Raw genomic sequence first — 72,089 nt, forward strand, 5'->3', positions numbered from 1 at the left:
CGGTCCGTTTCCCGAACGGCGGCAGCACTAGTACGCACCCCTCTCCGTCCGCATTGCCAATAGAATAAGACCCTGGGCTTTGTGCATTCTCATGCCAAATGACCAGCTTCCGCAGATTTGCGGCAGGCAGTGCCGGTAACCACGGGTGCTTCGGAGGAATGGCAAATAGTAGCCCCGTTCAGGTTGGCTCTTGTATGATCAAAAGACTTATTTTGTACGACGTTGTTCTTTTCCCAGCAGTGCACAGGGTCTTCGCTACCCTGCTCTGATCGCTTAGTCTCGAAATTTACCACCAATTTGGTTAAGTCGGGTAGCGTTTGGAAATAATTTCGTCGGGTATAAAGCTTGTACTCTGGTAGAAGATTTTCGTAGATCCTGTCGAGTTCCTGTGATATTGAGTAATGAACCCTCTTCATCATTAATCGGAGATCCACTAGATACTCTTTTTAGGGTTCCTTATGGCATTGCTTTCGAGCACGTATGCTATCCTCTAGTTTCTCAAAATAACGTGGGGGAGGAAGAACTCTAAGAAATCGCTCCATGTCATCTCAGGGTGCCTGTTGGCTTGCCACCAACTATCAGCCCGTCCGGTCAATAAGATGGCTATCATCGGGGGCAAGGACTCTAGACTCAAACGGTACGTGGCGGCTCGAGTGTCTATCTGCTCTATAAAATAGATAGGATCGGTAGATCCGCTAAAGGCAATGCCCCGTTTGGTTATACGTTCAGAAATTGATTCGTAGCTCCCGGTGGCAAGGCCTAACAGAGATTCATGGATTCGATACCGCTCACTAGTGTAGTATATTCATACAAATAATCATTCAATACAATGAGCTCAACTTGTAACACTTTGTTGCAAGTATAAACAATTAACACATACGCATTAAAATATAATTGTGCACTTGAATATGTTTATATATATACATTGATGTATGCACATAAACATATTCACATAAATGTACAGCTAAGCATGATCATATATGTAAAAAAAAAAAAAATGTATGTACGTACATTTGTATATGCATTTCACATAAGCAATGTATGCACAAGCGTTACATGAGCTAGAGCCAGGACAGCGTGTAAACGGACACCAAGCACTTCGAGGCAAGCGCTCCAACAGTATGTATGTATGTACTGACACTCTCCCTCTCTTTTGTAGCTGTCGCATAAGTCGCAGCATAAGAATATAAATGTAAACTTAGCTTAAGCAAACGAATAATTTGGAATAAAGAATCAATCTTAAAACTACAATCAACTGACACTGACGTGTCCACCTTTATTATTTCAAATCTAATGGAACCCGGTCCCTGCTACCTTTTACACAGTAACCTTTTAGAATTTACCTTTTTAATTATCAAACGGTTCAAAAATGCTTAACAAACTGATGTCATATACACAGACTTCAGTAAAGCCTTTGATTCTGTTAATCATACCCTATCACTTTCTAAACTGATCGACATTGGGTTTCCACCCCTGTTTCTTTCATAGGAGAATATTTCACAAATAGAAAACAGGAGGTTCTATTTCCAATTCCATTCCTGTGATATCATCTTGGCCCTCTGCTTTTCACATTATTCATTAACGATCTTCCATCAGTCATTGTTCATTCGCGTGTGGTTATGTATTGTGACGATGTCAAGCTTTGTCTTACTTATAAAGAAAAAGATTCATTTTTTTGGCTACAAGTTGATCTTAAAAACTTTCAATCCTGGTGCCAGTTTAATTTTTAAAATCTTAACACGACCAAATACAAGCAATCACTTTTCATCGTAACTCTCCTCAACTGGTTACTTATTTTCTAACCAATAGTCCTTTGGAACGTCTAAATAAAATAAATGGTTTGGGCGTACTTATGGACCATTAGTTAAATGTTAACACCCATATTTTTACCACGGTCGCAAAGGCCATAAGTGTTCTTGTTTTCATTACAAGATGGTCAAAAGAATTTGATGACCCCTATACAACCTAAGTTCTTTTTACTTCGGTCGTCCGTCCTTAAATCCGTTCAAAAGCAGTTCTTGTTATTTGCTCTTCGTGGCTTAAGTTCGGATCGAAATGTCAATTTGGCTTTGTACTCTAGTAGACTACTTTTGATTAACATCCCTCCCCTAATTATTCGTAGAATTATGATTGGTGTTATTATTATGCACAAGCTCCTAATTGGTGATATTGACTCGCCTGAGTTATTGGCTTAGGTTAATCTGTCGGTACCATGTAGACGGAGTAGACATCCTTTCATACCTTCATCCCTTAGTCGTTGTTCTTCTAACTATGCCATGCATGAACCTTTTAGGGTCCTCTGCTGTTATTACAACCTTTTATTCCCTGTAAAATGCTCAGAAGCTACTTGAAACATCTATACTTTCCTATTTAGTTCATAGATAGCTATAGTATCTATGTCCTGCGCATATTATCGTCAACGCTCGCTAATTAATGAGTAGCGAAGCACACTGGGCAGCTAGTTCCTTTAGATATTTATTATTTTATTGGATTTGTTATTTATTAGAATTTCATTTTGCCAAAAATTTATAATCAATATGATTTTTTTGCTTCTAGTACTGTTTATACTGTCAGGTATTACATCATCTTTGATTTACTACAAACCAGAGAACGGCTTGGCGTGATTGCAAAAAAAAAATTTTACACAAAAATAACCAAAAATTCGTGTCATTCGGCTCAACCGATCAAACATTGCCAACCCTTTTTAGCAATCAAAATTTTAAAGAAGCTAACTTCGCCTGAGCCGAAGTTTTTATACCCTTGCAGTCCGTGGCCATAATAATTTTACATGTTCCAAACTCTTTTTCTGTAACTCAATTCATCAATGCACAGGCAAAACATTCTAAATATCATTTACATGCTTGCAGCGATTGGCATGCATACTCATACAGCAGCGTTGCGCCTGTGTGTGTATGCGTGTGCTCAGCTGCTATGTGGATTTCAAGCAATGACGTAGTAGGTTGGCTGCAGTGCTGTCGATTTATATTGGCTGTAACTTGGGTTCTGTCTATCCGATCTGATTAAAATTTGGGATCTGATGTTTTATATGTATATAAAACTATGATATTACATAAAATGATCCGAACCTGACAATTTTCATACTTTCATACTTTTGACAACTGTACATCATTCGTTCATTTGCTTTTGACTTGCTCTACATACCGTTATTTTTTCATTTTTCTTTTTCTTTGTATTCTTGAATAATCATGCTTTAAAGCTTAGAATGTTTTCTTGTTGTGATTTACCTACAACAACAACAAAATAACTTAGAAAATAAAAGTTGCAAAAAAAAAAAATTCATTCATTCATTCATAAATACTTTTGACCACCCCTGTATGTAGGAGCAAATGGAGAAGATGTGGAGATTGACGTTCTTCCTGATGCAACAGCATTGTCGCAAACAACACACAAGACGCGGACGACAAAAAACATAAAAAAAAAAGATGAATATGCAGAATGCTAGAGCAACTGCTACTATTGAATTGTGGTCTGAAAACTACGTCCATAGAAACTTTGTAGGAGTGACTTTACATTTCTAAAAAGAACAACAACTTCATGATTTAATTTTGGGCTTCAAATCTATGGATTTCCAACGCTTAACGTCTGCAAACATTTTGAGGAAGTTACACACATTGATTGGTGAGTTCAACATTAATACTCTCGAAAAGTACATACATATATTCTTGAAAGGAAACGTTCGATTAAACGATTAGAACGTGCTTTTAATGATTCGTTGAACAAAATTTTTTCGCTATTTTAAAATTTGTCAACGTTTCAACAGTGATTTTGAAGTTATATTTAAAAATTACATACATCAATTGAGAAAATTCAGCTTCTATGTGAGCCACAAGATAGACAAGATGTATTCCTATATTGGCCTTAAAAAAAAAATAATTAATTATGTTAAGGAAATATAAATTCAAATGATAGCTGTGGTTCAGCTGACCCGCCTAATTCCTCACACAAAAAAATTAAGAGCATGAGGGTGGATTTAGTTTCCCTCAGCATTTCGACACAAGCAGATCGACATATGTATGTACATACATGTATGTATGTATGTCGCTTTGTTGAGAGAACCCACATGAAAAAATTGATCGATGCTTTGTTTTTTCTATCTTTCTCTTGCATCAGTTTATCTTCTGTACTCGTTTTTTGATTTGAGGCAAAATTTTGTCAATTTTCATTTTGCGCAGTGTAAAGCAAAATAAGCACACAAGCAAGTGCACACATACAACCCATTTTTTTAGTGCTCTCTTTGTACCGGGCCCTGATTTAACTCAATGTTGAGCCATGTGAGCAATGTTGTTATGTTTTACATGTATGTATGTACTTACATACATATGTTTATACATGCATACGTTTTAATATGTGTGTAGATGTTTGTCATATATATGTATGTATGTACATACATACATATATATATTCATCCATACACATTTATTTTTCTACCTTATTGTTGCGTTGGTAACGCTTTTAGTTGATTTTGAAACTCTAACAGCAAACCATTTAAAACTAGACCTAAAAAGTTAAATTAATAAAGTGATAATTATTTTATATTCGACGACTTTTAAAAAAGACTAAAAAAAGAACTACACTAAGAAAACAAATTGAAAGTTTATTTTAAAAAATTTGTTTACTCCTAAAATTGCCAATTCTATCTTTGCATTTGTACTCGACAACGTACATATGTATGTATTAACAAAAAAACCTATGTATTTTAACGTTTGCTTGAAATGAGACATGAAAATGTACACATTCTTCTAAATATGTACATATGTATGTGTGTATGTATGTACATACATGTATGTTCATACATACATATATACATATAGAAGAACAGAAGCGGCTCTAGAGTTCTGTAAATGCATATGTACATAAATACATGTACATACATACATATGTACATAAATATGTATGTACCTATGTACATATGTACAATACATTCATACATATGTATAAAAACCGCCGATTTTAGAAGTTGTATTGTATGATGTTAAACGTTAGATTTCTATCTTTTTAGATGGTAGATTTCCTTCTGCGACTTTTTATGGTACTCATTAAAAATATCTTGTTAAAATAAAAAACAGAATAGTTACAAAAACAGTGTCAGTGAAATGTAGTGCCACGAGTCTTTTTTTTATTCTTATTATTATTTAAGAAAAAAAAAATTTAACAATGTTAAAAAAAAAAGAATTGGAAGAGTATAGTGTGGAAAAGGTAGAAGTGCGAAGGACTGTAAAAAGATAGAAGTTGTGGGTGCCAATTTAACATGCGGGACTGCCGGGGGATATTGCTTCGCAGTGCCACGAGTGTATGTACACACATATGAATGTACAGTCAGCCACAAAAGAATTCATCTCCATTTTCTTCACAGCAAAAAAAAAATTTACAAAATGTAATCCCTCAAAAGTATTTGTCTCTTTAGTAAAATACTCTTATTTGTTGGAACTTTTATTGGCAAACGATTTTTTTTTCGTGTTTGGGATTATTTAGGGCATTTTGAATCAATTTCGGGGAAAAGTCCGTTTACTTTCTAGAACAAAACTTAAAATACATACATACATACATACATATGTCATTCAAAATACCAAACAGTTCGAAATAAAAATTTTTACCAAAAAATCAAAATTATCATACTACACCTACACAATGAGAGCAAATCGAAGAAATATGTACATATGTATGTAACTATATTAGTGAGCTGTTTGTAAGAAGTGTCTTGACAATTAAAAGATTTATAGAATGAAAGCTTCATTCTTTCTCTGAAATTATTTATTATGAAAAAAATCTGAAGCTTTAATAATTTTTTAATAAAATAAACTTAAATTTAGTTATTTAAATATTTTATTTACCCCATTTATTATTGAGTAGCAAGCAAAAACGAGTATAAATGTATGGGACCCCTAGAAACAATACTTCTGTGACTGTACGTGCATCGAAAGGTAACAAAAAAAAAACCTTTTGCTATGGCCAACTAAACTGGTTTTAGTTGCTTCAATATGCTGGGTTTGATGCACTTACTTACGTTCATATTTATCTACATATGCATAAATATGTATATGTATGCATGTATGCACATCAGCGGTCTGCACCAATACAGTCACAAATGGGGCTCTTGCGTCTGTGTATGTAGCAATACAAAAGAAGTGCGAAACTTTTTTCTTGCTTTACACTGAAAATTACACAGTTAAAAAAATTAGTCTTAAATATTTTAACAAATTATGAAATGCATTATAATTATGTAATAAAGATAATGTAAATATTATAACTTGAAGATATATAACTTGCTTTGAAAGAACTTGATAGTGAATAACGCACTGCACATTGCATTCGAATTTTAAAAAAAAAAAAAAGAAATTAATTTGTAATAAAACATTTTTATACCCTTGCAAAAAGGGAATATTAATTTTGGTGCAACGCATAGAAATAAGCATCTCCGACCATATAAAGCATACACATTTTTGATCAGCACGACGAGACGAGTTGAAATAGCTATGTCCGTCTGTCTGGATCAGCGCGAACTCTTCCGAGACCGTAAGAGCTACAGAGCTGAAATTTTGCATGTAGGCTTGTATATACTATACAGGTTGTATATCAGCCTAATCGGACCACTATATCATTTAGCTCCCATACAAACGTCAAAGTCACGAACAGTAACTTTTTTCAATAACTTCGTTATTTTCTGAGCTGTTGTCGTGAAATACAGTTTTAAACGATTTTGCCAAATTTGATCAAGATCGGGTGACTATTTCATATATGAACGTTCGGGCGAAAACAGTGACTTTTGTCAATGACTTCGTTACTTTCGACGCGATTGCTTTTAAATGAAACTTTCATCAGCTTTATATATCTGTTAATGACTGTACCATATTTCATCAGGATGGGGTGACTATATCATATAGCTCCCATAAGAACGATCGGTCGAAAACAGTGACTTTTGTAAATAACTTCGTTACTTTTAACGCGATTGCTTTCAAATTGCTTTCAATCTGTTAATGACTGTGCCAAATTTGATCAAGATCGGGTGACTATATCATATAGCTCCCATAGGAACGATCGGGCGAAAACAGTGACTTTGATCAATATCTTCGTTATTTCCTATGATTGTAGGCCATTCTTTCGCAAACATTAGCCATTGATAGCTAAGAGGTAAGGAAAGAGTTACCAAAAAAGTTGCAAGGGTATACAAACTTTGACGCGGTCGAAGTTAGCCCCGGCCCTCTGGTTTAGATTTATTTTTATTATCCCCCATTGAATAGGGATTCCGGAGGAGAAGAATAACCCAATCTTCATTCGTTGAATTCAAAATATGAACTGATTTTATTAACAAAAGTATGGAGTTTATATAGGGAATCTTAGGCTCTAGAAGGTAACAATTGTTCTTAAAATATCTTATTCTAATGAGACTCAAACCCAAGATATCAGGGGTTGAAAATTATTATTGTTTTGGCCACGGCGTCGGCCACTTGACATCCTGCCGTTGTGATCTCTTGGGTTAGTTTAGAATTACAAGTGTTTTTCTACAACGTGTGTGGCTGATTGTAATTTTAGTCATATGCTAGATTAGTTGTTTGTGACAAATATACAGTTGTATTATAATTTCTTTAGTGCATCTGATTTGGTGAAGCCGCTTCAGATGAACACGATGTTTATTCTTAAACATTCTGCAAAGGGCCGCCAAATGTGACGTTTTGGACTTTATTTTTATTAAGTTGTCTTAACCAAATTATTATTATTAATATTATTTTTAGTAAGATAACTGTTGTTAAAGAAGTACGACGAGCTACATGAGAGAAGTTAACCCTAGCAAATCAATGTTATCCTTCTTATAGCTGACTTCCTATTATTTTGTATTATTTACCAAATTGGTTTACTAATATCGCCCAATGCCTAACAATTTTTGTTTCGGGATATCTACCCACTCCTGATATGTATTACTGTGCTGACTTCTAGCCTTTTTATATGGTGGAGACTTTAAAGACCAACTACTTTTACCTCTCGGCTTAAATTAATGTGGCTTTTGCTGGTATTTGAATTTTGAATTTGAGTTTGTTACCTGAATTTATTTTGACACTATTTCTTAGATAATCATTATTTAATTTAACCATTGCCATCTGAGTATTCTCATTTTGTACTGGCTCTGGGATATATCCTTTTTCTTCCCCAGATTTTACTTTACCTCCGAACTGAGGTCCTGCCGGGGGCCATAAACTTATTTATTTTACCTCAGCTTTTATCTTACTTCTAAGGTGAGGTCCTGCCGGGGCCCGAAAGGTTATTTCTTGTTTTGTTTCGTTGTTGAGTTTGTTTGGACTTGTGTTGTATTTATTTTCACATTTACCTTTTTTCTTCTCCCAACGCTTTTTAAAACCTGTAACATCTATTGTTGGTGCCACTACAGATTTATTCATTTTTGATTCGGTGCATCCCGAGACGATCCAACCAAATTTAGTATTTTGACCTAGTAGGCCATTTATCTTTCTAACTCCCCCTTTTAAGATTTGTGTATATACGTCTACCCCTATTATCATGTCAACTCTACCAGGTTTATTAAAGGTAGGATCAGCAAGTACGTAGGATTGCCATTTTGACATATCCACATTTGCTATTTTTAACGGAAGAGCTTTCATTAACTTTGGCAAAACAATTGCCTCAACCTTAAGAAGTTTATCCCGTGGATTTGGAGTCTTCACATCTATTTTTACTTTATATTTTGATTTTTTGGCTTTTACTAAGGACACGCCACTTATTTTTGTATATTGTTTAATTTTACGTAACTTTAATATTTGAGCGGCTTCTTCAGATAATATAGTACTCTGACAACCACTATCAACCAAAGCTGTTAATATTTCAAACCCTCCATTTATTTTTTTAACTTGTATTAGGGCTGTGGCCAACAATTTTTGTTGTGCCGTTACACAGGTATTAACGCTCTCCTGATTTTCTTCCAGCCTTTCTATAGGTGTTAGCGCTTTAAAATTATAGCACAGAAGTGCGTTATGCCAGGGGCCTTTGCAGATCGGACAAGTATCATTGAAACCTGCAACCGAAGTTTTTTGTAAAGGTTTTTTCTCTTCCTTTCTCACGGCACTTAGCGAGCAATATCTTTGCTCCAAGAATTCCATGACATCCGATAGCAATTGTATTTGCCTTGTTTTTCTAATCTGACTCTCATACAACTGTAGAGTCTCTCTGTCAAATTTCCGAAGTATGTGTTGAGCGAGTATTACGTCAACTTCATCGGACAAATTTGCTTTGATTTTAATTAAGTGTATTGATTCATTTATTATGTCAATCACTCCGATTATTTTCATACCGCTTGGTTAACAGTTCCCAAGCGGCACTATAATTGTCAGCTGAACCTGACAATAGATGAGCTACCATGCTCCTTGCTTCGCCCTTTAACGCGGATTTTAAATAATTAAACTTAAGAGCAAGACTTAAATCTTCTCTTTTTGCAATTAATTCCGTAAACAATTCTACAAACAGGTCCCATTCTCTAGCCTCTCCAGAAAATGTGGGTACCTGAATTTTTGGCAACACCGGTAATTCGCCTCTCACGGTAACATTCTCACTCTTACAATTTTCTTTATTGTTCAATTTCATTTCTAACACTGATAGCGAATTCCGAACATCGAATTCTAAATCATCCATAATATTCTTAAATCTCGCATTACTTGTCAGTACCTGGCACGCCTGAACTTTCTCCCATAAATAATTGATCTTATTAACATACACTATGCATGTCTCATTGCCTGTTGAATTGTCTAAAGTGTGTAAATCTTTGACTACTCTATCCAAATATTCCTGGAGCTGTTGGACTCTATCCATAAATATCTCCTGGTTAACCGTAGGGTTTTCATTACTGGAGGTCGCATTCCCGCGCGACTCTCCTATGCTATCATCAACTATCTCTGACATGTTTGCCTCCGCTTCAACGCACACCGACTTACTAGTGCCTGGTTTTTCTGACTCCCCTGTGGCTATAATTTTGGCAACTATCGTTAACTCTTCTTCATGTATTTTATTTCTGAAATAATCATGATCTAAATTTGGAGCAGTCTCAACCATTTTTTTGTTATTAGGTATCCATTGATTCCTTATCTCTTTTACTTCCTCTACAACTTTGCTAGTTATGCTTCTAGGATCTAGTGCTTCCAACTGCCTTAACCTGGTATGTAACCCTGCCTGCTTCTCTAACACTTTTGCAGCTTTATTAGTGAACATTTTTGTCTTATAGGATATCGATATAATTTATAATGATAATAATAAAATATGTAAGTTGACGTAAGTACTTATGACTATTTTAATTTATATCTTATCTGATGATCCTGTTCGCTGTTGTCCAGGGCCTATGGGCTCAGGCGGTACCGGTGCCGGATATCGCATCAGATTTCCTTATAATGGCACTGCACGTTCTTCAGTTTCTTCTTTGCAACTATGTATCTTGTTGCTCTGCTGCTGTTGGTAGTTGCCGACTTGCAACTACATACATTGCCAGCCACTTTTTTTTTTCGATATTACCGCACCCGAAATTATTGCAGTTGCTTGACTAGCCAAACTGCCTTTATACACTCGGTCGCACGCACTTTATATTTATTAGGCAATATTTTGCTTTAATTTTATACTCTGTCTCTTACCACTGGTGGGGAAAAACAAGAGTTTTTTATTTTGCTACCTTTAGCTGGTCTAAGCATTTACACTTGCATTAGATCTCAAACTCTTAAGGAGCTGGTTGAACCTCTGAGTCTCTTACCACTGGTGGGGGAAAACTACAGAGTTCTTTCTTATTTTGCTACCTTTAGCTGGTCTTAGCATTTACACTTGCATAAGATCTCAAACTCTTAAGGAGCTGATTCACTCTCTGAGTCTCTTACCACTGGTGGGGGAAAACTACAGAGTTCCTTTTTTCTCGAAGGACCAAAATGAATAGGGATTCCGGAGGAGAAGAATAACCCAATCTTCATTCGTTGAATTCAAAATATGAACTGATTTTATTAACAAAAGTATGGAGTTTATATAGGGAATCTTATTCTCTAGGAGGTAACAATTGTTCTTAAAATATCTTATTCTAATGAGACTCAAACCCAAGATTTCAGGGGTTGAAAATTATTATTGTTTTGGGCACGGCGTCGGCCACTTGACATCCTGCCGTTGTGATCTTTTGGGTTAGTTTAGAATTACAAGTGTTTTTCCACAACGTGTGTGGCTGATTGTAATTTTAGTCATATGCTAGATTAGTTGTTTGTGACAAATATACAGTTGTATTATAATTTCTTTAGTGCATCTGATTTGGTGAAGCCGGTTCAGATGAACACGATGTTTATTCTTAAACACCCATATATTTTCGATTGGGCTTAGGTCCGCACTATTTGATGGCCAATCAAAAACTCCAATTTCCTTATTCTGCAACCATGCTTTAGGTTTTTTGGCAGTATGAGATGATGCTCCATCTTATTGAAAGGGATATTCACCACAGTCACCCAGTTTTGGTATTGATGGCAGCAGACTTTCTTCTAATATGGTGATGTATTTTTCTGAGTTGACCATCCCATCAATAAAAAGCCTACGCCTTTGGCAGACATACAACCCCAGACCATTACGCTCGCTGGGAACTTTAAAGGTAGTCTTTATGGTATGCTTCACTTTTGTTGCGAATGACTCTCCTTCGCGCATCACCGACACTCACATCAAATTTAGCTTCATCGCTAAATATGATGGAATTCCATCGCCTTTGAGTCCAACTCATCCGTTCCCGACACCATTGTAAACGCTTCTTCTTTTGGCGAAGCGTAAGCAATGGTTTTTCCTTGGCATAAGAGTAATTTAAGATATTAGGTTTGTAGCATAGATAATCCCTATACATACTTTATAGAACTTGTATCCAATATTACGCAACTGCAGGCGAGTATAAATAGGTGGATTGAAGATTTGAACAATGTTTAATCTTTTAAATATAGGTATTAACAATAATAATTAGTTATTTTTAAATACTTTTTTGTTCTTATTTTTACTAATAAATATAATGTTTGTTCAATTTTAATAACAATTTATATGAAAACATAAATTTTACTTTCAATTATGAAGTTACACTTTCACTCGTTACAAAGAACGGACGTGTTTTTTTGCGCTTATCAAATTATATTTTTTCTCGCGGTTAAAAGCTTTTCAATAACTAATAAACTCATTACTGGTTGAATTAAATATTTTTTTTCATTCGATTTTTATTTTCATGTCGAGATTGCTTACATTCGTTTTTGTGATTTGGAAAATAAAATCTTGTACAATTTTAACATAAATTAAAACGTACAACAAAACTTGCATTAGCGGTGTTGTTGTTTTGCATATCTCTTTTGCTTTTGTGTCTTTACTGTTGTAACCAACTCTCGCGGTCTTGTGCACAAATTGTTGTTGCTTGTGTTCAATTTGACGCGTTCTCCCGCTCTTTCCTATCCTATTCCGCGACTCTGTAATACGTGTTTTTGTGTATTCTTGCTCTTTTAATTCTTTAGTTGTAAAGGCTTACTCAACACATTAACCCTTGTGTCAGAACTGGTCACTATATTCTTATACACAGATTTTGTTACCTTTACAATTTGTATTTTTTTTGTATTATTCCTTTTTTATACACTTGCAAAAAGGGTATATTAATTTTGGTCAGAAGTGTGCAACGCATAGAATGTTTGTTTTCATGTTTTCGAAAACATAAGCCTTTCTAGATAAAACGTTCTTCCACATTGATGACTAATAAGTAAGGAAAGAGTTACCAAAAAAGTTGCAAGGGTATCCAAACTCTGACGCGGTCGAAGTTAGCCCCGGCCCTCTGGTTTTTAATAAATTTAAACTTTTTAATAATGCGGTTGACTTTCATGATTATTTTAGTTGTTGGTTGTGTGACAATGCATTTCACGTTAAGTGTGCAGGTTACACAGGCAGAATCAAGGAGTCTATTGCTGAAGGTGGTGGCTTAAAACATGGATGTAATGCTTGCCGGGACTAGAGATAGTTTTGACACTTCAAGGGCAGGTTTTAACAAACTCCAAGCGGAGTTTACTGCGGTCGAGACTCAGTTTAGAAGCTTTTCGCTTATTAATGAGTTTCTTTATCTGTTGATCCGCCAGCGTCTCTTATCGTTCCCGAACAGAGAGCTTAAGAGCCCGGTTGTGAATGCAATTAGTAAGAAATTACCGGTATCACCTGGGAATGATCTCTTAAAAATGATGCCAGTTGTAGTGTCCGATGTTCCGGGCAATTGCCCATTCCAATGGAAATTGCCGATAGCTCTAAAATTACCGAGGGCCCTGTGAACAAGTTGACTGCTTCTGTGCTGTGGTTAATGCTTCGGGACCGCGGCCTCTCGTTGGCACACCACCAAAGAAACATATTTTTGTTTCTAGGTTAGACCCTGTTGTCTTATCTGAGGATGTAATAGCCTATATTCGGAAGAAAGTTAACGTCTCGAATATTGCAGTGGAAAAGTTTAAACTTTCTTATTCTTGGGCCATTTCGGAATTTAAAATTCGCGTTTCTGCCAATATCTTCCACATTATATGTCGGGAAGATTTTTGGCCGAAACATATAATACTTAAGAAACATACTGTTAAAAACGAAAAATCTGCAACCGATTCGCCTGCCAAAAACAACAACTAACACTATTCCTGCCACATCAGCATCTACTGGTGTGTCAAAAAACTAGCTTCGTCCCTTAACCTGGATTACCAGAACGTTAGAGGACTGAAATCTAAACTTCCTAATCTCTATGTAGATAGTCTTGTTTTTCAACATAACATTTTAGCTTTTACAGAGACGTAGCTAAAACCTGATATTGCTGCTGCATCGGATTTTTTCACAAACTTTTATATATTCAGACGTGATCGAATTTCTCGCATAGGCGGTGGCGTTCTGATAGCTGTTAATGCTGCTCTATCATCTGAAATGATTCAATTTTCTAGTACCAAGGAGATTGAGTTTGTCGGTGTTTAAGTACATTTTAAATCTTTTAATGCTTTTATTACTTGTTCCTGTACTCCACCATCGTCCGACATAATAGTCTATTTAAACCATTAAGAGGCAATTCAGTTTGTGTCCTCTATAGTTTCTAGTCAAGACATGCTTATAGTTTTATTTGATTTTAATTTACCTGCTTTAGCATGGTCACTAACAGACGAATCTACCATGTTGCTGCCTTCTATGTCACATGACTTTATTGATGGCCTTCTAGGCCTATCGTTATCTCAAGTCAATCCTGTCTTAAATTATAATGAAAAATCGTTGGTTCTTATTTTAAATTGGATTCCTCTTATTGCGATGTTTCTAGGATCGAACCGTTTGTTCTCCCCGGAGACAAATTGCATGATATATTAAATTTATAAATTGATATACCCTTGCTATCACCATTACCTGGTTCAAATAAGTTACCTCTAACTAGGTGCTTTCGTAAGACTGACTTTGCCAGCCTTAATGAAAACATTATCACTACCGATTGGGCTTATCTGTACAATTGTAGAGATATGAACTCAGCTGTTCGCTTCTTTTATGATACTCTGAATTCACTCTTTGATAATTGTGTGCCTGTTGGTAGGCTGGAGCGGTTTAATAAACCTCCCTGGTTCTCTCGAGAGTTATCCGATTTGAAAAATGTGAAGACTCGATATTATTAGAAGTTTCAAAAAACACGTCGTTCATCAGATTACGCTCTGTATACAGTCGCTCGTTCAAAATTCATGTTGCTTAATACACAATGCTATATGAATTATCTTCAGTGGTGTAAGCTTCTGTTTTCTTCTGACCCTAAACAATTTTTTAATTTTGTTAATTCTAAACGTAAGACCTCTGCGCACCCATCTTTTTTGTTCCTTCAAAATGAAAAAGCTAGCACTGATCAGGCGATTGCTGATATGTTTGCAAGTTTTTTCAAAACAGCTTATTTCTCAACGGAATATCAAGCAAGTCCGTATCCTTATCATTTAAAAAAGGCTAATTGTATAATGATTACTTAGTAATTGATGAAAGTTCACTTTGTAGTGAACCTGGATGTGTACTCAGATTCTATGCAAACGCATTATGTAAACCCATTTTAAAATTGTTGGTAAATATTTACTACAGCTACTCGAGATTTCAGTGTTGAAAAGTGGAAAAATCGGGTAAAGCTAGATTTCAGTGTTGTCAAACGTTATTTTTTATTTGGCGCGCTGTTTGACCGCCCTGGTAGCCAAATATTTTAATCTAAACTCTAAAGTCGAGGAATATTCGGCTGCTCTGGCAGCAGATCCTAAATTTCTTATAAGTTTTCATAGTGACTGCATTTCCAAATTTTCTATGGAGGTAACTAGACTTAGCTGAAAGTTCATTCTTATTAACATGTCTAAGTAATCTGAATCTCCGATAGAGTCTACCTGTTAGAATGACCAGAGAAGTGCCCAGGCAACTAAATTTTCGACTTTATTTTGATAATTATTTCAATTCATTGCCTCTTTTAAATATTTGGCGGTTAAAGAATTTTAGCTTTGGGTACTATACGAAGAAATAGAATCCCAAACAATAAGGCACTTGATTACTTTAATGAAAAATCCACGGGGTATGTCTGTTGAGTATGTCACAGATTTCGACGGTGTTGACTTATCACTAACATCGTAGTTGGACAAAAAAATCATATCATTAGCATCCACCTATGGTGGTTGTTGGAGGAGAAATTCTGAATTTGAACTCATTCATTTAATTATTCTGATTTTCTTGCTTTTCCCTTTACATTGTACTTTGAATTACTCTCTCTCTCTTGTAGCATATAACTTTAAGAATTTACTGTACCATGAGAACTCGAATGCGAAGAACGCAAATAAATGTACAAACGGAATAATGTCGACTTATCTTTTCGGGAAAATTGTGGAACTATAGGCAAGGGAAGGTATGAAGCATCGAATCTCCTAACAAGGAAAAAATTTAGTAACTGGCCGAAAAATTAGCCAACAGTGGGATACTTCCCAAATGCAAAGTTTGTCGATTCAACAAAGCCAAAAAAGAATATGTTGAAATTGATCGTCCCTTTGCGGGTGCACAATACAATAGGTACATGGGAGGCGTTGATTTAATCGACAGCGTAATTGTAATAAATGAGTAATAAATAATAAATAAAACCCTTGTTTTTAAAAGGTTCATCTAAATTAAACATAATTCAACTATAAATTTTTGTTAAATACTTTAAAAACATCCATATAAAGAAAAAAAAGTCCCTTAGAATTGTAGGCATTTTTTTCACCCAACACATGTTGGTGTTTGATGCATTCATGCAACAAATCATTAATTCCTCATAAAAAACGTTCTAAATCCAAAATTTGAAAAATTAAAAAATAGTGTATTTTTTATTTTAACTTTTTACTCAAAACAAATCGTGTCAAAATCGGATCTCGTGCCATACAAAGGGTTATACTTTTTTCATTTTAACGGGGCCAAGTCGTTTTTTTCAATTGCACTTTTGATGTCCTCTTTCAACCATTCCTGCCATGCTGGGTTGGAGTTTTAATTTTTACTGATGTACAGATGTTGAACAAATGCACACTGGGCCAACTTAACAAATAATAGTCGAAAAGTCTAATATTTTATTGAGGCAAATAATATTTAAAATATTCATCTCTCTTTTCAAAGTCAGCTTATTCATAAGATTTTTCAGCAATAAAATTAACGAGATATTTATATTTAGTTTGTCCGCTTGTGATAAATAAATATTTTACAAAATGAAAAATAAAAACCGTGGCGGCCATTCGCTTTATGTAAAAAACTAATGTCAAATGTATTTTTTTTAATTGAATATACGTGAAAATAAAGTGGAAAAGTATGTATTTAAAATTGGGGACAATGTTCCAACAAAGCTCTATAATTACACAGACCGACATGATTTTTGAAGACTTTAATTTGAGAGGTGCTTCTAACTAATTCGCTTATGCTGATTCCAAATATAAACCCGGTTTTGCTAAAAGTTATTATAGAAAGTAAAGGATATTTTGTTGTACATTTTTAACAGATTTTAGAATATCTTGAATGCGAGAATTTAAGAATATCGTGAAAGAGATTACACAAAATTAAAAAACAAAAATTCTCTGAATTCCTATACCTTACTTTTGGGTTCAAATTTAACTCAAATTATAACCATGTGGTATATTTGACTTTGTGCCAAATCTTTGGTGATTTGAGCCAGAGGGCGATTGTTGTTATTATTTCAGAAAACTTTCTTTACCAAAATTTAAAAAAAAATATCAAATTTGTATGTTTGTCAAAAATGTTTGTTTTGTGAGCAAAATGCGATAAAAATGTGATCAGATTGTGAATTTAAAAAAATCGAAATTCTATTCCAATAATATGCTTGGAAAATTTCAGACCTTTGTAATTAAATTGAAGCTTATGCCAAAAAATGTGAATCTGAATAAGAATATTAGATTGCAATTTAGCAGCTTGGTCATTTGCAGAGGGCATTCTATATATGTATGTATGTGCATATATAGCATGTACCACGTTTAAAATTTTTTTTTTTTTAGACCCTTGACTCTCTTTATGCTTGCCGCTCAGTTTTTCGGCTCATATGAATTCGTGTTGATGTCAACATAATGACCAAAAGAGCCGCCTTTTTGTCTCTTTTTTATGAATTGACTCAATCATAACGCATACACTGACACTTTTGAATTGGAAACTTTTTGGTCAGCGTATGCGTTATGATTGAGTCAATTCATACAATATTTTCTACATGCAAATAAGAGCAAGTGAAAAAGAAGATAATGGAATTTCTACTCTCCCAAAAACATTCCGATCGCTTCTAAAAATTTTTCAATCGCTTTAAGCTTAACGATGGCATGCAACGGATGTGAACTAACACTCTTCAACTTCGTCAAAATGACGGATGATGAGTTGCTTGAATTTTTGTTTGCTCATGGAGTACTAAGGAGGGCAGTAAATTGTACCTCCTGTGGTAGACCAGCGACATTGACCAAGGAATTTAATTTCCGATGTCAACGTCAATACCGATTCGTACAGAATCGGCGGCAAAAAACTTTCATAAAACTTTCACTCGTTGCAGAGGACGGACGTGTTTTTTTTGCGCTTATCAATTTTTTATTTTTTTCTCGCGATTAAATACTTTTACAAATTTCTTAAATTCATTATCGGTTTAATTAATAATAATTTCAACATCCGAATTTTATTTTCATTTCGCGAATTCTTGCTGCCGCTTTTGTTTAAATTTAAATAAAATCAAAACTTACAACAATACTTGCATTAGCGGTGTTGTTGTTTTGCTTATCTCTTTTGCGTTTGTGTCTTTACCGTTTTAACTAACTCTCGCGCTCTTGCGTACAAATTGTTGTTGCATGTGTTCAATTTGACGCGCTCTCCCGCTCTTTCCTATTCTTGATTGATTTGCGCTCTCGTCTTTTGCCTACCCGCGACTCTGTGATACGTGTTTTTGTTTTTGTGCTTTCATCTCTTTTTATTCTCTAGTTGTGAAGGCTTACTCTGCACATTAACCCTTGTGTCAGAACTGGTCAGTATATTCTTATACACAGAATTTTAACCCTTAGAATTTTTATTTTTTATTTTTTGTATTTCCTTTTTTAATTTAATTAAACTTTTTGATAAAATGGTTGTCTGCTCAAAAAATAATTGCATAGTTGCCACTAATGCGGTTGACTCCCATGATTATATTCTGTGTTGGTTGTGTGACAATGCGGTTCACGTTAAGTGTGCAGGTTACACAGGCAGAATCAAGGAGTCTATTGCTAAAGGTGGTGGCTTAAAATATGGATGTGATGCTTGCCGAGAGGTCGAGAATGAGATGCGCTCTTTCATGAGGCGGACTAGAGATAGTTTTGACACTTTAAGGGCAGGTTTTAATAAACTCCAAGCGGAGTTTACTGCGGTGGAGACTCAGTTCAGAAGTTTATCGCTTATGAATGAGTCTCCGAAACGTAAAAGGACCAGTCCTTGGGGTGTTTCTGCATCTGTAGACCCGCCAGCGTCTCTTATCGTCCCCGACCGGTCTCATGCACCGTCCACTCCTAATGTACAGCAATTGATTTCGTTTAAGAGCCCGGTTGTGAATGCTATTAGTAAGGAATTACCGGTATCACCTGGGAATGATCTCTTAAAAACGATGCCTATTGTAGTGTCCGATGTGTCCGGGCAATTACCCATTCCAATGGAAATTGCCGTTAGTTCTAAAAGTATCGAGGGCCCCGTAAACAAGTCGACTGCTGCAGTGGGTGTCCAACGTTACTGCTGCGGCTGACGCTTTGGGACCGCGGCCTCTCGTTGGCATACCACCAAAGAAACATATATTTGTTTCTAGGCTAGACCCTGTTGTCACATCTGATGATGTAATAGCCTATATTCGGAAGAAAGTTAACGTCTCGAATATTGCGGTGGAGAAGTTTAAATTTTCTTACTCTCGGGACATTTCGTCCTTTAAAATTAGTGTTTCTGCCAATATCTTCGACACTATATGTCGAGAAGATTTTTGGCCAAAACATATACTAGTTAAGGAATATACTGTGAAAAAGAAAAATCGGAAACCGATTCGCTTGCCAACAACAACAACTAATACCATTCCTGCCACATCAGCATCTGCTGGTGTGTCAAAAAACTAGCTTCGTCCCTTAACCTGGGTTACCAGAACGTTAGAGGGCTGAAATCTAAACTTTCTAATCTCTATGTAGATAGTCTTTCTTTTGAACATAACATTCTAGCTTTTACAGAGACGTGGCTAAAACCTGATATTGCTGATGCATCGGTTTTTTCCACAAACTTTTCTATATTCAGACGTGACCGGATTTCTCGTATAGGTGGTGGCGTTCTGATAGCTGTTGATGCTGCTTTATCATCTGAAATGATTCAATTTTCTAGTACCCAGGAGATTGAGTTTGTCGGTGTTAAAGTAAATTTTAAATCTTTTAATGCTTTCATTACTTGTTCCTATATTCCACCATTGTCAGACATGGTGGTATAGTTAAATCATTTAGAGGCAATTCAGTTTGTCTCCTCTTTAGTTTCCAGTCAAGACTTGCTCATAGTTGTAGGTGATTTTAATTTACCCGCATTAGCATGGTCACTAACAGATGAATCTACCACGTTGCTGCCCTCTTTGTCACATGACTTTATTGATGGCCTTCTAGGCTTATCTTTATCCCAAGTCAATCCCGTCTTAAATTCTAATAGAAAATCGTTAGATCTTATTTTTGTATTGGATTCTTCTTATTGTGAGGTTTCTAGGATCGAACCATTTGTTCTTCCAGAGGACAAATTTCATCCTACATTAAATTTAAAAATTGATTTGCACTTGCTTTCACCATTACTTGGTTCAAATGAGTTACCTCTAACTAGGTGCTTTCGTAAGACTGACTTTGCCAGCCTTAATGAAAACATTGCTACTACCGATTGGTCTTATCTGTACAATTGTAGAGATATGAACTCAGCTGTTCGTTTTTTCTATGATACTCTGAATTCACTCTTTGATATTTGTGTGCCTCTTGGTAGGCTGGAGCGGCTTAACAAACCTCCCTGGTTCTCTCGTGAGTTATCCAATTCGAAAAATGTGAAGACACGATATTATAAGAAGTTTCAAAAAACACGTCGTTCATCAGATTATGCTCTGTATACAGTCGCTCGTTCAAAATTCATGATGCTTAATACTCAATGCTATAAGAATTATCTTCAGCGGTGTAAGCTTCAGTTTTCTTCCGACCCTAAACAATTTTATAACTTTGTTAATTCTAAACGTAAGACCTCTGTGCACCCAGCAAAAAAAAGCAAGCACTGATCAGGCAATTGCCGATATGTTTGCGAGTTTTTTCAAAACAACTTATTCCTCAACGGAATATCGAGCAAGTCCGTATCCTTATCATTTAAAAAAGGCTAATTGCATTTTCAATCCAGTGATTGATGAAAGTTCTATTCTTAGCGAACTTAAATTAGTTAAACCTGTTTATTCTCCGGGGCCAGATGGTCTTCCTGGATGCGTACTCAGGTTCTGTGCAAACGCATTATGTAAACCCATTTTAAAATTGTTTCTATTGTCTGTCGAATCTTCCTCTTTTCCACCTATTTGGAAGGAGTCGTATATCATTCCTCTGCATAAAAATGGCAAAAAGTCCGAAGCCTCTAACTATAAGGGTATCTCAAAATTGTCCGCTATTCCGAAAGCTTTTGAGAAAATTATAACTTCTCAACATTTTTGCAGCTCTATTATTTCGCCATCCCAACATGGGTTTGTGAAACGTAGATCTACAACCACTAACCTTTTAGAATTTACATCAGTAATTATCAAGGGGTTTAAAAATGGTAAACAAACTGATGTAATATATACTGACTTTAGCAAAGCCTTTGATTCCGTTAATCATACCCTATTACTTTCTAAGTTGAGCGACATTGGGTTTCCACCCCTTTTCCTTTCTTGGGTTCGTGAATATTTAACAAATAGAAAACAGAAGGTACTTTTTAAGTCTTCTTTTTCCGCTTCCATTCCTGTGACTTCTGGTGTACCTCAAGGTAGTCATCTTGGCCCTCTGCTCTTCACACTATTCATTAACGATCTTCCATCAGTCATTGTTCATTCGCGTGTGCTTATGTATGCTGACGATGTCAAGCTTTGTCTTACTCATAAAGATACAGATTCATTTAGTCGGCTACAAGCTGATCTTAAAAACTTTCAATCCTGGTGCCAGTTTAATCTACTAAATCTTAACACTACCAAATGTAAGGTAATGACTTTTTTCCGTAACTCTCCTCAACTGGTCACTTATTTTCTAAACAATAGCCCTCTAGAACGTCTAAATAATATGAATGATTTGGGCGTACTTATGGACCATAAGTTAAATTTTAACACCCATATTTCCACCACGGTCGCAAAGGCCATGAGTGTCCTGGGTTTCATTAAAAGATGGTCAAAAGAATTTGATGACCCCTATACAACTAAAGTTCTTTTTACTTCGCTTGTCCGTCCTATTTTAGAGTATGGATCTTGCATTTGATCACCTCAATATGAGTCGCACCAGATTAGACTTGAATCCGTTCAAAAGCAGTTCTTGTTATTTGCTCTTCGTGGCTTAAGCTGGGATCGCAATGTCAATTTGCCTTCGTATTCTAGTAGACTTCTCTTGATTAACCTTCCATCCTTAACTAACCGTAGAATTATGCTTGGTGTCATTTTTATGCACAAGCTCCTAATTGGTGATATCGACTCGACTGAGTTATTAGCTCAGGTGAATCTGTCGGTACCATGTAGACGGAGTAGACATCCTTTGATACCTTTATCCCTTAGTCGTTGTTCTTCTAACTATGCTATGCATGAACCTTTTAGGGTCCTCTGCTCTGATTACAACCTTCTATTCCCTGTAATCAGCTCAGAGTTTTCTATTAATATGCTTAAAACATCTATCCTATCCCATTTAGTTAATAGATAGCTATAGTATTATTTGTTTGTCTGTTTTTTCTATTGTGTATTTGTCCACGCGATTCGTGCCGTGCGTTATACGGCTGCACCCCTCGGTCGGTCGGGTGGGAGGTGGGCAGTTATCTGCTTGGGCTCGCGCGTAACAGGCTATGTCCTGGTGTCGTAGGGGCCACTTGAACGTACTGCGCATAGTATCGTCAACGTCCGCTATAAATGTTTAAAAGGTGTAAATTTTTTGAAAGTATTAAGATAGACACGATTTTTGAACAAATAATATGGAGCAGAAGTTTAATGAAGATGAGCATGGGATGTCCAGTAGGACAATTGTCCAATGGAAAAAATTTATTCGGGAGGTGTACCTAAAAATGGTAGAAGAAGATATGAAGGAAACACTGGGGGGTGAAGGCCGAATCGTTGAAATCGACGAGGTAAAATTCGGGAAGCGGAAATATAACAGAGGTTGAGTTGTTGAGGGCCAGTGGGTTTTCGGTGGGGTTGAAAGGGGAACGCAGCGATGCTTCCTTGTCGCTGTCCCCAACCGCACCGCAAAAACCCTGCATAAAGCCAAACACGACCATTATGTCGGATTGTTGGAGGGCATACAACTGTCTGGATGATGAAGGGTACGTGCATCAAAGCGTAAACCATTCAAAAAACTTTGTTGATCCCGACACAAAAGCACGTACCCAAAACATCGAAAGAATGTGGCGAGACGCACGGTCGGTTATACCGAACTACGGCCGTCGTCTCGACCACTTTGATGGGTATATAGCGATGCAAATCAGGCACATTTAAGGAATTGTTGCCCTTAGATGAGAAATTGGCGGCACTGGATTTGGACCAGTCTAGTTCCTCCTCTTTGGGCAATGATTCCGATGCCCAATCGTAGTGAATATGTGGTGTAACCGGAACTCCGCTATATACCTATGTTTTGGGTATGTGCTTTTAGGGATCAAAGTTACGCTTTGATGCACCCCCTTCGCAGTCCAACAATCCGACATAATGATAGTGTTTGGCTTTATGTAACGGTCCTTATTTCCGTTTCCCGAATTCACCCCCCAGTAATAAGTATACCTTCCGAATAAAGACATCCCATGCTCATCCTCATTGAACTCCTGTTCCATGGTAGCAGATCTTTCCCAGACTTTAGATTGCCGAAAAATCGTGTCTTTCCTGACAAAAATTTACACCTATTTAAAATTGCCGACGATTCTGTACGAATCGGTATTGACGTTGACATCGGAAATTAAGATCATTGATCAATGTCGCTGGTTTATTGGTCTATTTTTGGTTTGGTTTTCATTTTTAATTTTATTTTGAAATTTACTATTTTTTTTTTTTAAGATCTAATTTTAATCAGTATTTTAAGTCTTATTATACCCTTGCAGAGGGTATTATAAAAATTGGTCAGATGTTTGTAACGCACAGAAGGAGACGTTTCCGACCCCACAAAGTATATATATATTCTTGATCAGCATGAGAAGCTGAGTCGATATAGCCATGTCCGTCTGTCCGTCCGTTCGTCCGTCCGTCTGTGCAAATCAGTCGCTGCCGGCAGCGCTGCTTGCTGCCTACTACGTCATTAACAGGACACATGCATACACACACAGACGCAACGCTACATGAAATGTATGTGTGCGTTGCTTTGCTTAGGGAATGAGGGAAGAGGAAGAACAAATTGTAGTAAAAAGAGTAAAATTGTTTTGTTTGTATATTGATGAATTGAGTTGCAGAAAACAAATTTTAAACATGTAAAATTATTATTGCCAAGGACTGCAATTTAACTTCTTTGATATTTTTTATTTTAGTTTGAAATTTACTATTTTTTGTTCTTAATATTTTAAGATCTAATTTTAATCAGTATTTTAAGTCTTATTTTTAATTTTATTTTGAAATTTACTAATTTTTGTTCTTAATATTTTAAGATCTAATTTTAATCAGTATTTTAAGTCTTATTTTTCATTTTATTTTGAAAATTATTATTTTTATTGTAAGATGTCAGTTATTTATGAATTCTGTTAAATGTTCACACATATATCGAAGTTAGTATTTTAAGTATCGATTGTTAGTAGTAAGTTAGAATTTTAAGTATCGATTGTTAGTATTAAGTTGCGTATGGGAAATATCGGTATGCGGCCTAAGGCCACACTAGAGAGTTCCTCTTTCTTCTTCCGGCAACGCAACAACGAGACAGACGCACTAGCTGCGCAGCTCAAAAATAAATCTTTTTCCATCGTGACTTATAATTATATTTTTCAAAAAATAAATACAACTTTACAACTTAGAAGTGGGATGACTACCCGAAAGGACACACACGCTGCTGCTACGGACTCCACTGCCATGTCCACTACGGTGCCTGCCGCTGCGGTGCCGGTTGCCATTGTGCCCGCCGCCATTGTGCCCGCCGCTGATGTCGTACCCACTGCCGTGCCGGCCGCTGCGGTACACCTGGCCGCCGTGCCAACCACCGCGGTACCCGCTGCCGCCTCTGAGGTACGCGTGGCCGCCGTGCCAACCACCGCGGTACCCGCCGCACCCACTGCGGTACCCACTGCCGCCGCTGCTGTACCCGTCGCATCCACTGCTGTAACCGCCGCATCCACTGGTGTGCCCGCCGTCGCTGCACCCGCTGCCGCCGCATCTACTGCTGCATCCGCCGCATCCGCTGCTGTACGCGCCGCCACATCCACTGCTGTACCCACCTCTGCTGTGCCCGCCGCTGCCGCACCCACACCTGCTGTGCCCGCCGATGTGCTGTCCGCCGCCTACCTAGTTGCTATGCGAGCTGCGGCCTTGCTGGCCGCACCCGTCACTGACCCTGACGTTCCCTTGGCCGCGGGCCCATGGGAAGATATGCCCACCATAGTGCCCTCTGTGCCGTCTGTCGCTGCCTCTATCACACCGGCTGCGTCCGCCTCGCCGGACGAGCAACTGACGACGCTACGAAAACAGCATGAGTTGCTACAGTTGCAACAGCAGATCCTCAAGCTGCAGCAGAACATGGATGAAGTCCAAGCACCAAGGCAGCAAGTCAGTGACTTGAGTGTGATCGAGAGCATAGTGGCCCGATTCTCAGCGGATACTGCATACGATGTAAAGAAATGGTTGAACGATCTGGGGGACGCGTTTTAAATCCTGCAGTTGAATGATCGCCTACGTTTGATTGCATGCCATCGCATGCTGGAAGGGACGGCAGCGGTATTGCTGCGCACGGTATCGGTGCAGAGCTATGAAGAACTTAAAGCAATCCTCCTCCGAGAGTTTGGACGCTCGCGCAGTGTGGAAGAAGTGTACAACGCTCTGCGGAGCCGGCGCATAAAGGCAGGCGAAGGATGTTTGAGATTCGCAATCGAGATGCAGGAGATTGCCGTGAATGCTCCGATTCCGGAGAACGAGTTGGTCGACATGATTATCGATGGACTGCGGGACAATTCTACTCGAGTCGGCATGCTGTACTCAGCTCGCACGGTGGCCGAACTGAAGCCCGTACTGGAACGCTACGAGCGCTTCCGTATGCAGGCGGCTGCCTCCAAGCAAAGTCTCAGTGTGAAGGTGCAGCCAACAACAACTGCCTTGTCGTCTGGGAACAAATCCTCAAGCACTGCTATAAGTGAGACCTGATGTTTCAACTGCTCGGGATGGGGGCATTATAAAAGCCAATGCCCGAAGCCGATCAGACCGCCGAACTCCTGCTTCAAGTGTGGCATAGTGGGCCACATTTATAAGAACTGCCCGTCTCGGATGGAAACTGCCGCCGCCACTACTGCCGCCGCCACTACTGCCGCCACCACTGCCGCCGCCGCTCCTGATGATGTGGGAGATAGATTAAACCATCTACAACTGGTGAGTGTTGCGTTTGTTTGTGATGAAGTGCAAGATAGGAAATTTATAAATATGTTTTCCCTTCTCGACTCGGGCAGTCCGAAGAGTTTTATCCGTGAATCTGAAGTCCCCCCCCAACTGCCGTCTAAGTCCCAGTAGATTGAACTGTCGTGGTTTAGGTATTTCCTATTGGCTATTGCCAACTTTGGTCTTTAGGCCAAGTCCAGTGTAGTGTTCACCTCCGTAGTACGGACCCCATACATACGTTTGAAGTTTTGCCGAACAAAGCAACCGAACTGCCGATGATAATGGGCAGAGATCTCCTGTATAAAATTAATATTAGACTTTATAAACTGAAAGAAATGAAATATGAAAAAGAATCTATGTTACTTATGAATAAACCGACTGAATGTAGAAATATGAAACTCACTGATGTTCTGAAGTCCTTTGACATATTGAGGAAAGAGATAGTGATACTGCCGTATGATAGGAATGAGATTGTATCTGCCGAATTGTTGTCTGATTCTCCCCCTTCCGAAAACTTCTGCTGTACCTCCGGAAACACAGTATGATGCACTTCTGGCTATAAATGCTATTGAGGTCCCTGCTGTCAATGATTTAGAGTTTGATATAGAGCCCACTTTACGGGAAGAGCAAGCCGCACACTTAAGGTCTATTATTTCCACTGCATATGTACAGGTTGCCCCTGAGTTAGTTGAGCCCGTGAACTATGAGATGAAAATAGAACTGACTAGCCAAACTCCGATTTTCTGCCGTCCCCGCGAACGCATCGAGGTGCGTGAGATCTGTGACGATCTCTTGAAAGCTGGCAATATTCGCCACAGTAGTTCGCCTTACGCTGCCGCGATTATCCCTGTACGTAAAAAGGACAACACCATGAGAAAGTGTGGAGATTATCGGGCGTTGAACAAAATTACGGTTCGAGATCATTTTCCGATTCCTCTGTTAGATGATTGTATCGAACACCTGGGTGGTAAATCGTTCTTCACAGTCTTGGACTTGAAAAACGGGTTCCACCATGTGAAAATGCATCCAGACTCAATCAAATATACTGCCTTCGTAACCCCTGACGGCCAGTTTGAATATGTACGCATGCCCTTCGGACTTTGTAATGGCGCTTCCGTGTTTGCTAGATTCGTTTATTCTGTCCTTAAGAAATTCATAAACCAAGGTCAACTGGTGATATATATGGACGATATACTAGTAGCATCGCATGACTTTGAAACCCATCTCGAAATACTGACGGAAATACTGTATACGTTAAGTGTGAACGGGCTATGCCTGAAGCTGACCAAATGCCGTTTTGCGTATAGGAAATTGGAGTACTTGGGCCAATTCTGCCGGTATCACGCCTAAACCAGCTCATCTTCAGGCGATACGAGACTTGCCCATACCAATGAATAGCAAGAAATTAGAGCGCTACTTCTCTAAGATAGCCTCCGCTGCCGAATCGAAATTACACAGTTATGAACTAGAGACGTTAGCTATCGTGACGGATTGTAATTCCCTGGCGCTGACACTGAGAAATGGTGGGCATTCCGCTGGGCCCTGCAGTTAGAAAACTACACAATTGTACACCGCTCGGGGGTTAGCATGACCCATGCCAATGCTTTAAGTAGAATAGAAACTGCCGCATACGTTGACGATTTAAACCTTGACTTCCAACTGCAGTTAACCCAGAACCGTGATCCCGATATTGTTAAACTCCGAGATGATTTAGAGAAACATTAAATAGCAGATTTCGAACTGCGTGACGGAGTAGAGTACCATCTGTCCCCGACGACTGTACCCCAACTTTATGTCCCTTCCGAAATGATAAATCATGTCATACGAATAGTGCATGAGAAGCTTGGCCATTTGGCCGCTGAGAAGTGTTGTGCACAAATCAAGAAGTACTACTGGTTTCCGTGTATGAAGTCTTACGTCAACAATTATATTAAAAACTGCCTCAAGTGTATTTATTATTCCGCTTCCGCTCAAGACAACCGCATCACGCTACATAGTATTCCGAAAGTGCCCCTGCCGTTTGATACCATTCATATTGATCATCTAGGTCCCCTTCGCTCTAAGAAAAAATATCTTCTAGTTGTCATTGACGCTTTCACTAAATTTGTGAAGCTGTACCCTGCAGCCATTACTAATTCGCGTGAAGTAGGTCAGACGTTAAAATCTCAGTATTTCGCGAATTACAGTAGACCCCGAATAATTATCAGTGACCGCGGTACCTGCTTTACTTCTTCCGAGTTTGCAGAATTTCTAAGGACCAACAATATAATTCATGTGCAGAATGCCACTGCCTCACCCCGGGCCAACGGCCCTATGCTAGGTAAATTGACGGAACCTGTGGACCACGCGGATTGGGTCCAACAACTGCCGAACATAGAGTTTGCATTGAATAACTCCGTCCATTCCACAACGAAATTTGCCGCGTCCGTACTCCTATTCGGGGTGGAACAACGCGGTGTTGTAGTAGATGAACTAACCGAACGGTTGGGTGAGAGGACGGCGGAAGTCGATGCCTCAGAGGTAGACGTCCGGAGATTGGCCTTCCGTAACATTGTCAAGTCTCAAGAATATATTGCTGAATATTATGCCAAACATCACCCCCCTGCCGTTAGTTTTGAGGAAGGGGATTTCGTAGTTATTAAGAATGTAGATACTTCGGCAGGTACAAACAAAAAATTTATCAGACGGTATCGTGGCCCATACGTTGTACACAAAAAACTTCCGAATGACCGATATGTAATCCGGGATGTGGAGGGCTCCCAGATCACCCAACTGCCGGATGACGGGGTACTAGAAGCCTCCAAATTAAAGCCATGGGCAGCCCCTGATCAAGATTGCACTTCAGATATCCAAACAAAGGCGACACTAGCCACTTAATGTTATTATTTACCCCTTTTGTAAGCATCGAGGTCGATTCCTTGTCAGGAGGGCCGAGTTGTAAGATGTCAGTTATTTATGAATTCTGTTAAATGTTCACACATATATCGAAGTTAGTATTTTAAGTCGATTGTTAGTAGTAAGTTAGTATTTTAAGTATCGATTGTTAGTATTAAGTTGCGTATGGGAAATATCGGTATGCGGCCTAAGGCCACACTAGAGAGTTCCTCCTTCTTCCGGCAACGCAACAACGAGACAGACGCACTAGCTGCGCAGCTCAAAAATAAATCTTTTGCCATCGTGACTTATATTTATATTTTTCAGAAAATAAATACAACTTTACATTATTTTTTAATATTTTAAGATCTAATTTTAATCAGTCTTTTAAGTCTTATTTTTAAGTAATATTTTTCATCTTTTTTTTCGCAGTACTGGGTTGGGGTGAAAAAAATTGAAATTAACAATACGGTTTAAATTGCCCGCCAAAAAAAGAACACTGTTTAAAATACGCGCCAAAAATCAAGACAGTCTGGCAACGCAAAAACCTAGAATAACTGCGTTAAACAACACTAAAATTCAATTTAGCGGATTTTTAGCCTTTTTATTTTCCAACACTGAAATCTCGAGTAGCTGTAGTAAATATTTACCCAATGAATCTGTAACGACATATTAGGTCATGTCTTGATCCATCGGGGTAATCTGACTTCTTCTCCAAATTGTACCTGAAGGACAATTTCCATTCTGTCCGTCGTTATCAGACAACTCTTGATCCCAATTTTGTTTTGCTAGCCACAACTTTTCTATAAACGATTTCCCATCACTCTTTTATTTACTTTTTGTTCTCGTCACAGTGTACCTTAAACTTAAATTCGTCTTTAAATGGTTTTCACTGTAACCCCAAGGTTTTAATTGCTTCGTTCTGATCTATTTTTAATATATGGATTCCTTTTGTAAAATAATATATCCAAGATGATTCTTTATTGGAAATTATTCTTTTGCTTAATCTAAGGTCACATATACATATATTCTTATGCTGCGACTTATGCGACAGCTAAAAAATAGAGGGAGAGTGTCAGTACGTACATACATAAATATTGTTAGAGCGCTTGTATGGAAGTGCTTGGTCAGCGTTCACACGCTGGGCTTTCTCTATCTCATGTTACGCTTGTGCATACATTGCTTATGTGAAATGCATATACAAATGTATATGTGTTATGTGCATACATCAATGTATACATATAAACATACTCAAGTGCACAATTATATTTTATATTGTTATTTTTACCTATTTCTACAACATCGAAGGGTCCTAAATACACTGAATCAAGCTTATGACCAGTTTCGTTTTTTAAGAAAACCTTGTCTCCCTTTCTATTTTAAAATCTAATACTTTTTTATCATTTATTTCTTTTTGCTTAATTTTATTGTTTTCTAAAAGTATTCTAGCTCTTTTATACGCGTTTTCTAATCTAAACTTAACTTTTGAATAATGTTCTATATTATAGATAGGTTCTATAGTAAATACGCTATTGAATTGTATTGGTAAGTTATTTTGCCTACCAAATACTAGTTCATTTGGACAATAATTATGAGTTACTGATGTTGTTGTGTTAAAACAATACACGAAATACTGTAACCATATGTCCCAATCAGTTTTATCTACTGAAATATATGAACGAATTAACTTATTGAATGTCCCATGACTTCTTTCAACGGTACCTAATGTCTGGTGGTGGTGTGCTGTAGACGTTATGTTGTCTATTTTGAAATATTTGCACAAGTCAGTTATAATGAAATTTTTATATTCTGTTCCCATGTCTGTAATGAACGTGTTCATTGGACCGTACTTCAGAATAAATGATTCGAATATGGCTTTTGCTACAGTTGTTGCACTTTTGTTTGCAACAGGTATTGCTACTAAATACTTTGTCAGGTCACATATTAACGTGATTGCGTATGCATTCCCATTTTCCGAGCGTGGTAGTGGACCTATTGTGTCTACTATCACTCTGTCAAAAGCATATTGTGGGGTTTCGGTTATAATCATAGGTGATCTTGTATGTTTCGTCGGCTTATGTACTCTTTTACATGTTTAGTCATGTTTTTCCAATAATATTGTCTCTTTATTTTTGATATCGTTTTATTTATGCCTGTATGACCTCCTTGAATTGGATCGTCATGGAATGTAGACAATATAGCTTCTTTTTCATTATTTATTTGGGTCACCGGCTTGAGTAGATGTACTCTTAATGATTTTAATAATTTATTGCCCATTATTTTAAAATTATCTATTGAAGTTGATTCAAAGATCTTTTCGGTCGGTGCCACTTTTAGTTGGCTGATTTTAGATACATCGGCTCTCCATTCAAGCCTTTCGAAAAACTGACCCAAGTCTAGAACTTCATTGGAGTATAAATCGCTAGCATTATTTCTTGCTACAACTGTTTTGACATGTTTCAATAAACATGTGGAATCCGTTATTCGCAAGGTCACTACTTTTCGTACCTCGTCATTTGTAATGACTTCGTATATGTTGGGCCTAAAAGCTTTGTCAAGACCTTTCCTTGGCAATAGTTCTTGTTTATTTTCTGCGCAGAAATCGTTTTGTCTAGTTTAGTGCCTGGTAGTGACTTTCAGGACTTTTTTGTTTTTGTCAATTAGATCGGATATTGTTATCCTTGACAGGGCGTCTGCCACAAATTTATCTTTACCTCTCAGATACTCGAGTCGCATGCGTGTTAATTTGAAACTAGGATTAACCATAAAACATAAATTTTTCAAAGGTCTTTGATCAGTTTTAATTGTTTGCCATAAATATGTGGTCGAAAATGTGTTATTGCTCAATGTATTGCTGCTAATTCTTGTTCTGTAGTACTCTTATTGATTTCACCTTTAGTGAATCTTCGTGATGCATATGCAACTGGAAGTTGGAGTCCTCTGAAATGAATTAGGCGCTATTTTTAAACCAAATGGTAATCGCGTGAAGTGATATGAACCATTGCTTGTTGAAAAAGACGTAATATATCTTGAGTTTTCCTGAAGTTCAATTTGGTGGAAACCTGACATTAAATCAAGGCATGAAAAACATTTAGCTCGACCCAATTGATCAAGCATATCATCAATTCTGGGGAGTGGGGAAATATATCTGACAGCAATTTCTTATTTATTTGCATTACTACCAGAACTAAAAATTTTTGAAACATAAATAGGATACGTTAGGTTTTGTGTTCTAATTATTAACCAATCCTCGGAACTATTGAAATCTAATTGGCAATAAAATCCTTTCCTATTCCTATTATTCCATCGCATAAAGTATATGCAATTTATATGAAATTATGTATTTGTGTGTAGTTCAATTGAAGCTAATCCTTTGTATTTTATTATTCCTTCTCCCATGCCTGGAATATCTATAATTATATTGATATGGATGTCATGAAAGACATAAAAATTTTCTTTTATAATTGAAATATCTGCACCTGTATCAATCAAAGATGTTAACTTTTTATTTATTGCAACGTTTTTGTATGATACGAAATTTTTGAGACTCAAGTTAACCGTATTGTTTATGCCCAACTGGCAACACAAGGGTTAAGGGAGGCGGGAGCTTTCACCTCGCGCCGTTTTCCCGATGATGCCCATGCCCGATTTTAGTTAGGCTAGAGTTCGTTGAAATTTATCTGTGAATACAAAGCATATAGTGAAAAGAAAATTCTCTGCGCGTTTCCAATTTCTGAAGGAAGGAAGAAGTAATAGAAGGATTCATTTAGCTGCCCCCTCTACCAAGGAAATCCAACCCCCTATTATTGGTCATTCGAGCCGGATACCAAGATCCTCTCGAACCATTTGCATCGGTGGAATTTCATATTTCAAGCTAAGTAATTTTTTCCAAATTATATGTATATGAGTACATGTACATGCCTCCAGCATCCGTATCCATACTCACATACATATAATTGTTTCCCCCTGATTTTCATAATCAAAAAAAAAAAATGACTATCCTTCTCAAAAGAGAAAAAATTTGGTCTCAAAGAATATCGTAAATTCTGGGAATTGGAAATTTATCTGACAGCAATTTTTTTATTTACTTGGTCAATTACAAATAGCCATTTTAAGAAGTGAACTGAAGTGATTTCTTTGGGACTAACAGGAATGTTCTATTGTAGAGTGAAACCGACGGTTCAACAATATTTTGTTCAATTAACTTTCCAACTTGATGCTTGATTTCTTCGATTTGGCTATGCGGACATTGATAAATGGTATATTAAAGTCACCAAAATGTATGTAACTGGCAGAAGGAAGCTTCTCCGACAGCCGAGTCGATCTAGCCATGTCCGTCCGTCCGTCTCTATGAACACGCAGATCTCGAAGGCTATAAGAGCTAGAGACACCAAATTTGGTATGTATACACTAGACTTGGGTAAAAGCAGCTCACTCATTCTTTTTTCCGTGAGCCAACTCACTCATTCAGCTCACTGGCTCACTTGCTGGTAGCTCATGACCCGATAGTAAAATACGCTAAATTTTAAGCTATTTAAAAATATTAGGTACATATATAAAAAATTTTTTTCTTTGAACTAGCAGAACTGTTAATTAAAAGTATATTTTTTAGCTCCCTTCATTGGGAATTTAACAAAATTATAAGATAAAATATAACAGAAAATTAAAAACAAAATAAACATTCTTTGAGATCCATTCATTGAACGCAAAATGAGCCATAAGAGTGAGTGAGCAAAACTGAGCTAGTTAGCAAAACTGAACTACTAAGTCAAAATGAGCTAGTGAGCCAAAAAGAGCCATATTGAAGCCACCTCAGTGGCTCAGTTCAGTGAGCCATTCATTTTGGCTCACTCACTCATGAGCTACCAAGCCTAGTATACACGTGTACTATGTAAATGTATAGAGTTATTTGGAATTTTGCCACGCCCCCTTACGCCCCAGGAATCACATAAAACTGTTTTTCTTAAAAAGTATAACAGCTAGAGACATCAAACTTGGTTTATATACTCGTTCTGTTAGCGCGCAGAAACTATATGTTTAAACTTTTTGACACGCCCACTTCCGCTCCCGGAATTTACATAAAACTGATTTTCTTAAAAACTATGATAGCTACCGACATTAAATTTGGTATGTAAACTAGCTTAATAGACGCGCAGATATTGGCTATCTAAAAATTTTGCCACGCCCACTTCCGTCCCCGCAAATTAAACAAAACTGATTTGATCAAAAACTAACAAAGCTAAAGTCATCAAATTTAGTATGTACACTGGCTTAGTATGCTCGCAGAGTACACATCTTTTCATATTTTGCCACGCCCACTTCCGCTTCCATTATTTAGGAAAAACCGATTTCCTCTTGTACTTTTTGACTATCGCATTCAAAGACGGCAGACTAATTAATCTTATCTATTTCTACCAAATTTTATTGAAATCGGACTAGAAACATGCAAAATATGCGGATGAACGTATTTTACTACGCAGTCCATAAAGCCAGAATTGGCCGTTGGCTAGTGGCGGCGCTAGAGTGCTCGTGTGTTTGTAGAGTGAGCGAGATAGCACATAGTATAAAGCATGTTAAAACAATTTAATAGACATACATTTGGTTTTCAAAATTGCAAATATTTGTTTCACCTGGTGTATGGTATACCCAAGTCGGCGAGTCGACTTACTTACTTCATTATACCTTTGCAGAGGGTATTATAAAATTGGTCAGATGTTTGTAATGCACAGAAAGTATATATATTCTTGATCAGCATAAGAAGCTGAGTCGATATAGCCATGTCCGTCTGTCCGTCCGTGCGTATGCGTTTTACTCAGCCACGCAACTGTATGTGTATGCGTGCGTTGCTTTGCTTAGGGAATGAGGGAAGAAGAAGAACTTAAAAGAGTAAAATTGTTTTGTTTGTATATTGATGAATTGAATTGCAGAAAACCAATTTTGAACATGTAAAATTATTATTGCCAAGGACTGCAAGGGTATATAAGCTTCGGCATAGCCGATGTTAGCTTCTTTGATATTTTTATACCCTTGCAAAAAGGGTATATTAATTTTGGTCAGAAGTGTGCAACGCATAGAACGAAGCATCTCCGACCATACAAAGTATATATATTCTTGATCAGCACGACGAGACGAGTTCAACTAGCCATGTCCGTCCGTCCGTCCGTCTGGATCAACGCCAACTCCTCCTAGACCGAAAGAGCTACAGAGCTGAAATTTTGCACATAGGCTTGTATATACTGCAGGCGTTGTATATCTCGGATTCAGCCGGATCGGACCACTATATCATATAGCTCCCATACAAACCCCAAAGTCACGAACAGTGACTTTTCTCAATAACTTCGTTATTTTCTATGTTATTATCGTGAAACTTAATATTAGAGAGTTTATTACGCTTATAAACGACTGTGCCAAGTTTGATCAAGATCGGGTGACTATATCATAAAGCTCCCATAGGAACGATCGGGCGAAAACAGTGACTTTTGTAAATAACACCGTTACTTTTAACGTGATTGTTTTCAAATTAAACATTTCTTAATTTAATATATCTGTTAATGATTGTGTCGAATTTGATAAAGATCGGGTGACTATATCATATAGCTCCCATAGGAACGATCGGTGGAAAACAGTGACTTTGATCAATATCTTCGTTATTTCCCATGATTGTAGGCCATTCTTTCGCAAACATAAGCCTTTTTAGATAAAATGTTCTTCCACATTGATGGCTAATAGGTAAGGAAAGAGTTACCAAAAAAGTTGCAAGGGTATACAAACTTTGACGCGGTCAAAGTTAGCCCCGGATTCTGGTTTTTATTTGCTTCTAACTTCTAAAATATTCATTTATTTTAAAAACTTTCTTTAGAAAGTTCCTATGGGATCCCCTTGTTAGATTTATTGTGAATATTTAAACTTCAATGGTGTGTTTCTGGTTTCTTAAGAATTCTGGGGGGTATTGGGGTTTCCCACCCCTTTTAGGGCTCAAACGCCTCTGGTATTGGTATTTTGGCTATTTGACTTCTGTCTAATATTGTGATATCCACCTCCACGGCCGCCTCTTTGGTGGCGTGAATAATTTCTGCCTCGTTGCGCTCTCTGGGTATTGTTATTGTTTCAGTTTGAATTGTTTCTAAAGTTGCCATTGTTTTTATAGCGGCGTCTACTGCGGTCATTATTCTGGGCATAAAAAATGGTATTATTTTAATAAATTGTCTATCGAGCCTGACTCTACCGAAAGAGTGGTGAATCTTGCGATGGCTTCATTTGTTGAATCACAGTTTCCTGATTCCATTAATATCTGGACTCTCTTAGTATGACTTATCATTTACAGCAACTTTGGTTGTGTATTTTATGGCTTGGTCGCTTGGAAGACCATCCGAAATATATGCGTCCTTAAGCGTCGGTCAATTCAGTAATCTCTTTTGTGATTTCTTTGCAAGTTTTTAATTTTTGCTGTTAAGAGATCTACTGATTCACCCTTAAACGTTGTTGACAGTTTTTGTATAACTTCATCAATCGTCGTTTCAGAGTTTAGGATATTACCCGCTTGACCTTTTAATTTAGATTTTATAATTTCGATGGCTATGGCTTCGTGCGTTTCTTTTATAGTGTTAAGCACGCGAAGCGCTCGAAGAAAGCCAGGTAGATTATTGAAGTCACCATCAAAATATAGTAAAAGCCTGGTGGCTGTATTTATGAATTCTACCACTGGTTGTTATACCGTTGTTTAAGTCAGAAACTTGTTTGAATGTAATTTTATTTTGTTTAAATGTTAATGTTGCTTTTTCCTTACAATCATTGTAGCAGGCTAGAGCTGCTATTTGATGAGATTTCGAAAGGCTGTTGTAATGGGTTTTGAAAAGAGGACTGATTTTTTCTAAGAGGGCTTTTATAATAATGGAGTATTTTTCTATGGTGCCGTCTGAAGTGTTTTTATCCTGGAAGAGGCACTTGATTGATTTACAGAGTTTCTCTTTAATATCGCGAGCTTCACCTATGATATGTTCCCAATCATTATTTCGACTCATATACTTTTTAATGAATTGACTAAGGAGTATTATTACAAATATAAAAATGAAAATTTTAATTGTTCCTAGATTATTTTGGGGACCCCGTAGTGCTACATATATTTCATTGAGTACATTTGCCTTTGGGTCTACAATTTTGCTTTTCTCGGACCCCATAATAATTGCGAATTGATATATATGTTTTTGTATGCATGTATTGTAAAAAATATTATTGGCCATCAAAAAATGGAAAGACTATTTATTTGTAAAGGTTTGTATTATTGAATGTATTTTTTGGTTATTTATATGAACAAACTTAAATGATTACACTGTGATAGTTTTTTTTAAAAAAGAAAAAGACATGGCAAAGACATTCGGGTCCTGCGAATCGAACTGCATAATTTATTTCATCAAAGTTGCCATTTTTTCGAAAAAGATCTTTTCAGTTATTATACCGACTGTATACATATTTTCAAATAACTAAGGAACTAGAGTTAGTTTAATTTTGTTAACATATCTAATTTGATTATGTGGCTATATTATAAATCGTTTATTAGATAGGTCTGGTGTCTCTTCTGCTGCCACTGAGCAAAATAAATTCTCAAATAATGATCAAGCTTCAAATGAAAAAATATAAATTTTAGCAAAATGCGAGAAAGAAAACATAAAACCAGAGGGCCGGGGCTAACTTCGACCGCGTCAAAGTTTGTATACCCTTGCAACTTTTTTGGTAACTCTTTCCTTACCTATTAGCCATCAATGGCTAATGTTTGCCAAAGAATGGCCTACAATCATAGGAAATAAGGAAGATATTGATCAAAGTCACTGTTTTCCACCGATCGTTCTTATGGGAGCTATATGATATAGTCACCCGATCTTGATCAAACTTGGCAGAGTTATTTATAGGCGTAATAAACTCTCTAATATTAAGTTTCACGACAATAGCTCAGAAAATAACGAAGTTATTGAGAAAGTCACTGTTCGTAACTTGGCCGTTTGTATGGGAGCTATATGATATAGTCACCCGATCTTGATCAAATTTGGCATAGTCGCTTATAGGCGTAGTAAGCTCTCTAATATTAAGTTTCACGATAATAGCATAGAAAATAACGAAGTTATTGAGAAAAGTCACTGTTCGTGACTTTGGGGTTTGTATGGGAGCTATATGATATAGTGGTCCGATCCGGCTGAATCCGAGATATACAACGCCTGCAGTATATACAAGCCTATGTGCAAAATTTCAGCTCTGTAGCTCTTACGGTCTAGGAGGAGTTTGCGTTGATCCAGACGGACGGACGGACGGACGGACGGACGGACGGACGGACGGACATGGCTAGTTGAACTCGTCTCGTCATGCTGATCAAGAATATATATACTTTGTATGGTCGGAGATGCTTCGTTCTATGCGTTGCACACTTCTGACCAAAATTAATATACCCTTTTTGCAAGGGTATAAAAATAGGGTCACGATTCTCTCTATACCCTTGCAGAGGGTATTATAAAATTGGTCAGATGTTTGTAACGCACAGAAGGAGACGTTTATTTATGTTCAGCATGAGAAGCTGAGTCGATATAGCCATGTCCGTCTGTCCGTCCGTCCTACTGTGCACGCCGCCATCTTAAGAGCTATCGAGATGAAACTTGGTATTTGAGCTACTTATATCCCGGAGCTAATAAAGTATGAAAATTGTCAGAATCGGACCACTATAAATAGAACACAAGTTACAGTCAATATTAATCGGTTCAAGCGCTGCCGGCAGCGCTGCTTGCTGCCTACTACGTCATCATCAAAACAAAGGAGTACATGCATACACACACACAGACGCAACGCTACATGAACTGTATGTGTATGCGTGCCGTGCGTTGCGTAGGAAAAGATGGAAAAGGAAGAAAAAATTGTAGTAAAAAGAGCAATAATGTTTTGTTTGTGTATTGATGAATTGAGTTGCAGGGAAAGAAATTTAAAAAAGTTATTACCAAGGACTGCAAGGGTATAAAAACTTCGGCATAGCCGAGGTTGGCTTCTTTGATATTTTTTTTTACATATTGTCCCAAATCTTGCGAACGGACGGATTTAGAGGCTAGATGTCTTTCCAACATTTTTGGCCCTTTAAAATCTAAAAAACTTTGCTGAAGAAAGATTTAAAAAAATGAATATTTTAGAAGTTACATGCAAATAAAAAAAAGATCCTTTTCGAAAAAATGGCAACTTTAATGAAAAACTTCACCAAAAAATTTTGTATGAAACCATCGTGATAACTTAAAAAACCAATGATGCAGTTCGATTCGTAGGACCCAAAATTGTGTAAAACCATCGAATTTTGCCATGTATTTTTTTTTTTTTTTTTGTAAACTATCACAGTGTTATTAAATTTATGAATCGATTATTGAAATCACCCAATATTCAGCTTTAAAGTTGATTCTTTTTGTAAAAATTATCATTTATTCGCATTTACTAAAAGTGTCTCAACTTTCTGCGTCTCCTGCATCCATGAATCTCAACCGATTTCAAAATTGGATTCATAATCATGAAGTATTCCCTATCGGTTGCATTAATTATGTTTGCCAAACACGAAATTTTTGTAGTTGATCGACTGCCTTTACATTAACTCGGTCGCACGCACTTTTTATTTATTGTTTGGAAACCAACCGCCTCGTTAGACTGTTTAAAGTGATATTTGATTTATGGTTTAATATCTCAGCAATTTTTGTAACTATTATAACCAGTCAATTCAATTTTTTTTCTCAGACTTATAGCTTTTACCCGATATGGATTACATATCGATACTCAAGAACTCGATGCAACTCGATAATAACCTTACTGCACTAATAATAAGAAATATAATTCAATATGCTAACAATAAAAATGCATTTCGTTCAGAAACATTTATTGACCAATAATATTTAGATTTTTTATACTCTGTCTCCTACCACTAGTGGGGGAAAACAAGTGTTATTTTATTTTGCTAACTTAAGCTGGTCTGAAGAATTTAGATTTTAGGGAGCCGATTCAATCTCTGAGTCTCTCGCTACTGGTGGTAAGAACCAAAATGATTAGGGAATTTCATTTATTGCAAACTAAAAAACCCGATCTTAATTTTTTTAATTCAAAATATTAACTGATTTTATTTATCAAAGTGTTGTGTATATATGAACTCTTAGAATCTACTAGATTCAATCTAGGAGTGGACAAGTGTTCTTAAGAAACATTAAATCTTATTAGAGATTAGGGTCATTACCCTCGCATCCCAGGGTCTATATGTCAGTACTCGTCTCGTCGTGCTGATCAAGAATATATATATACTTTATATGGTTGGAAATGCTTCCTTCTATGCGTTGCACACTTCTGAATTAATAAACCCTTTTAACAAGGGTACGCATAATATTATATGTATCTTTGTGCAAGGACTAAACGAAAATCGAAGCTTCGGCATCTGCTATTTTTCATATTAATAAAGTTTCTACATACAATATTCATAATTTTCTATACACGACTGTAATGATATTTATTTCATAGGATGGTATTTAATGGATGTCAGCTTCTTGAAAAAGAGATATTTTTTTTCATCACCTTGTTTGCTCTTGGAACGGGCTTACCTCAAGGTGCACCGGAAAGTGTTTGTGATACTATGTTGCCTTTTCATGCCGGTGGTGGTATACTTCCTGAAAAAAGTGTGTCCCCATTTGTTGTGGAAAGTGCAGTTTCCGTAATTTCTCAGGGACAGACTCTCAAAGTTGAGCTTAGTGGTGTGCCAGCTGGATTAAATCTTAGCGGTTTTATGGTTCAGGCACGAAATTGGAATCCTCCATTTGCTATTGTTGGCCAATTCAGTTCGATTCGAGATGGTCTTGTAAAGTTATTGAGTTGCGATGATTCAATAAATAACTCAGCAACGCACAGTAATGCTGGTGCAAAGCCTCAAGTGATAATAGAATGGAGAGCTCCCTTGGATTTTGTGGGACAAGTGGTATTTAAGTAAGTCAATTACTGTTTAGAATAACTAAAGAACATAGTTTTTAACTTTTTGCTTTATTTTTTTTTTCGTTAAAAGCGCCACTGTTGCTGAAACTTATAATAAATTTTGGACTGGCGTTGTTTCTAATCCAATCCAGGTGGTCAAAAGAGATCTGTTTGTAGAGACTGCTCAACTACCTACCAAACGATTACCAACATCTACTATGAAATATTTCACTACTGAAGCGCATTACACGCCTTCGGAATATATATCTTCCAATATAGTTATCAGTTCCCGTATGGATGTTATTTACACTGATTGCGGTGCAAGAAAGATTTGTTTTGGTTTACCCGATGGCTGTATTATCAGTAAATCCTGCATTTCCATTACTGCAGTGACTGTTCGGGGTAACATATTTGAGTTTGAACTTCAATCTGGAAAAGGTAATTAAAGCACGCCATATAAAAATTTTTTTTTCTTTATAGAAATTTATATTCTTGCAGGCACCAAGGCTGTATATGTGGCCATGGGTTTGTCAGATGATGCTAAGATGGGCGAAGATTTGGTAATTGAATGCGTTCCGGAGAACGGTCGTGTGAGCTTATATTCATCATATACATCCAACTCTCCCTACGCAGCGATTAGATCTAATGTGGTAAGGTTAATCGATGAGACATTACATTATGGTTATAGGTGTTGTATACATTTATGACAATAATATTATCATTCGAGGGCCCAGTGCACAAGTTGACTGCTGCAGTGGGTGACTTGCCCAACGTTGCTGCTGTGGTTAATGCTTCGGGACCGCGGCCTCTCGTTGGCATAACAACAAAGATACATATATTTGTTTCTGGAAAAGTTTAAACTTTCTTATTCTCGGGACATTTCGGCCTTTAAAATTAGCGTTTCTCCCAATATCTTCGACATTATATGTCGGAAAGATTTTTGGCCGAAACATATAATAGTTAAAGAATCTACTGGAAAAAGAAAAATCGGCAACCGATTCGCCTGCCAAAAACAACATCTACTACTATTCCTGCCTCATCAGCATCTGCTGGTGTGTCAAAAAACTAGCTTCATCCCTTAACCTGGATTACCAGAACGTTAGAGGACTGAAATCTAAACTTCCTAATCTCTATGTAGATAGTCTTTCTTTTAAACATAACATTTCAGCTTTTACAGACACAGCTTAAACCTGATATTGCTGATGCATCGGGTTTTTTCCACCATCGTCCGACATAATGGTCTATTTAAACCATTTAGAGGCAATTCAGTTTGTGTCCTCTTTAGTTTCTAGTCAAGACATGCTTATAGTTTTAGGTGATTTCAATTTACCTTTACCATGGTCACTAACAGATAAATCTACCATGTTGCTGACTTCTATGTCACATGACTTTATTGATGGCCTTCTAGGCCTATCTTTATCTCAAGTCAATCCTGTCTTAAATTATAATGGAAAATCGTTAGATCTTATTTTTGTATTGGATTCTTCTTATTGTAATGTTTTTAGGATTGAACCATTTGTTCTTCACGAAGACAAATTTCATCCTACATTAAATTTAAAAATTGATCTGCCCTTGCTATCATTTCAAATGGTTCAAATAAGTTACCTCTAACTAGGTGCTTTCGTGAGACTGAGTTTGCCAGCCTTAATGAAAACATTATTACTACCGATTGGTCTTATCTGTACAATTGTAGAGCTATGAACTTAGCTGTTCGTTTCTTTTATGATATGATTTGTGTGCCTCTTGGTAGGCAGGAGCGGCTTAACAAACCTCCCAGATTCTCTCGAGAGTTATCCGATTTGAAAAATGTCAAGACTCGATATTATTAGAAGTTTCAAAAAACACGTCGTTCATCAGATTACGCACTGTATACAGTCGCTCGTTCAAAATTCATGATGCTTAATACACAATGCTATAAGAATTATCTTCAGTGGTGAAGGCTGAAGTTTTCTTCTGACCCTAAACAATTTTATAATTTTGTTAATTCTAAACGTAAGACCTCTGCGCACCCATCTTTTTTGTCCTTTGAAAACAACTTATTCCTCAACGGAATGTCAAGCACAGGTCCGTATCCTTATCATTTAAAAAAGGCTAATTGCATTTTTAATAATTTATTGATGAAAGTTCTCTCGGGGCCCAGATGGCCTACATAGATGTGTATTCAGGTTCTATGTAAGCCCATTTTAAAAATGTTTCTATTGTCTGTCGAATCTTCCTCTTTTCCATCTATTTGGAAGGAGTATACCATACCTCTGCAAAAAAATTAAAAAAGTCCGAAGCCTCTAACTATAGGGGTATTTCAAAATTGTCCGCTATTCCGAAAGCTTTTGAGAAAATTATAACTTCTCAATTGCAACATTTTTGCAGCTCTATTATTTCGCCATCCCAACATGGGTTTGTGAAACGAAGGTCTACAACCGCTAACCTTTTAGAATTTACCTCTATAATTATCAAGGGGTTCAAAAATGCTAAACAACTGATGTCATATACATTGACTTCAGCAAAGCCTTTGATTCCGTTAATCATACCCTATTACTTTCTAAGCTGAGCGACATTGGATTTCCACCCCTTTTCCTTTCTTGGGTTAGAGAATATTTAACAAATAGAAAACAGAGGGTACTTTTTAGGTCTTCTTTTTTCGATTCCATTCCTGTGATTTCTGGTGTACCTCAAGGTAGTCATCTTGGCCCTCTGCTTTTCAGACTATTCATTAACGATCTTCCATCAGTCATTGTACATTCGCGTGTGCTTATGTATACTGACGATGTCAAGCTTTGTCTTACTTATAAAGATACAGATTCATTTATTGGTCTACAAGCTGATCTTAAAAACTTTCAATCCTGGTTCAATTTATTAAATCTTAACACTACCAAATGTAAGTTAACGACTTTTTTTCGTAACTCTCCTCAACTGGTCACTTATTTTCTAAATAAACGTCGTTTAGAACGTCTAACCAATATGAATGATTTGGGCGTACTTATGGACCATAAGTTAAATTTTAACACCCATATTTCCACCATGGTCGCAAAGGCCATGAGTGTTCTGGGTTTCATTGAAAGATGGTCCAGAGAATTTGACGACCCCTATACAACTGAAGTTCTTTTTACTTCGCTTGTCCGTCCTATTTTAGGGTATGGATCTTGCATTTGGTCACCTCAATATGAGTCGCACCAGACTAGACTTGAATCCGTTCAAAAGCAGTTCTTGCTATTTGCTCTTCGTGGCTTAAGCTGGGATCGCAATGTCAATTTGCCTAGAATTATGATTGGTGTCATTTTTAAGCACAAGCTCCTAATTGGTGATATCGACTCGCACGAGTTATTCGCTCAGGTAAATCTGTCGGTACCATGTAGACGGAGTAGACATCCTTTGATACCTTCATCCCTTAGTCGTTGTTCCTCTAACTATGCCTTGCATGAACCTTTTAGGGTCCTCTGCTCTGATTACAACCTTCTATTCCCTGTAATCGGCTCATAGTCTTCTATTAATATACTTAAAACATCTATCCATTCCTATTTAGTTAATAGATGGCTATAGTATTATTTGTTTGTCTGTTTTTTCTATTGTGTATTTGTCCTCGAGATTCGTGCCGTGCGTTATACGGCTGCACCCCTCGGTCGGTCGGGTGGAAGGTGGGCACTGTTGTTTCGTTTTTGAAAAAACAAGTGCGTCTACTATAGTGGCCGGGGGGTTCCCATAACTCTTTACGTTGTTTTTGTCAAGTTCTAATGATGTGAATAGTTGTCCTACTATTTGTTTTGATCGAAATTTTTGTTTCCTTTACCCTATTTCTTGCCAGACCTTTCCGACTAGCGACTTGTACTCTTAGGAAGCTTCCTTAAAATTTATTTCTCTAAAGATTCTAAAAAACAGTCATTTAGAAAAGGATTTAAATTTTACCCTACTTTCCACTCGTGTTAAATATATGAAATCATTTCCCATTTCATTGATAATTGATAATGACCATCATAACTCAGTTTTTTTTTTTTTTTTAAACTAGAGTGCCAGGCTTAGTTTGCTTGTTTTGCTCACCCTTTACCTATAGCCCTTAAAGTGAAAATACATTTCCCTTTTGTTTACACGGCGTTTTATTTTTTTATTAATAATGAATACCTATTTTCGTACTACAAAAAAGACATTTCGCGTCGAATGAAAAAGAACCCTGACTTTAAGCTCTTGTAAGCACGTTTGTCTGTTTGTTGTTCTAAATAATGTAAGATGGTGCAAGCTTAAGTGGGAATGTATTTTTTGTAGTCAAGCAATTTGCAGGAAAGTAAATACTTTTCAAGCCAACAACATTATTCAACAATATTAAAAATATCAATGGCAAGGATGTATTACAAATCTTTGCAAACCTAATTTAGCAATAATGCTTACACTAAGAGATAAAAGATTGATTGACATTTCCCAAAAGCACAAAAAATTAATATTTATAAAAGACTTTGATTTTTTTCAGTTGCAAAATTCCGCTCGTCTTATAAATGCTTCGTTTGTAGATGGTGTTATCTATTGCAAAGTGCAGCGCGAACCTTTAATTACCGTTCAAGGTCGCAATTTCGACTTAAGGAATGACATATATCACTTATTGGTTGCTTCAGGAACTACATTAAAGAATACTGGCATAGGCTTCCATGATATAGGACGCTCCCCATCTGGTAATCGCATTAATTTGGCTGTAGTCCAGGATTTGATTGGTAACAAAATGGTCTTGGTCCGACTTCATGGAGCGTTTATGATTTCTGCCTGGACAGGCACTGCATCGCTGGGAGTAATATTCGCTCGGTACTTTAAGCACACATGGGTGGGCAATCAGAGTTGTGGGAAAGATCAGTGGTTCACTTGGCATCAGTCATTAATGATAACCACATGGATATTAACTGTATTTGGCTTTGTTTCTATTTGGGTGGAACTAAAGCAAGCTGTGTGGCATGCTCACTCAATACTAGGATTGGTGACGCTTATTTTATGCTTTATACAACCAATTGGAGCTTTTTTTCGTCCGGGACCGACTGATAAAAGCCGGCCATACTTTAATTGGTTTCATTGGTTAGTTGGAAATTTGTGTCACATCTTGGCAAGTAAGTTGGTTCATACATATTACTTTATAATACTCCTGAGGATATTATAATATTAGCTATATTTTTGTAATGTAAAAAAGTTGTTCCGACATTACTTGTCCGACTGTTTTTGAACAAAATTCCTCACCTCATTTTAAGTTTATTCTTGAACAACTTGACCCGAGTCTGCTGCAGTACTGCTGGTGAAGCTGCTTCGGAAAAGCCGAAGTTACCCGCATTTTTTTTTTAGCGTAGAATCCTATAATTTTTTTATTTGCTGCATAGTTGTGGCTATTTTCTTCTCAGTAAATCTTTCGAAGTCTGAGCTACCTGAATGGACAGATTGGATTTTGGTTACTTTTGTGGTGGTTCATTGTTTGTCCCATCTAATATTTTCTGTAAGTAAAAATTTGGATGTACTAAAATAAACATAAATATATGTATGTATTAGACGTTGAAATGGTTTACCACCTTTGTGGGAAATCGTGCGATCTGGAGTTTTAGCGTCAGGAAGAAAACCTCGACTTATTTGTATATATATTTATAATTTGTTATAAACAGATTGCTATGGCCGCTTCGGACCGACAACTAAATCAACGAGTAAATGCATTTCAAATGGGCGAAATGTCTCATCATCAAGAAGCTATGCGCAACGGTATAATAGCTGCAACAGAATTGGATGCACCGGTAAATAGACAAAATAGGTAAACTTTTAAAAAGGTTCAAACTTTTTTTCCATTTTAGTATGCTGGTCTACGCAAGGGTCTTTTGGGTGTTTATGTCATAGTCGTGTCATTTTTTGTTTTGGTGCTGATTCTTCTAGTCTTACTTGCGCCTATTGAACAGTATTGGTCATCGACTTAAATAGTATATACTCACTGTCTATTAATAATCCCGTTTTTCCCTTACTTAACTTGTATTCTTTTTTTATCTCCTGTCGGTAGAACTAAAATTGTTACTTTATGACAATGAAATAATTAAAACAGCATTAAAGTTAAAAGCAGCCTTAAATTTGCTACAGTTACTGTTTAACATCTGAAACCATGGAAACGCATATACACATTGAATATATGTGTACAAAAAAAGAGAAAAAGAAAAAACAGTTGAAAATGGATTAAATTAAAGGAAGAAACAACGGTTGCCTTAAAATTCATGCATGGAACTTTGTAGTGTAAGCCATTTGAAATATTTGAATTTTAAACCCTTGCAGAGGGTATTACGAAATTGGTCAGATGTTTGTAACGCACAGAAGGAGACGTTTCCGACCCCGATGTGCAAATCAACTTCACGCCGCCATCGTAAGAGCTATCGGAATGAAACTTGATATTTGATATACTTGTTCAATGAAAGACGTTAGTATTGCTTAAATTTATTAAATGTTTATTTATTTATATATAAATAGACACACTTATGACTGATGAGCCATCGATATCTTTTATCGGGTTACATACTTAATTGACATACATTTCCATTTGTTCTATATTATAATTGTCTTAATGTTATCTTATTTTATATAATCTAAACACCAACATACTCCCGGCCGTTGAACACCTGTTCAACGTTATCCAACGTTGACCGCAAAATTGGGATTGACGATCCTCACGGTTGTCTGCCTTGGAGGTTATGAGCATCTTCTTATTCCATATACCATCACAAGAACCAATGGTATTGTTAGCGGTACGTAGCAGACGATAACATGGTGAGCCGGCTGGATGGGGTCTTCTGGTAATTTCCAGTTTTGCTTTGTTTTTCAGGTTTCCTTGAATGTTGCTTAGTTCGTCGTAGCTTAGCTGCATCATTGTAAATTTTGTTGTTGGCGCTACTTTTGTTGGGCCAATGCTGAAGTTGCCAAGTCGGACATATGACAATTTCATTGTGTCTGTCGTAGTTATACGGTGACCTGTTATTCGTATAGCAGAACTCCTTGCTGTGCACGTCGGGTCTAGAGTTAACAATCCAGTCTTCTTAATAGTGACACTTTGTATATTATCGTCACAGGTCACTGCGAGTTCAATTGGTCTAGTGGTGGCAAAAATCCACTGATTTTTGTGATACATGTCGTACCACACGAATGACCTGTTTGTGTGTTGTATTTGACAAGTTGATGATTTTGTATTTTTGAATAGCTGGAACTCACAATTGCTATTGACACCTGTCAATAAGCCGTAAACGTCGTTTGTTTATCAAAACAAATATATTGCTCGTTGTTGAGCTGATGGCATTGTTCCAAATCGGCTCTTGAGAGCCCAATGTATTGATTCTGTTCCTTGTTGACAGCAATGATGGGAATTTTAATGTTCATGATTACAATCCCATGAGTACCAATTGCTGGAATGGGTACCAAGATATACAGTTGCACTGCCTGCGTTGCCACTAATGGAAATGTGACGTCGCACAGTTGGGCCTCTGCTCGGATAGCGTTGCAAAAATACGTTTTTTCATGATCGCGTTTGGCAAAAATGATATACGCAATCGATAGGAAATACTTCAGAAATTATGAATCCGAAAAATTTTTGAAATCGGTTGAGATTCATGGGTGCTAGAGGCGCCCAAAGTTGGGACATTTTTAGTGAAAAGGAAAAAATGATAATTTTTAAAAAAAATCGCAACTTTAAAACTGAATATTGGGCGATTTCAACAATCGATCTTGGATATTTTGGTTTTATCTGAAAAGTATGTTCTTTATTAATAGCATGTTTCATAAATTTTAATAATTACTTAAATAGTTATTGAACTAGAAGCGTTTAAAAAATGTACTAAATATTGGCATTTTTTGAAATTTGATGGAATAAAACTAGCAAGACTCAACGAGTATCAATACCGGACTACATACACTAGGTAGGTGAAATATTTACCTATCAGATGTATATAGTCCCAATATGCGGAGACCTGCGACAGCGATGCGTAAGCCATAAAACTAAGGCAACCTCGCCTAAAAAATGCGCTGCAGGTATAAGGAAGAAGAAGAGCGCATGCGTATTGGCCTGTAGCTTCTTTGTATTTAAATGATAACATTGCGTAATGCTGTTTTGCAAATACTACCTGTTTACCTTTCTACAATGATAAATTGTTAATTAATTAATTCCTCGGTCAGGAGAAACAAAAACGGATAAAACATCTCGTGAGGATATTCAGAGCAGGAAGGAGATTATACAAGCTGAATTCTCTCGCAAGCTGGGACTGAAAGTTGACTGCCCAAAGTACGGATACGGAAATACGAATGTTGGAAATACTTCAAGAAGATTTTTTGAAAATGATGAAGTGACATCTTTTATAACAGGTGTTAGTCAAGGGATCATTAAAAGGTTGGCTGTTATCTTAAATATTATAAATTGCAAGGAAACGGTAAATGGTGAAAAATTTGCCGAATATACTTCAAAGACTGCTCATCTTTTGAGTAAATTGTATCCGCAAAAAAAAGCTTACCCCAACGGTATATAGGATTTTGGCTCACGGAAAGGATTTAATAGAATATCAGTGTTTACCACTTGGAGAGCTATCCGAAGAAGCACAGGAATGTAAAAACAAGGACTAAAAAAGGTTCAGATACACTAATACATTAAAAACTTATCGTGTTAGACAAAATGAAGACCTTTTTAACATGCAAGCAGCCTCTTCGGACCCATTTATTGCATCACTGAGACACGTGCGATCACGAAAGTATTTGGAAAATAGCAACTATAGTCCCGAAATGTTGAGTTTATTGTAAATATTGAAAATTATTTTGAAGAAAATCAGCCATTAAATTTTCAAAATTAACCTTAAAAAATAAAAAAAATTTTTTTTTCTTTTTGTAATTATGTTAAAAAATCAAATTAAAACATAAAAAAATGTTACATAGTCGTCTAAAACAATGAAAAAATCCATTTGTGATTGAAAAAAACCGGTTTTCGATCCATTTTTAAAGGAAAAACATGCTTGAAAATATTTTCTGACTTTGACCTTGAATGTTACAGCACCACGAACACCTAGCACTTTTGACAAACATTCATTTTGAAGCTTAAGGTATTCTTTATTATATGCTTTTTAAATTTTTGAAATCGCTTAATTGGTTTAGACGCTATGAACTGGCAAATCCAAACCAAACGGAAGATGTCTCTTCAGTTGGTTCAGATATTCCCGAAGCTGTCCTGGTGATAGTAGTAACGGGCTTATTTTGCTATGATGGGCATCTGTTGCAAATTCCCTGCAGTCACTGTCATCTGAGTAGTTAGCGTGATATGTCGTTCATTTGTTGTTTCATGAGTTTCATCTGATCCATCATAAAGTTCGAGGAAAACGTCCTGACAAAGCTTACATTGCAGTATTTGTATGCTTTGCAACCAAGGTGGACTTCGGAGTGAGATTAAAAAAGGTACAGATGGGGGCCAAAGACACAGCGATGCACACCCGATGTAGCTACAATTGGTATCTGATCTTACTAAAAATAATGCACTTCTTTTTTAGTACAAAATAGCGAGCTCACCAGTGCATAGTTCGACATAGTGTTTGATAATAGCTAACCATAGCAGCTTAATTAACTAGGTCTTTATTGTTTACTGCTGACCATATCAGATCTACTTATGACTGATGAGCCATTGATATCTATAATTGGGTTACATACTTAATTGACATACATTTCCATTTGTTCTATATTATAATTGTCTTAATATTATCTTATTTTATATAATCTAAACACCAACAATACTTATAGCCCGGAGCAGATAAATTATGAAATCGTCAGGATCGGACCACTATATCATATAGTTCTAGAAGAAACATAGATCAAGAAATTGGACTACCTCTATGAAATTTACTAATATACTAATATGAAAAAATCAGATCCCGAAATTTCAATCAGTCAATAAAAATCGACAGTGCTGCAGTCAGCCTACTACGTCATTGATTGAATTCCACAGAGCAGCTGAGCACACGCATACACACACAGACGCAACGCTACGTAAACTGTATGTGTATGCGCGCCAATCGTAGCTTGCAGCAGGGGGAAGAGAAAAAGAAATGGAAATTATATTTGGAAGAAAAACAGAAAAAGAATTATGAACAAGTAAAAATATCATGGCCAAGAAGTGCAAGGGTATATAAACTTCAGCACAGCCGAAGTTAGCTTCTTTGATATTTCAATATGTATGTAGAAGACAGGCCTCTGTTAACTGCGCACTCTGTTAAGTGTTAACAGTTGAGCACTTTTGCTTTTGCATTGCACGGAATCCGATACTCGAACCCGCTCGTAACATAGCTGAGTTCTAGCACCAAGCTACATATTTGCTCGGTGGCGTTGTACGAGTCGCGCATGTCGCCGGCGCATGGGCCGCTGGGTCAACACCGCGCTGAGGATTCTTGGATTTCTTGGATTATTTGTAATTTGAATAAAATATAATATAATAAATATAAATAAATAACTATATCTAGCTATTTATTCAATTTGTCACCTAATTGAATTTCCCCCCACTATATATATTTTGTGCTTACTGTTGACGGCACCGGCAGGTCAAGGCTCAAATCCGCTGAAAGTATCTGGAAATTAAATATTTTTCTCATTTTGCTTGTTTTTTCTTTTATTTATTTTTTTAAATAAATAAAGATCTAGCAAGAAGTTCCCGAGTCGGAGCGGTAAAACTGCCATCGCTAGGCAGGGGGAAATACTTGCCCGCCGAGGGAATGCCAGTACAGCGGACGCCTCCGCACCCGGGGCAAGCGGCAGAACAGCAGGCTGCCTCAAGTCTCGTGGCTCCAAATGTGGCACTGTCGGTGGCGACTTGTCAAGACGCGACCCCAAAGCTAGAGACTCCCCAGCGTGTAGTCCTAATAGCAGCGGTAACGTACCCCCAAAAAAATCGAAGGTACAGCCAAAGGTCGAGGCGCTGGATGAAATGAGCATCCTCCTGGACTCAATTGCTGTCCACTACTCTAAGGAGAAAGATGCTAGCGGCAAAAAAAACTGCAGCATCACAAACACTTTTAGGGAAAAGGTCGCCAGACTGCAAGAATTAGTCGTGGTTGTCAGCGCGATGTTTCACGGTCGAGAACTTCCTGCCACATCAGAGCCGAAGTGCGTAACCTGTAGTAGACCGCCTCCCAATCGCGTGAGTCGCTATCAGCAAACGGAAGAGGCAGTCCCTCCACTTAAACAGGACAAGCCGACCCAAGTGATGCGCTTAAACTTTATCCAAGTGAACCTTAATCATTGTGCCGTCGCGCAGGATCTGCTCCATTAGACGGTTCGGGAAGGCGGATACAACTTGGCCCTAGTCAGTGAGCCGTATAGATCAGAGAGTAACGCCGACTGGGTATCCGACATCAACGGAAAGGCTGCTATTTGGTCATGTGGGACGAGTAGGCTTCCAATTGAGGAAGTCGCCCAGATGGAGGGCTTCGTCCGGGCCAAAATTGGAGGGTACTGGGTCTATAGTTGCTACCTGTTCGAATGTGTAGGGGTGTGTGTGTGGTCAAGGGCTAGTGTTACTTAGATTGAGGGAGGGTATTTTACCCGATACTCGTTCAGGCGTTTATGGTAGAGTGTGCCGATCGAGTCCCTTTGTAATGTGGGAAGCCGGGGTGCGGGACATGGTTTGTCCAATGAAGGGAAAGGCGACCCAGGGGCGCTAGTTGTGTGAGAGGAGGGGAAAGAGGCCTCAGCCGGGACTGCAGATCGTCGTACCGAACATGCGCACTCAGGACCATATGCGCGTTTAGGACAGTCTCCGAAGATGCCGCCTTGGTGCTGTCTGATATGGCCCCACTAGACCTCTTGGCTAACGAGGCTAAAAATAGAGATCCGTCGCCAGTTAGAAGAGAGACGACTCTGACTAACTGGCAACGCAGATGCCGTGACTCAAACCATGGGAGCTGGACAAGGCGCCTTCTCCCCGACATTCGGCCATGGCTTAATCGCAAACATGGCCAGACTGACTTCTATCTGAAACAGTAACTGACGGGACATGGATGCTTTAAATCCTACTTGCATAGGTTTAAACATGAGACAGATCCCTAGAAGACGCAGAGCATGTCCTGTTTGTCTGTCCTAGATATTCTGCTGAACGAGAAGAGCTAAGCCTAGGCATTGGGAGGCCATTTATAGTCAACGACTTTATGGATATCCTACTTAGCTCGCAAAACAATTGGCTAGCTGTTAGCCACATGGCAGCAGTCATCATGCAATCCTTGCGCCGTGCTGAACGTGCGCATACGTGCCATCTCCTTCTCGTGAAGTAGTTGGTTCCGCGAGAGGGATACGGAGCATAGGGTAGGTTTTAGTGCGGTGCGGTGACCACTAACCAAGGTCGATACCAAGTCCCACACTTCGGCTTTCAATGCTTTCCCCCTATTTATAAAAAAAAAAAAAAACATACGTCCCGCTTAACTGCAGTATATAAGCACAGCTGCAAGCTCATGTGCCAAAGACCGGCACAAAGCAAACGACCAAAAATATCTGTGCTGTATACCCTAGGTTAGCATGCACTCTGTGGGGTATATATGCTGAAGGGTCACTTTGAGGGAAAGGTCGAATAATATTTGATAATTAAACATTTGTGTTCCGCGCCCCTTTTTATTTCCAAATATTAGAATTTCTGTTCCAATTCCGTTTCGGTTCAGAGAGCAAAATTTATTTCTATGCGTCTGGAAAATTAATTTTTCATAATTTTGATAAATTTTTGTTCCACGCGTTTTAAGTCGTATCTTTGGGGTTATATTTCAATTCCAAAGTGTTCCAAGTCGTATCTTTGGGTTTTATATTTCAATTCCAAGTCGTTCCAACCCGTTCCTAGGGTCCTTTGGCAGCGTTCCCAGATATCCCAACCGTACCAACTCGTTTTATGGGTTTTTTACTCAATTTCAGGGCATTTCAAAGCCGTTCCTTGAGTGGTTTGGTAGTGTTCCAGATTTTCAAAACGTTCCAGTTTGTATTTATCGCTAATTTTCAAGCCGCTACTTTATAACCGCCATTCTGTGGGGTTATGAGCACGAGCCCGAGACGATAAAGAGGCTATGACCATGGCGGCCACGCGCAAATCTTCAATTGTTACTCCAGGTCCGCGTCAGAGGAGTATCAGCACTACTACTCCTCCTTTACAAAAGTTTCCGACTATTTCTAGTCCATTAAGTCTCCCGTTTGCACCATTAAGTTCGACTTCTCAGCAATCCACCTCAGAGCCACGTCGAGCAGGCCAAAAAAAGGTCCAGCCACTGGTACCACCTCCACAGATTTTGGTAACCGGCCCAAGAGTCACTCGGTCCGAATCCAAAAGGACTTAGTTGCTTCCAGCCATGGTGGCTTTGCAAAAGTTTATCTCGTTCGGCGATAAACTGATTCAATTTGAAGTCCGTCGTGATCGAGCACGAGCGTTCAATTTGAAGTCGACCCCCAAGTCACTTCACTGTCCGAAATCAGCGTTTTTACGCTCCAAGTCCGTCGTGATCGAGTACGAGCGTTGTGAGAGGGGGTCGAGCAGGAATATAAGAAATGTGAGGCACTCCCAGATACTAAAGAAGGTAGCTCTGAAAATTTAGCCATCCAAGCTAAATGTAACAAATGCTATCAAGTTTACGAGTAATGCACGGCTCGATTAAACGAGCTTATCCACGAAGCGTCTGCTCCTACTCCTCGGAACCGTCATGGGTCTACCACTGCACCAGCAGAACGAGGCTGTCGATTGCCACCCAGTTGCACAGAAGTCTTTACAAGAGATTACTTAAAATGGCCTTCGTGACTTGTTTACAGCCATCTACATAAGCGATTCGTGAATTTCCCCCCCCACATAAGCGATTCGTGAATTTCTTGTTTTGGGGAGATATATGGTCTCACTTCCGTTTCGAGATCCAACCGACATCAACCTTGGTCACTCCAGACCAGGGACAATGGCTCAATTCCTAGAAAACGAAAGCCGTCTCCTAAAAAATATTTCGGCAAAAAATGAGTATGACGCCGTCATCCAAGAGTATTTGGACTTGGGCCGTATCCGTCAGGTGCCATTTGACGGCAGTAAAAACAACTTTTACTTGCCACACCATGCAGTTTTGAAGGCCGACAGTATCACAACAAAAGTATGGGTAGTCTTTAACGCCTCTAGCAAGTCCACAAACGGAGTAAGTTTCAATGACATACTTTTTCCTGGTCCGGTACTTCAGTCTGACCTCACTATTCAGATTCTCAAGTGGCGTTTTTTCCGAGTAGTTTTTAATGCCGACATCACAAAAATGTACCGACAAATTATGGTCGATCCAATTCATACGCCATTTCAGAGGATTCTATTCCGAAACAAAGAAGGGCAACTTGGTGATTACGAGCTTAATACTGTGACGTTTGGCATTAACTGTGCTCCGTTCTTAGCCATCCGAGTACTTCAGCAACTGGCAAGTGATGTACAATCCAAACTCCCGTTGTCTAGCGATATTATCAAGTCCTATATGTATGTCTATGATGTCCTGGCAGGAGGAACTTCAAGACGCTCTTGCATCAGTTGCATTCCAAAGTGTCATTTGCTGAATGCTGATTTCCTCGATATCGAAGAGGCTAGCACAGCAAAAACACTTGGAATCCGATGGAAAGCGACTACGGATGAGTTTTACTTTGTCATTTCACCCCAAGATATCAAGTCAGTTTATACTAAGCGAGAAGTTCTCGGGCAGATCGCCATGTTATTCGAACCCGCTGGCTAGCTGGCGCCCTTTTTAATTCAAGCCAAGGTGTTTATGCGAGAGCTTTGGCTACAAGAGCTAGGGTGGGATGACCAGTGAACTCCATCACAGTTGGCAGGATTTTACAAAGAGCTACTCCTTTTTTGACCACATCCGAATTCCGCGGTGGGTTCCTCATGATACGAATTCCGACATTCAATTCCATTGTGCATATCGTGCTGCCTTCTAGCAGCGGAATCTAGAGTAGCCCCAGTTAAACCGGTTTCATTGCCCTGCCTTGAGCTGTGCGGAGCCACGCTTCTATTTATTTATTTATATATTTATTTATTTATTTATTTATATATTTATATATTTAATTATTTATTTATTTATTTACGTCAACTAACACAGCAGTCGACGAAAAATCTTAAGCTAAAGACAGATAGTAATTAAATTAAGAAGGTAGCTTAGCTTTATACACAACTAAACATCCCCAGCCCGGTGGAGGTGTTTTATTTGCACAAGGTGCCAGCTATGCCCCGATTCACAGCCAATGTGGCCAGGGATGAGTTGCAGCCAATCCAAATGCAGAAAATTTTCATTGGTTTCGCTGTAGATGAATAAAAAGTATAGCGCGAAGAGAAGTGACAGAAAGATGAGGAGAGATAAGGTGAGAAAGGTTGTTAAAAGATTGGCAAAGAACACGAAGAGGTTCGTGAAGAGAGTAGCTAGTCATACATCTACTAAGGTGAATAGGAAAAAAGTTTCTGGTCCGACGTGAGGGAACACAAAAATATAGCGTATCTAGTAAATTGGTAAAAATGACTTCGCCGTTGACTAGTTTATGGAGAAAGAGAATGCCAAAAACAAGCCTACGGTTATAAAGTGAAGGAAGAATAATAAGAAGAAGTCGTACTAGATACGCTGTATTTTTGTGTTCCCTCACGTCGGACCAGAAACTTTTTTCCTATTCACCTTAGTAGATGTCTGACTAACTACTCTCTTCACGAACCTCTTCGTGTTCTTTGCCAATCTTTTAACAACCTTTCTCACCTTATCTCTCCTCATCTTTCTGTCACTTCTCTTCGCGCTATACTTTTTAATCATCTACAGCGAAACCAATGAAAATATTCTGGACTTGGATTGGCTGCAACTCATCCCTGGCCACATTGGCTGTGAATCGGGGCATAGCTGGCACCTTGTGCAAATAAAACACCTCCACCGGGCTGGGGATGTTTAGTTGTATATAAAGCTAAGCTACCTTCTTCATTTAATTACTATCTGTCTTTAGCTTAAGCTTTTTCGTCGACTGCTGTGTTAGTTGACGTAAAATAAATAAATAAATAAATAAATAAATAAATAAATAAATAAATAAATAAGAAGGTAGGCGAAGACCCGGGTCCCAAACTTAAGGCTTTGCTTCTGTACCGATTCAATACTACGCTGGTGAACATCATATTGCGGGTTCCACACTGGCGAGCAATATTCTAGAGTAGGGCAAACTAGTCGACTCGACTAGGAAAACTACAGGAGGAAATCGGTTTTTCATAAATTATGGAGGCGGAAGTGGGCGTGGCAAAATATGAAAATATAAGCCAGTATACATACTAAATTTAGTGACTTTAGCTTTCTTAGTTTTTGATAAAATCAGTTTAATTTAATTTGCGAGGGCGGAAGTGGGCGTGGCAAAATTTTTAAATAGCCAGTTTCTGCGCGTCTATTAAACTAGTCTGCATACCAAATTTGATGACTCTAGCTATTACACTTTTTAAGAAAAACAGTTTTATGTGATTCCTGGGGGCGTAAGGGGGCGTGGCAAAAAGTTTGAGCAATTAATTTCTGCGGGCTAACTAAACGAGTATATAAACCAAATTTGATGTCTCTAGCTGTTATACTTTTTAAGAAAAATTGTTTTATGTGATTCCTGGGGGCGTAATTTGCATAATACACGAGAATAAATACCAAAATTGGTGGCTCCTAGCTCTTATAGTCTCCGAGATCTGCGTGTTCATACAGACGGACGGACGGACGGACAGACGGACATGGCTAGATCGACACGGCTGTTGATCCTGATCAAGAATATATATACTTTATGGGGTCGGAGAAGCTTCCTTCTGCATGTTACATACATTTTAGCGACTTTAATATACCATTTCACCCTATGGGTGTATGGTATAACAATGATAATAGTGATACCAGTAAAAGGGTGATGAAAACAGTTGTGCAATATAAAAACAACAACAATAAGTTTACACGTACACAAGTCAATTTTAAAAATGGGGTGAATAAACCAAATAGATTTTTCAAAGGCAAGCAAGGAAATAGTATCAAGTGTCATTACTGTGGAAAGGTAGGTCATATAAAGAAAGATTGTTACGCATTTAAAAGAATTTCAAAAGAAAAGAATATGGAAAATAATCAAGCGCAATTGGCAGCACCAGAACCCGGGTTTGCATTTATGTTTAAACAAGTGAAAACAAATTTAAACAAAAATGAGTTCATTTTGGATTCTGGAGCGAGTGACCATCTAATAAATGATGAGTCATTGTATTCTGATTGTGTAAAGTTGGTGCCACCACTAAAAATCGCTGTGGCTAAACAAGGAGAATACATATATGCCACCAAACGTGGTATTGTGCGGCTGCAAAATGGCTTCGAAATTACACTGGAGGATGTCTTGTACTGCAGGGAAGCTGCAGTTAATTTGATGTCAGTTAAGAGACTTCAAGAAGCTGGAATGTCAGTGACATTTAACACTGATGGAGTTTTCATAAGCAAAAATGGTATGCTGGTGGTGAAAAACTCGGGTATGTTGAATAATATTCCAGTACTTAAATTTCGCGCATATACTCTGAATGCGAAAAATAAAAATGAATATAAATTGTGGCATGAGAGGCTTGGGCACATTAGCAATGGAAAATTACTTGAAATAAAAAGATACAATGTATTCAATGATAACAGCCTTCTTAACAATTTAGTGTTGTCAGATGATATTTGTGAGCCCTGTCTTAACGGAAAACAAAATATACTACCATTTAACAGATTCAAAGACAAAAGCCATATTAAAAGACCCTTATTCGTAGTGCATTCAGATGTATGTGGACCAATCACTCCAGTCACTCTGAATGATAAAAACTACTATGTAATTTTCGTAGATCAGTTCACACATTATTGTGTTACTTATTTAATCAAATATAAGTCTGAAGTATTTAATATGTTCAAAGACTTTGTAGCGAAGAGCGCATTTTAATCTGAAAATGGTTAATTTATATATTGACAATGGTAGAGAGTACCTGTCAAATGAGATGCGTGGTTTTTGTGTTGATAAAGGGATATCCTATCATTTAATTGTTCCACATACACCACAATTGAACGGTGTATCTGAACGAATGATACGATCTATTACTGAAAAGGCTCGGGCTATGATAAATGGTGCAAAATTAGAAAAACACTTCTGGGGTGAAGCTGTCTTAACAGCAACATATCTTATTAACAGAATTCCAAGTAGGGCCCTCGATGAAAGTAGAATTACGCCATATGAGAAGTGGCACAATAGAAAACCCAATCTGAGTCATTTGAGAGTGTTTGGCGCAACTGTGTATGTCCACAATAAAAATAAAAATGGCAAATTCGATGAAAAATCATTTAAGAGTATCCTTGTGGGATACGAGCCAAATGGATATAAATTGTGGGATGCTATCAATGAAAAGTTCATCGTTGCACAAGATGTTGTCGTTGATGAAACTAATATGGTTAATTCAAGGGTTGTCAACAATGAAACAGATTTGCTTAGAAAAAGTAATAAAATTGGTCATGAATACTTCGAAATGAAAATAAGAAAATAGATTATCCCGAAGTACTGAATGAAAGTAAGGAGTGTGATAATACGGAAATCCTAAAGATAGTAAGGAATCTGATCACATAATTTATTGTGAATCGGAACATCGGCTCAAGGAGTGGGCGAAACACCAATCCCAAAGAAACACTCCTGGAGAATGTTAGAGGATTGCTCGAACATCAACAATCAGTCACAAATAGGGCTAAAAACTTGAAAAGGGACAACCCTTTGTCATATGAGGTTGACCAAGAAATTCTCGTGGCCAACAAACAAATCAAAGGGAAACACGCAGAGATTTTTTCAGGAAAGAGTCGCTCAAGACAAAAGAGTTACGGTAATCACACAGACAGGGAAGAAGCTACACAAGTCACACATTAAGTAAAAAAAAAAAAAAAAACACTCATACACCTCACATGAGGCCTCTTTCCCCTCCTCTCACACAACTAGCGCCCCTGGGTCGCCTTTCCCTTCATTGGACAAACCATGTCCCGCACCCCGGCTTCCCACATTACAAAGGGACTCGATCGGCACACTCTACCATAAACGCCTGAACGAGTATCGGGTAAAATACCCTCTAAGTAACACTAGCCCTTGACCACACACACACCCCTACACATTCTAGGTACACTAACAGACCACACACACGCGCATGACCTAATTCCTGTAAACTCTAACACACTTAGCCAAGTAAGTAGTTTTCCTAGTACGACCCAAGCAGATATGTGACCGAGACGACCCATGTTGGGTCACACTAGACACTTTACTTCCCATTCCTAGCATAAGCACTTTTGTATCATCTAGCCTAGCCGTTCTTTGGATATTGCCGATAAGCGGAATTCGCCGGAAGAGGCGACCCACTTGGGAGACGACCCCAACGCCGCTGCCAGCGGCCTGACGCCGCGGCCAGCGCCTTTAGGGCATCTCAGCGTATATTTAAGGGACCACGCTCGACAGAGCGGGCAGTCTTAGTCTAGACGTAGAACTAACTAAACCAACTACAAACCAAATAAAATCTTATAACGTTGTAAATCGTGTGTTGTGTTGTGCCTCAGTATAAAAACCCGAGTTTCTTCAGTCCGATCCTTGTTCCTAAGGAAGGAAATGGTAAGAATTCCCTCATAAGGGAAATGGAAACACCTAACTTATATATATGAAAAAATTGGGGACCAAAATTTTCTCTCCTTTGAGGAGGAAAAATTTGCGCGAAAGTATTTTTACTTTGATTATGAAAATCAGGAGAAACAATTATATCTATATGAGTATGGGTACGGATGCTGGAGGCATGTACATGTACTCATATACATATAATTTGGAAAAAATTACTTAGCTTGAAATATGAAATTCCACCGATGCAAATGGTTCGAGAGGATCTTGGTATCCGGCTCGAAGGACCAATGATTGTGTAGGGAGGGGTTGAATTTCCTTGGTAGAGGGGGCAGCTAAATGAATCCTTCTATTACTTCTTCCTTCCTTCAGAAATTGGTAACGCGCAGAGAATTTTCTTTTCACTATATGTTTTGGATTCACAGATAAATGTCAACTAACTCTAGCTTAACTAAGAGCGCGGAAGCAAGCCCCGCTCGGAGCGAAGTGTGGGGAGCTCTTTTCGTGTTGAGAGCGATGGGCATCATCGGGAGAACGGCGCGAGGTGAAAGCTCCCGCCTCCCTTAACCCTTGTGTTGCCAGTTGGGCATAAACAGACACTATTATTAGAAAAACTGGACCATTGGTCTACTACCAAAATCTGAAGATGGTAATGAAAACGCAGTCACTCTAATATGCGACTTGACGAAATACTTAGTAGCAATACCAGTTCCAAATAAAAGCGCAACAACAATTGCAAAAGCTATAATCGAATCCTTTATTCTGAAGTACGGACCAATGAAGACGTTTTGAAGACATGGGAACAGAATATAAAAATTCAATATTAAATGACTTGTGAAAGGAACTGTTGAAGGAAGTCATAGGACATTCAATGAGTACATTCGTTCATTGATATCAGTAGATAAAACTGATTGAGATGTATGGTTACAATAATTTGTGTACTGTTTTATCACAATCCCATCAGTAACACACAAATACTGTTCTCCCCTCTTGTACTTGTATTTGGTAAACAAAATAATTTACCAATCCATTTTAATATCATAAATAGAATAGAACTGTTATATAACATGGATAATTATGCTAAAGAAGTTAAGTTTAGATTAGAACTAGCATTTAATAGAGCTAGAATAATGTTACAAGAACACCTTTTCCTCAATCGAACATCGGCTTAAGGAGTGGGCGAAAACACCAATCCCAAAGAAACACTCCTGGAGAATGTTAGAGGAACATCAACAATCAGTCACAAATAGGGCTAAAAACTTGAAAAGGATCAACTCTTTGTCATATGAGGTTGACCAAGAAATTCTCGTGGCCAACAAACAAATCAAAGGGAAACACGCAGAGATTTTTTCAGGAAAGAGTCGCTCAAGACAAAAGAGTTACGGTAATCACACAGACAGGGAAGAAGCTACACAAGTCACACATTAAGAAAAAAAAAAAAAAAAACACTCATACACATAGCATTTAAGCAACTAGAAGCTAAGTTAAAATTAATATCACACTAAAAACACCCTTCTACTTCCAATACAAGCCCCCTCATTTTGTGTCTCTCATCGGTGGAGAGCTACAAGGTCTTTAAATATGAGTCCCCAATCGTGGCGTTACAGCAAGAAAAAGGATGGAGAATAGAACGACACACAAACTTGGTACATATAATTCCTCTTGACTCATTCGCGGGCCTTGCTGAGAACCTGTCATTAGCCCTGGACCAATACCCTTCAGGTGACCTGAAAACACTGGCCTCTCTCAAAATTAAAGATTTAAAAACTAAAATCGAGGAACTCACGTCTCCAACAAGAGGGCTAGACGATCAATCAGATGGTTAGGCTCAGCTTGGAAATGGGTAGCAGGATCACCAGACGCAGCTGACTGGGACCAGATTTTACAATCCCATGATTCTCTAATTAGAGAGAATAACCAACAGTTCACCATAAATAAACAATTCTTGTCCGGCATCCAAGAAGCATTCGACAAAATAAACGAATTGGCAGGAGCCTTGAATACGATCAGCAAGGATAACGACTCGGAATTATCCATTCTACTTAACAAAATCTTATTGCTTGAACGGAAGCTGGACGAAATTGTGCGAGCATGCCAACTCGCTAAAGTCGGCGGAATAAATTCAAACCTGACGCCGCGGCCAGCGCCTTTAGGGCATCTCAGCGTATATTTAAGGGACCACGCTCGACAGAGCGGGCAGTCTTAGTCTAGACGTAGAACTAACTAAACCAACTACAAACCAAATAAAATCTTATAACGTTGTAAATCGTGTGTTGTGTTGTGCCTCAGTATAAAAACCCGAGTTTCTCCAGTCCGATCCTTGTTCCTAAGGAAGGAAATGGTAAGAATTCCCTCATAAGGGAAATGGAAACACCTAACTTATATATATGAAAAAATTGAGGACCAAAATTTTCTCTCCTTTGAGGAGGAAAAATTTGCGCGAAAGTATTTTTACTTTGATTATGAAAATCAGGGGAAACAATTATATCTATATGAGTATGGGTACGGATGCTGGAGGCATGTACATGTACTCATATACATATAATTTGGAAAAAATTACTTAGCTTGAAATATGAAATTCCACCGATGCAAATGGTTCGAGAGGATCTTGGTATCCGGCTCGAAGGACCAATGATTGTGTAGGGAGGGGTTGAATTTCCTTGGTAGAGGGGGCAGCTAAATGAATCCTTCTATTACTTCTTCCTTCCTTCAGAAATTGGTAACGCGCAGAGAATTTTCTTTTCACTATATGTTTTGGATTCACAGATAAATGTCAACTAACTCTAGCTTAACTAAGAGCGCGGAAGCAAGCCCCGCTCGGAGCGAAGTGTGGGGAGCTCTTTTCGTGTTGAGAGCGATGGGCATCATCGGGAGAACGGCGCGAGGTGAAAGCTCCCGCCTCCCTTAACCCTTGTGTTGCCAGTTGGGCATAAACAGACACTATTATTAGAAAAACTGGACCATTGGTCTACTACCAAAATCTGAAGATGGTAATGAAAACGCAGTCACTCTAATATGCGACTTGACGAAATACTTAGTAGCAATACCAGTTCCAAATAAAAGCGCAACAACAATTGCAAAAGCTATAATCGAATCCTTTATTCTGAAGTACGGACCAATGAAGACGTTTTGAAGACATGGGAACAGAATATAAAAATTCAATATTAAATGACTTGTGAAAGGAACTGTTGAAGGAAGTCATAGGACATTCAATGAGTACATTCGTTCATTGATATCAGTAGATAAAACTGATTGAGATGTATGGTTACAATAATTTGTGTACTGTTTTATCACAATCCCATCAGTAACACACAAATACTGTTCTCCCCTCTTGTACTTGTATTTGGTAAACAAAATAATTTACCAATCCATTTTAGATTAGAACTAGCATTTAATAGAGCTAGAATAATGTTACAAGAACACCTTTTCCTCAATCGAACATCGGCTCAAGGAGTGGGCGAAAACACCAATCCCAAAGAAACACTCCTGGAGAATGTTAGAGGATTGCTCGAACATCAACAATCAGTCACAAATAGGGCTAAAAACTTGAAAAGGGACAACCCTTTGTCATATGAGGTTGACCAAGAAATTCTCGTGGCTCAAGACAAAAGAGTTACGGTAATCACACAGACAGGGAAGAAGCTACACAAGTCACACATTAAGTAAAAAAAAAAAAAAAACACTCATACACATAGCATTTAAGCAACTAGAAGCTAAGTTAAAATTAATATCACACTAAAAACACCCTTCTACTTCCAATACAAGCCCCCTCATTTTGTGTCTCTCATCGGTGGAGAGCTACAAGGTCTTTAAATATGAGTCCCAATCGTGGCGTTACAGCAAGAAAAAGGATGGAGAATAGAACGACACACAAACTTGGTACATGTAATTCCTCTTGACTCATTCGCGGGCCTTGCTGAGAACCTGTCATTAGCCCTGGACCAATACCCTTCAGGTGACCTGAAAACACTGGCCTCTCTCAAAATTAAAGATTTAAAAACTAAATCGAGGAACTCACGTCTCCAACAAGAGGGCTAGACGATCAATCAGATGGTTAGGCTCAGCTTGGAAATGGGTAGCAGGATCACCAGACGCAGCTGACTGGGACCAGATTTTACAATCCCATGATTCTCTAATTAGAGAGAATAACCAACAGTTCACCATAAATAAACAATTCTTGTCCGGCATCCAAGAAGCATTCGACAAAATAAACGAATTGGCAGGAGCCTTGAATACGATCAGCAAGGATAACGACTCGGAATTATCCATTCTACTTAACAAAATCTTATTGCTTGAACGGAAGCTGGACGAAATTGTGCGAGTATGCCAACTCGCTAAAGTCGGCGGAATAAATTCAAACCTGCTGGACTTAGAAGAGTTGCAGGATATCATCAACACTACACCAAGCCTGCCTTACAACAACATCATAGAGGCCATTGAATTCGCTCAACCAACCATCTTCGTGAACGGCACCTTGCTCCTTTACAACATAGCAATGCCGCGGGTATTACAACAGGAATATTCAGTGCAGACCATCAGGCCAACCGTAACAAACAATCAGCAACTTGACATTCCCTCGTGATAAATCCTGGTGGGACCACGGGACATCTTCATTATATCAAGGAGCTGCCAGACCATGGGCAATATCACCATTTGTAAGGAATCAGACCTCACCCACCTGGATGAAGATTCTTGCCTGCCAAGACTGATAAAGGGAGGAGCCGCAAAATGCCAAAATGCAAGCCCCATCGAGTTATTGGAGGATGGCACCATATTCACGACCAACTTTATAGGGAAGTTGACAAACGGCGTTGCAGAATCAAACTTAAACGGTACCTTTGTCATTCAATTCTCAAACGAATCAGTGACAATTGGTAACAAAACCTTCAAAAGCCAGACGATTTCAAGAATGGTGGCAATTCCTTCTTTCCGCCTCGACACTCTAACGAAAGGGACCACCATCACAGCCAGTTGTGCGACGCTAATCTTTGTACTCCTCGCCATCTCCATAGGTTGGATTCTGAAGAAGGTGCTCCAAAAACCAGAAACACCACCCCCCAGGATCACCGCCCATAAGTACAAAGGATCTCCGGGACGTCGATTTTTGAGGGGGAGGAGTTAGCACACCCATCCTCACATGAGGCCTCTTTCCCCTCCTCTCACACAACTAGCGCCCCTGGGTCGCCTTTCCCTTCATTGGACAAACCATGTCCCGCACCCCGGCTTCCCACATTACAAAGGGACTCGATCGGCACACTCTACCATAAACGCCTGAACGAGTATCGGGTAAAATACCCTCCCTCAATCTAAGTAACACTAGCCCTTGACCACACACACACCCCTACACATTCTAGGTACACTAACAGACCACACACACGCGCATGACCTAAGTGCATCGCGACCTATATCACTCCTCACTTTTGTCCACTAAGCAACCCACATCTTTAATTTCCTGTAAACTCTAACACACTTAGCCAAGTAAGCAGTTTTCCTAGTACGACCCAAGCAGATATGTGACCGAGACGACCCATGTTGGGTCACACTAGACACTTTACTTCCCATTCCTAGCATAAGCACTTTTGTATCATCTAGCCTAGCCGTTCTTTGGATATTGCCGATAAGCGGAATTCGCCGGAAGAGGCGACCCACTTGGGAGACGACCCCAACGCCGCTGCCAGCGGCCTGACGCCGCGGCCAGCGCCTTTAGGGCATCTCAGCGTATATTTAAGGGACCACGCTCGACAGAGCGGGCAGTCTTAGTCTAGACGTAGAACTAACTAAACCAACTACAAACCAAATAAAATCTTATAACGTTGTAAATCGTGTGTTGTGTTGTGCCTCAGTATAAAAACCCGAGTTTCTCCAGTCCGATCCTTGTTCCTAAGGAAGGAAATGGTAAGAATTCCCTCATAAGGGAAATGGAAACACCTAATATATATATATGAAAAAATTGGGGACCAAAATTTTCTCTCTGTGAGGAGGAAAAATTTGCGCGAAAGTATTTTTACTTTGATTATGAAAATCAGGGGAAACAATTATATCTATATGAGTATGGGTACGGATGCTGGAGGCATGTACATGTACTCATATACATATAATTTGGAAAAAATTACTTAGCTTGAAATATGAAATTCCACCGATGCAAATGGTTCGAGAGGATCTTGGTATCCGGCTCGAAGGACCAATGATTGTGTAGGGAGGGGTTGAATTTCCTTGGTAGAGGGGGCAGCTAAATGAATCCTTCTATTACTTCTTCCTTCCTTCAGAAATTGGTAACGCGCAGAGAATTTTCTTTTCACTATATGTTTTGGATTCACAGATAAATGTCAACTAACTCTAGCTTAACTAAGAGCGCGGAAGCAAGCCCCGCTCGGAGCGAAGTGTGGGGAGCTCTTTTCGTATTGAGAGCGATGGGCATCATCGGGAGAACGGCGCGAGGTGAAAGCTCCCGCCTCCCTTAACCCTTGTGTTGCCAGTTGGGCATAAACAGACACTATTATTGGAAAAACTGGACCATTGGTCTACTACCAAAATCTGAAGATGGTAATGAAAACGCAGTCACTCTAATATGCGACTTGACGAAATACTTAGTAGCAATACCAGTTCCAAATAAAAGCGCAACAACAATTGCAAAAGCTATAATCGAATCCTTTATTCTGAAGTACGGACCAATGAAGACGTTTTGAAGACATGGGAACAGAATATAAAAATTCAATATTAAATGACTTGTGAAAGGAACTGTTGAAGGAAGTCATAGGACATTCAATGAGTACATTCGTTCATTGATATCAGTAGATAAAACTGATTGAGATGTATGGTTACAATAATTTGTGTACTGTTTTATCACAATCCCATCAGTAACACACAAATACTGTTCTCCCCTCTTGTACTTGTATTTGGTAAACAAAATAATTTACCAATCCATTTTAATATCATAAATAGAATAGAACTGTTATATAACATGGATAATTATGCTAAATAAGTTAAGTTTAGATTAGAACTAGCATTTAATAGAGCTAGAATAATGTTACAAGAACACCTTTTCCTCAATCGAACATCGGCTCAAGGAGTGGGCGAAAACACCAATCCCAAAGAAACACTCCTGGAGAATGTTAGAGGATTGCTCGAACATCAACAATCAGTCACAAATAGGGCTAAAAACTTTAAAAGGGACAACCCTTTGTCATATGAGGTTGACCAAGAAATTCTCGTGGCCAACAAACAAATCAAAGGGAAACACGCAGAGATTTTTTCAGGAAAGAGTCGCTCAAGACAAAAGAGTTACGGTAATCACACAGACAGGGAAGAAGCTACACAAGTCACACATTAAGTAAAAAAAAAAAAAAAAACACTTATACACATAGCATTTAAGCAACTAGAAGCTAAGTTAAAATTAATATCACACTAAAAACACCCTTCTACTTCCAATACAAGCCCCCTCATTTTGTGTCTCTCATCGGTGGAGAGCTACAAGGTCTTTAAATATGAGTCCCCAATCGTGGCGTTACAGCAAGAAAAAGGATGGAGAATAGAACGACACACAAACTTGGTACATGTAATTCCTCTTGACTCATTCGCGGGCCTTGCTGAGAACCTGTCATTAGCCCTGGACCAATACCCTTCAGGTGACCTGAAAACACTGGCCTCTCTCAAAATTAAAGATTTAAAAACTAAAATCGAGGAACTCACGGTCTCCAACAAGAGGGCTAGATGATCAATCAGATGGTTAGGCTCAGCTTGGAAATGGGTAGCAGGATCACCAGACGCAGCTGACTGGGACCAGATTTTACAATCCCATGATTCTCTAATTAGAGAGAATAACCAACAGTTCACCATAAATAAACAATTCTTGTCCGGCATCCAAGAAGCATTCGACAAAATAAACGAATTGGCAGGAGCCTTGAATACGATCAGCAAGGATAACGACTCGGAATTATCCATCCTACTTAACAAAATCTTATTGCTTGAACGGAAGCTGGACGAAATTGTGCGAGCATGCCAACTCGCTAAAGTCGGCGGAATAAATTCAAACCTGCTGGACTTAGAAGAGTTGCAGGATATCATCAACACTACACCAAGCCTGCCTTACAACAACATCATAGAGGCCATTGAATTCGCTCAACCAACCATCTTCGTGAACGGCACCTTGCTCCTTTACAACATAGCAATGCCGCGGGTATTACAACAGGAATATTCAGTGCAGACCATCAGGCCAACCGTAACAAACAATCAGCAACTTGACATTCCCTCGTGATAAATCCTGGTGGGACCACGGGACACCTTCATTATATCAAGGAGCTGCCAGACCATGGGCAATATCACCATTTGTAAGGAATCAGACCTCACCCACCTGGATGAAGATTCGTGCCTGCCAAGACTGATAAAGGGAGGAGCCGCAAAATGCCAAAATGCAAGCCCCATCGAGTTATTGGAGGATGGCACCATATTCACGACCAACTTTATAGGGAAGTTGACAAACGGCGTTGCAGAATCAAACTTAAACGGTACCTTTGTCATTCAATTCTCAAACGAATCAGTGACAATTGGTAACAAAACCTTCAAAAGCCAGACGATTTCAAGAATGGTGGCAATTTCTTCTAAATTGTCAGAACTCATAAACGAAGGGCACAGGTTAAATGTGGAATACATTCACAATTTACACATAAACAATTTACGCCGCCTCGACACTCTAACGAAAGGGACCACCATCACAGCCAGTTGTGCGACGCTAATCTTTGTACTCCTCGCCATCTCCATAGGTTGGATTCTGAAGAAGGTGCTCCAAAAACCAGAAACACCACCCCCCAGGATCACCGCCCATAAGTACAAAGGATCTCCGGGACGTCGATTTTTGAGGGGGGAGGAGTTAGCACACCCATCCTCACATGAGGCCTCTTTCCCCTCCTCTCACACAACTAGCGCCCCTGGGTCGCCTTTCCCTTCATTGGACAAACCATGTCCCGCACCCCGGCTTCCCACATTACAAAGGGACTCGATCGGCACACTCTACCATAAACGCCTGAACGAGTATCGGGTAAAATACCCTCCCTCAATCTAAGTAACACTAGCCCTTGACCACACACACATCCCTACACATTCTAGGTACACTAACAGACCACACACACGCGCATGACCTAATTCCTGTAAACTCTAACACACTTAGCCAAGTAAGTAGTTTTCCTAGTACGACCCAAGCAGATATGTGACCGAGACGACCCATGTTGGGTCACACTAGACACTTTACTTCCCATTCCTAGCATAAGCACTTTTGTATCATCTAGCCTAGCCGTTCTTTGGATATTGCCGATAAGCGGAATTCGCCGGAAGAGGCGACCCACTTGGGAGATGACCCCAACGCCGCTGCCAGCGGCCTGACGCCGCGGCCAGAGCCTTTAGGGCATCTCAGCGTATATTTAAGGGACCACGCTCGACAGAGCGGGCAGTCTTAGTCTAGACGTAGAACTAACTAAACCAACTACAAACCAAATAAAATCTTATAACGTTGTAAATCGTGTGTTGTGTTGTGCCTCAGTATAAAAACCCGAGTTTCTCCAGTCCGATCCTTGTTCCTAAGGAAGGAAATGGTAAGAATTCCCTCATAAGGGAAATGGAAACACCTAACTTATATATATGAAAAAATTGGGGACCAAAATTTTCTCTCCTTTGAGAAGGAAAAATTTGCGCGAAAGTATTTTTACTTTGATTATGAAAATCAGGGGAAACAATTATATCTATATGAGTATGGGTACGGATGCTGGAGGCATGTACATGTACTCATATACATATATGTAATTTGGAAAAAATTACTTAGCTTGAAATATGAAATTCCACCGATGCAAATGGTTCGAGGGGATCTTGGTATCCGGCTCGAAGGACCAATGATTGTGTAGGGAGGGGTTGAATTTCCTTGGTAGAGGGGGCAGCTAAATGAATCCTTCTATTACTTCTTCCTTCCTTCAGAAATTGGTAACGCGCAGAGAATTTTCTTTTCACTATATGTTTTGGATTCACAGATAAATGTCAACTAACTCTAGCTTAACTAAGAGCGCGGAAGCAAGCCCTGCTCGGAGCGAAGTGTGGGGAGCTCTTTTCGTGTTGAGAGCGATGGGCATCATCGGGAGAACGGCGCGAGGTGAAAGCTCCCGCCTCCCCTTAACCCTTGTGTTGCCAGTTGGGCATTAACAGACACTATTATTGGAAAAACTGGACCATTGGTCTACTACCAAAATCTGAAGATGGTAATGAAAACGCAGTCACTCTAATATGCGACTTGACGAAATACTTAGTAGCAATACCAGTTCCAAATAAAAGCGCAACAACAATTGCAAAAGCTATAATCGAATCCTTTATTCTGAAGTACGGACCAATGAAGACGTTTTGAAGACATGGGAACAGAATATAAAAATTCAATATTAAATGACTTGTGAAAGGAACTGTTGAAGGAAGTCATAGGACATTCAATGAGTACATTCGTTTATTGATATCAGTAGATAAAACTGATTGAGATGTATGGTTACAATAATTTGTGTACTGTTTTATCACAATCCCATCAGTAACACACAAATACTGTTCTCCCCTCTTGTACTTGTATTTGGTAAACAAAATAATTTACCAATCCATTTTAATATCATAAATAGAATAGAACTCCTATATAACATGGATAATTATGCTAAAGAAGTTAAGTTTAGATTAGAACTAGCATTTAATAGAGCTAGAATAATGTTACAAGAACACCTTTTCCTCAATCGAACATCGGCTCAAGGAGTGGGCGAAAACACCAATCCCAAAGAAACACTCCTGGAGAATGTTAGAGGATTGCTCGAACATCAACAATCAGTCACAAATAGGGCTAAAAACTTGAAAAGGGACAACCCTTTGTCATATGAGGTTGACCAAGAAATTCTCGTGGCCAACAAACAAATCAAAGGGAAATACGCAGAGATTTTTTCAGGAAAGAGTCGCTCAAGACAAAAGAGTTACGGTAATCACACAGACAGGGAAGAAGCTACACAAGTCACACATTAAGAAAAAAAAAAAAAAAAAACACTCATACACATAGCATTTAAGCAACTAGAAGCTAAGTTAAAATTAATATCACACTAAAAACACCCTTCTACTTCCAATACAAGCCCCCCTCATTTTGTGTCTCTCATCGGTGGAGAGCTACAAGGTCTTTAAATATGAGTCCCCAATCGTGGCGTTACAGCAAGAAAAAGGATGGAGAATAGAACGACACACAAACTTGGTACATGTAATTCCTCTTGACTCATTCGCGGGCCTTGCTGAGAACCTGTCATTAGCCCTGGACCAATACCCTTCAGGTGACCTGAAAACACTGGCCTCTCTCAAAATTAAAGATTTA

At 38.4% G+C, this 72,089-nt stretch overlaps 1 protein-coding gene across 3 annotated transcripts; it reads left to right on the plus strand.

The window, feature by feature from the left end:
* Positions 1-4,128: 4,128 nt before the first annotated feature.
* Positions 4,129-47,181, plus strand: LOC137574973 (putative ferric-chelate reductase 1 homolog). 3 transcript variants are annotated; one of them, XM_068287392.1, is made up of 8 exons: positions 4,129-4,292; positions 40,670-41,128; positions 41,205-41,551; positions 41,612-41,763; positions 45,570-46,191; positions 46,456-46,568; positions 46,732-46,857; positions 46,915-47,181. In XM_068287392.1, coding segments are annotated over exons 1-8 (1,941 nt in total). In that variant the 5' UTR covers positions 4,129-4,290; the 3' UTR covers positions 47,035-47,181. The 3 variants fall into 3 exon arrangements, with proteins under 3 accessions (XP_068143493.1, XP_068143494.1, XP_068143492.1); XM_068287393.1 differs by lacking the exon at positions 4,129-4,292 and adding an exon at positions 4,490-4,688 and having other exon boundaries at positions 46,477-46,568; XM_068287391.1 differs by lacking the exon at positions 4,129-4,292 and adding an exon at positions 4,492-4,688.
* The last annotated feature ends 24,908 nt before the right edge of the window (positions 47,182-72,089 follow it).

Source organism: Drosophila tropicalis, unplaced genomic scaffold (assembly GCF_018151085.1).
Source record: "Drosophila tropicalis isolate 14030-0801.00 unplaced genomic scaffold, ASM1815108v1 contig_527, whole genome shotgun sequence".
Classification (NCBI taxonomy): Eukaryota; Metazoa; Arthropoda; class Insecta; order Diptera; family Drosophilidae; genus Drosophila; species Drosophila tropicalis.

Bases quoted from the DNA above. Each gene is read 5' to 3' on its own strand.
- LOC137574973 (XM_068287392.1), top strand. The intron at 46,192-46,455 runs GTAAGTTGGTTC...TTTGCTGCATAG, and splicing joins TTTGTGTCACATCTTGGCAA to TTGTGGCTATTTTCTTCTCA. The intron at 46,569-46,731 runs GTAAGTAAAAAT...TGTTATAAACAG, and splicing joins TGTCCCATCTAATATTTTCT to ATTGCTATGGCCGCTTCGGA.